Source organism: Hakea prostrata, chromosome 10, assembly GCF_041222555.1.
Source record: "Hakea prostrata isolate BN-2017 chromosome 10, UWA_Hpros_2, whole genome shotgun sequence".
Classification (NCBI taxonomy): Eukaryota; Viridiplantae; Streptophyta; class Magnoliopsida; order Proteales; family Proteaceae; genus Hakea; species Hakea prostrata.
In genome coordinates this window covers 19,353,749-19,425,837 of record NC_142609.1, presented here as the reverse complement: position 1 = coordinate 19,425,837, position 72,089 = coordinate 19,353,749, and the positions used below count along the sequence as shown (strand labels likewise).

The 72,089-nt window shown below is 37.1% G+C and overlaps 3 protein-coding genes across 3 annotated transcripts in view; 1 reads left to right on the top strand and 2 right to left on the bottom strand.

Annotated features, from left to right (window-relative positions):
• LOC149002249 (protein REBELOTE-like) overlaps positions 1 to 2,879 on the bottom strand; it is a gene marked incomplete in the record, with an annotated part of 144,148 nt that extends 141,269 nt beyond the window's left edge. Inside the window, 2 exon segments of the mRNA XM_089138515.1 lie at positions 662 to 789; positions 2,550 to 2,879.
• Positions 2,880 to 37,799: 34,920 nt separating this feature from the next.
• On the bottom strand, positions 37,800 to 40,095 carry LOC149002248 (annexin D3-like). Its single transcript, XM_089138675.1, has 7 exons — positions 40,081 to 40,095; positions 39,396 to 39,519; positions 39,110 to 39,273; positions 38,705 to 38,932; positions 38,308 to 38,517; positions 38,131 to 38,220; positions 37,800 to 38,042 (listed from the first exon to the last, which is right to left on the bottom strand). The coding sequence occupies exons 1-7, from the start codon at positions 40,093 to 40,095 to the stop codon at positions 37,800 to 37,802; spliced, it is 1,074 nt and encodes a 357-aa protein (XP_088994801.1).
• A 16,193-nt stretch (positions 40,096 to 56,288) lies between these two features.
• On the top strand, positions 56,289 to 57,909 carry LOC149002247 (annexin D4-like). Its single transcript, XM_089137824.1, has 5 exons — positions 56,289 to 56,397; positions 56,520 to 56,695; positions 56,784 to 57,005; positions 57,111 to 57,407; positions 57,507 to 57,909. Exons 1-5 carry the CDS (start codon positions 56,352 to 56,354, stop codon positions 57,714 to 57,716), a joined length of 951 nt encoding a protein of 316 aa, XP_088993950.1. The 5' UTR covers positions 56,289 to 56,351; the 3' UTR covers positions 57,717 to 57,909.
• The last annotated feature ends 14,180 nt before the right edge of the window (positions 57,910 to 72,089 follow it).

Below are 72,089 nucleotides of genomic sequence, written 5' to 3'. Positions count from 1 at the left end.
CATCTCATTCACTCTAAATCTATCATATCTTATATAATAAAAAAACTGATATCAGACTACCTCAAGTCATCCAACATACTACAAATCACACATAATAGGTCCTAAATAAAAAGTCGCAAGAAAAAAGGAAGAGAAGAAGTTGCTTGTCACTGACCACTGCTTGCCGGAGTGTCGCTGCGGGAATGGAAGAGAAGAAGAGAGGAAGAGAGAAAGAGATTAGGGATTAGAGTGAGAGTGAGAGTGTGAGACTTGAGTCAAGAACTTAATCTCTTTCAATTTTGTTTGTTTTTATTGTTATTTTAACATTTGATCACATGTAGCGTCATTATACATATGCATATAGGTTCAAACAATAGATACTTTACAATCGGAATCTACTAAGTATTTCAATATATGCCTTCGATTAGGCATCTTTCTTGTGATTTAAAAAAGAAAGAAAAAAAAGCGGACGCCTTATTGCCTAAAAATAAGGCGACGCCAATTTGAGGCGCTCCGAAGGAGCTCAGATGCCGAGGCGACGATTAAGCGACGCCTAGGTGACGCCTTGACAACTATGCAGAGGACCCCGATAAACATGATCAAGCAATAAAGCAATAAGAAACTGCAGGAGAAAACATACACAAGAATCCATAAAGTAGATAAGATCATTTGGAAACCTTACTTGATGACTTTTTCCGTTTGAACATTGAATTTGTTTTCCGCTTTTTTTTAAGTACAGATTGAAGATTCTTCTTTGCGAATTTCCTAGCCTTCTTGCCAAGTTTCCCCATTTTGCAAAAAAATAGATACCTAGAAGAAGTCAAGAATGAGCATAAAACAATTAATACGTAAGAATTCAAATATTAATTAACAGATGCCATAACACTGGAAGAAAACAAAAATATAAAATTCCATGTAAATATAGATACAACAACAACGATAACAACAAGCCTTGTCCCAACTAAATGGGGTTGGCAACATCGATTCTTGCCTTCCAATCAGCTCTATTTATGGCCAAACTAGATATAAGGCCTAAGCTATGCATCTCCTTTCTCAAAGACATCTCTTAAAGTCATATTGGGTTTGCCCCTAACTCTTCTAATTCCTTCAATCCAGATTAAATCACTTTTACATATAGGAGCATTCATAGGCCTCCATTGAAAGTGACCGCGGCACCTCAAACAACTTTCTCAAAGCTTATCACTTATCAGAGCTAATCCTAGACTACCTCTAACATGATCATTCCTTATCTTATCTTCCTAGTTCGCCACTAATCCATCTTAGCATCTCATTTTAATCACACTAAGTTTATCTATATGATGTTTTTTAATAGGCCAACACTCTACACCATACATCATAATACAACGGAACTATAGGATTTTCCTTTGAGCTTTAAAGGAATACGTCAATCACACGAGACCCTAGGCGCACCTCTCCACTTCATCCATCCTATTTTAATTATTTGCAAAACATCATCCACTATATCAAAAAAGACAACCATTATATTTAACTTGACATCCTCTCTCTTTTTTTCTTTTTCTTTTTTCCTTTTTGGGTGTAGTGTGAGGTGTGGATGGAGGCCAATAGGGTTGAAAATAAAATAACCAATTTGAATTGGAGAAAACAGGATATGACTTTAATAAAAATCAATATCTAGGAATTAGGTTGTTCCGTTGGGATCTCTCTAGAACGGGTTAGAAAAGAAAGATTTGCCCAACAATTGGAAAACGTGCAGGTAATGGGGCAGGTCAGCACTCAGCTACAAACCAAACATGCAGACCAAGACCTTGAACAAAATGAAAATAAATTTCAATGTGTTTGGTGTGAGGAAATATAGGATTAGTCATCATATAAATCACGCCAATGTTGTCACACCAAATGGTAGGAGGTCAACCAATTACCGTAGATTGTTTAGGTTGTATCTTACCCAGGGGATTTAAATTTAAATAAATTCTTGGTTCACCAAAAAGGAAAAAAATAGGTAGAGTGGATGTTTAATCTCTAACTTTGAGTAACTTTATCCATAGCTAAACCTCTAATTTCAGTGATTTAAGACTTGAGGTTTCCGGATTCTATGTCCAGAGTTTCAGCAATAGAGCTTTGTGGGTTAGGGCAAATCTGTTAATCAGAGCCCGCCATTAGTTTGAGAATCCCCAAGAATTCACATTCAACCATAACTAGGTCCTCATCCGAGGCCTGAATCTCACAGCTACTTAAATATCTCGGATTTTCTCTAATTCCAGAATTTTAGTTTTTAAAATTAGTCTTCATTCCACCCATATAATTCCAGAATTCTAGCCTTCAACTGGGACTCTCTTTTCTTTCCCTTTTTCTCTCTGGCATTGGCAGAATGAATTTACATCCTCTATAAGCCCCAACAATACAGATAGTTCCAGGTGTTGAAAATTTTGAAAACGCACAGCTTAAATTTTATTCAGAAAGCTCATGAGAATTCTGCATGTTCTTTATTGGTTTTGGAGTCATCCCGGAAAAAGCACACTTGGTAATGTGTCAGAGAGAAATACAACTATCTGCGGGAAAAGAAAAGAACACAAAAATGCAAGACTTACGGGATAGACGGCCTGATTGACCTAACGGAGATGGAAAGAGCAGGAAAAGGGCACCAACACCGGAGATAGCAGGAGACAAATGTAGCAGGATGAACCAATGTGAATGAGTGTAAGCTTCGTTGCCCGAACACGATTGGTGCTTGACCACACTAGGTGCTACCGTGGTAGCAAGAGAGGCCAGGCGGTGACAATTGAGAGGTTGTCACTGAGCATTCCTAGTCACAGTCGCCTTCTCGCCGCTGCAAGTACCGGTGGAGTTCTACAACCTGAAGATTCAGTAACTGAACACAACTGAAATCATCAAGTTACGATGATGGAGTAGTAGAGAACAACGCTAGGGCCTTTCCCCCGTCGGAGCGGTGGTGTTGCTTCCTGGTTGGGTTTTGCCTTCTCTTGCCCGGTTTGTTTTTTCCAAAATTCCTTCAATGCCTGGGTTCCTGCCGGGGGCCTAACGGGGGGGGGTTTTTTTTCTTGTTGCTTCGGTTGGGGGGTTTGCCCACCCCCCCTCTTATGTTTTATACCTTGGCGCCTGTTTTTTTTGTGCTTGCTTTGGTGGGGGGCTGGTATACAGTGCAATCAGAGATTTCAATCCTGGATTCATGAATCAGAGAATTATACCCGTTTGGTTGTAAAAATCTCTAGATTCATGAAATCTCTGATTCACGTTTTTAGTGTAAAAAGGTGAATCAGAGATTTATGGGTAAGGGGTGAAATCCAGAGATTTCAAAAAAGCTATACAATTGTACATTCACAAAAATCATGTCGATCAAATAAATTTTTAGGATGAATTCACAGATTTCATTCCACAACCAAACACTTAATTTTATAAATTATAACTCCATAGATTTGAAGTCTATAGATTTGAAATCTCTAGATATTTGAAATCTCCAGACTCATGTAACCAAACAGGCCCTTAGGATGAACCTGAGTGAACAAACCAGACACCAGTTTCGAGAAATTATACTCCATGGACCTGGCAGCCAAACCAACCCACCCATACCTTTTCAAAATCACTTTGAAACGCCTAAAAGAGGCGCGCGACTTTGTCTTCTACCCTAATTTCAGATGAAGAAGCTCTGAAGAAGTGAAATCGCCTGAAATCGCCTGAAATCGCCTCTCTCTTTCCTCTCTCTGTGTCGATTTGTCACTCTCCATTTACTTCATCAACGCCTTGTTTTCTTGATTTAACCGTTTCTCCATTATTGGAATTCTTTCATTTTGAGTACTTATTGGATTATTATCTATTCCGGTTCTTAATTTGGTCTTCTTGGATGATTGTTCCTCTCTCATACTACAATTTCTGAATCTTTGAAGGTAAGTTTGCTGTAATCATCCACTGTCCTGGATCTACTAATACATTTTTCGTTAATTTTTCCTGTTCTTTTCATTGGGTACTTCAACTAGACTTCCCCTCTTCTAGGTGCAGCTTCTCATCGAACACTGACAGTGCATCCAAGTAAGGGGCACCATTATCAGTATCCATGGGCTCAGAACCAAACACCAAGTCTTCAACTAAGAGGGCCTACAAATCTCTCATTCCTTCACTTCGGGTCTTTGGACCTACAAACATAAAGGATTATGGGTCAGGGTCAGGGTTAGGATTAGGATAGGGCTGGGTTTCACATATGATGCATTTGAAGATGTCTGGAATCAAGGTAAGAACACCCCCACATGTTGTATAGGGTTACATTTGAGTTGTAGATCAACCCCTTGAGCAAAGCACCCAAGTACTGAAAAGTACTAGGGGGTGGTTGCTTAAGGCAGTTGATCGGCCAATCAATTGCCCCAAGCGACCATTAGGTCTGCTTGCAGGATTAAACCCTAAATTGCTCAATCTTCTATATATAGCCAATCTCGACCTTTTTACTCATTATTATATTCGGGATTTTGGCTGAAAACGGTTAGGAGGCAAAGAACACGTGCTAGAAGGTGAGAGAAACGTGGTTTGCGAAGTAAATCCAATCCTTTATGAATTTTGGGCATCAATTGGAGGTAAGTTGATTCCACACTCTCTATATTCTTTCATCATCTCTTTGATTGGTGTGGATCCACCCTCAATATGTTCGTGGCAAGTTAATTGTATTGATTCTATTCTCCATCAATGATCTTGATGAGATCATGTTCGAAAATGGATCCCTACATCCAAATTAAGGACATATCTGATTGAAGGAGATGATAAGAATATTAAATTTTAAATCATTGTAGTTCTTGGTCTAGGTTTGTGCTTGTGTTGTAGGCTCCTTAAGAACGAAATTTGGATATAGATCAAAATCGGATTAAAATTGGGAGATCAAAAGTCAATTTTTTTTTTACTTAGAAGTAGTCTTGGACAGGGGGTAGTTGCTTGGCCAAGTGACTGATTGGGTCACAGTAGCCCTGTGAAGTTGGTTCTATATTTAGGTGATCTCTAAGGTATTCTAGACCTATTGTGGGTGAGGTCTAATTGCAATTTTATTACTTTAGATGTATTCAATTACTTAATGATGTTGAATGACTGATTATGCAATGAGGAGTTATGATTTGTTGTAACTATGGTGGAGGGTATCCACACTGGGTATCCATTGCTTGGGATATTAGGGGTTATGGTATGAGATATTGCTTACTAATGCCCCCAGCACTATCATGGTTGTTGGATGACATACCTTGGGAGTCTAGATTGCATGGCTATGTACCCATATGCTACTACCCTTTCGGCAAGAGAATTGAAGCCGAATGACCAGTGATAATAGTGACATGACTCTGTTTCATCTTACAGTGGTAGCCAGTCCGTCAGAGATTCAGTGGTCCACTGTTGATCATGCATTGGTAGGGTTGCATATGTTAGGGTTTGGGCTCATGGACATCCAAGGAGCAGCCTGAAGTCATGAGGGGTCATGAGAGCATCTGTTCCAACAATATGTGGATGACCATAGGTTAGGAAATAGAGTCCAACAACGGTAGCCAGTCCATGAGGATTCTTATTCCTTGGTAGAAAAGGATACTGAACTGAGTTGGTTGGTGCCATAGGGGATGTATCTGAACTACATGTAGTATGTCACTGTATGACCTTGCATTGGATTAGAAACCCCGACATACGCTAGTACTCATGCCAATGGTCATGGTGAGAGAGTGTGGACCTAAACCCCAGCCATAGTTAATTGACAATGAATGAACCCCTTGCCCAGGATCCCAATAGAGAAAACCAGTCCGTGAGGGATCAGAGTGACTAGACCTACCCAAAGGAGGGTTGGTGTTACATCTTAAAGCATGTCTGCCATATAGAGACTTGCATAGTTAGATCCTAGCTGCATCCATATACTTGCATATCATTCTTATTTATACGTGCTTACCTGATACATTGTCCATATGTATGTGAGATGTGTTTCCTTGTTGAGTTTGTCAAAACTCAATCCTTTTCTTTGTATGCAACATTATATTATACAGATGGGTATACTAGATAGGGAGAAGTTCCGTATGACTGGAGCAACTCTTGTAAAGAAGATGTGGCACGTCAGTGGGTGACAGAGATGTATGTCGTGAAGCCTCCTGCGAATGCATGGAGTGCTTATAACACCCATTGACGGCAGAAGGAGAAAGGTAGCTCGACATTTTGAGAAGTCTTTGGAGCTAAGTTGGATAGCTCCCATCATTGCTAAAATTGAGGAAAAGACTTTAGCCCTTGAGAGATCTAAAAGAATTAAACTAAACTAATTTTAGTTTTGCTTCCACTGAACTCGATAAACTTTGGAACATGATTTTTTTTTCTTTCCTTGATTCATCCTTGGAGTATTTGGACTCCTGTTGTTGCTACGTAATCCTGTTTGTCCTCTCAACCGGATGTACCTGCAAGAATGAGCTTGATCGTGGAGGTCGAATATCACCTCCGACGATCTAGTTAGGAATCTCTCCGATTAAGGAAGACAAGAAAGCAATGAACAATAAGAATCAGAATAGTGATAACACTATTCAGTGTACCTTTCTCTTGTGTCTTCTTACCCTTTTTATAGGTTTTCTCTGGTGCCTTGGTATTTGAGTTTGTCTCGAACTAAAACATTGCTTGGACTTCAATACAGATTCTAATTGTTGAGTCCCTCTCAAACACCTTTTCTTGTCTACAAATCCAATAGAATTAGTCTTGATATTCTGTATTCCTGTTTGTTGACCGACCTTGACATGGTCAGTGAACTGGCCCAGTTTAACCTGTTCGAGCTGGGTCCGACCAAACTGGTCCAGGTTAGTTTGTTTCTTCTTTATCATAAGCCCCCAGTCTTAGTTTGTTTCTTCTTTATCATAAGCCCCCAAGTCTTTTAAGTCCGAACTTTGTACTGCTCGGACTTTATAGACTTCATGTCCGATCATACGTACCTTGTGAGGCTTGATGCCCGAACATCTGAACTTGAAGATTTTTTATCATTTCTACTGATGTCACTTGACAAAACACTGCGCAATAAAAAACTGAAACGTCTACGCACGTTTTTTGAAACATCAACTTTTTTGCCATGTGGTCCAGCTTTTATGGCATTTCATCATGGCTTTTGAATTAATTTTTTTTTTTTTTTTTTTTTGTCTTTACCCGTTAAAACGTTCTTGATCTGGTTCCCCAGATAAAGGTCGGTCCAGCCAAACTTCTTCTTCAAAGGGAAAATCCCCTAGGTTTGGAAAGAGAGACCTTCCAATCTTCCTCCTCGGTCAGCTAAGAGGGTTGTTGGTTTGAGCGGTGCTCTTGAGAAGGTTCCAGACCCTGATCCTCATCCGTCTTTGGATAAGGATATTCTGGCAAGGATGCCCCACCAACGAAGATGAGGGCTTCAGGACCAGCTAACATTCTTCAACCAAATTGGTCGTTGGATAGCAGTTCTTTGGTGTTCACCGGCACCTCTGCTTCTTGAGTTGCTGGTGATTGGTTGTCCAGTGTTCTTCTTCCTGCTGATATGTCTTATCTCCAGGAGTTCGGTCGTCTCTAGGCTCATAGTATTACTGTCAGGTACATGATTAGTACCTAGTCTGGTGATTTGTTTATTTTGTATTGATTATAACTATTCATTTTCTTTTTTGGTTATAGGATGGCTTGCGTTTTGATCCAATGGGTCAAAGTATTTATTCTACTCGGCAAGATTTCTTTCCTCTACAAAAGTCCGAGCAGCGTAATAAAGAGTTAGAGGTTGAGTTGTCATCCTTGAAGTCGAGCAAGGAATCTTTGATTGCTCGTGAGGCCGAGCTTATGAGCGAGGTAGTTGTTGTGAAAGGGAACAATGAAGCATTGATGCTTGAGAGGTTTTCTCTTCAGACCCATTTATAAGAGACTAAAGGTACCTTGGTTGCAGGGGCGGAGCCAGGATTGAAAGTTGGGGGGGGGGGGGGCGAATATATGTGGGCCAATGATGGACCCACGGTGGGCAGGGGCGGAGCCAGGATTGAACATTGGGGCCCGAATATACCTGGGCCAATGCGGGACCCACCGTAGGTCACATCTCATAAAATTTTATTATATTTTGACTTGTGGGGCCTACATTAAAATTTTAGGTAAATTAAACTGAAATTCTAAGCGATATTTGAATTTCCATTAATAGGAATGAAATTTTAGGAAAAAGTTTAAGGATTAAAAAAAAATCAATGATTATAATTAGATCTGATAAAATCAATGGTTGAATTCTAACGAGATTCAAATTGCTATTAGTAGAATCAAATTTTAGGAGAAAGAAAGAACAACTCAATAAAACAATAAAATTATACTTTATGAAATGAATACTAGAAAATTCGTGAGTGGGAGAGAGAGAGAGGAATAATTTGAGAAAGAGAGTGAATAATGATAACTGTGGAGAAGATTTCAGAAAATTCCAATGTCTGCTAACTACTCCAATATTTTGTGAGACGTGTGAGAAAAAAAAGAGAGAAGAAATAGGAATAAAAGAGGAGATTCATAAGAGAATAAATAGGAATGAAAATATAAGAGAGAATATAGGGAGAAATTCACGGATCGTGAGTTAGTTTTTAATTAGAATTTAACCATTTATTTCTTAAAACTAGGGGTTTAATGATAATCATTTGATTATGGTTAAGAATGACATTTGTACCCATCATCTATATCTTAAATTTTAATTTTTAATTTTTGGAGGGGGCCAAATAGTGGTATTTCACATGTAAAAGTGAGAAAAATTAGGAAAATATGTAGGCATTTTTAATTTTCAAAAATCCGGGGGGGGGCCCATGGCCCCCCTCGGTCCCTACGTGGCTCCGCCATTGCTTGGTTGGCAAAGATGCAGAGATTTCAAGTTTGTAAGCTAAGCTTGACAATTCGGATCATAAGATTGCTCATCTTACGAAGTTAGTCGAAGAGAAGTCTCCTCGTGTTTTGAAGATGTTCCCAATGAACTTCGTCATGAAGTTATTAAGAAGTGGGTCAAGACGACCAACTATAGGAAGTTTATGGCAAAGGTCGCTGCACCCGGATACCTTTATGCTCGACGTCAAATTTATCAAGGTATTATTGGAGCTTTTAAGGACCTAGATCTGGAAAGATTCAAAAGTTTGATTGACCCAGGAATTTATGACGACCGAAAAATTCCTCGTCCTCAATGGTGTGCTGATCAATCAAGATTCCCGAAGCCTCAGGGTGTTGAGGTGACCGGTTTTTTAGATTCCAATTGGGATCCAATGGATGAAGTCGAAATTTCGAGTACATCCACTCCTTCAGAGCGTAAATCCAACCATAAAGACCAGGAGGGTGAATCTAAAACTGATCAAACATGAGTGGATATATTATTTTTTTTTTCAACATATGTATGTTCGACCATTTTGGTCTTCTATTTTATCTGATCAACTATGCAATCTTTTTGATGAAGTGATCCTGCTCGGTGTGTGTATGTTCGGTTTTTTGATACTTATAGGTTTTATTCATCATTTTCTTTTGAGGCCTAAGTTTCTTAGGTCTTTTGATTGCCTAAGTTTGCTTAGGTCTTTTAGATGCCTAAGGGACTTAGGTCTTTTGGATGCCTAAGGGACTTAGTCTTCTGGATGCCTAAGTTTGCATAGGTCTCCTGGATGCCTAAGGGACTTAGGTCTTTTGGATGCCTGAATTTGCTTAGGTCTTCTGGATGCCTAAGGGACTTAGGTCTTTTGGATGCCTGAGTTTGCTTAGGTCTTCTAGATGCCTAAGGGACTTAGGTCTTTTGGATGCTTGAGTTTGCTTCGGTCTTCTGGATGCCTAAGGGACTTAGGTCTTTTGGATGCTTGAGTTTGCTTCGGTCTTCTGGATGCCTAAGGGACTTAGGTCTTTTGGATGCCTAAGTTTCCTTAGGTCTTTTGAAGTCTTATTCCTTTTTCTATTCCCCCGATCATTATAGCTCGGTTTTTTTATTTGATTTGTGATGATATACCTAGAATTTTAAAGGATTGATAAAATTTCAAAAAACTATAGTCATTCAATAAAACAAAGCCTTCGAAAGACCAAAAACAAAGGCCAAAAAAAGATCGAATGTCAAACAAAAACAAAGACTAAAAAGACCAAAAAACAAAGACTCAAAACTTTAAAATTTATGAAAACTTGATGCTACTCTATTGATAGTATTTCCTTAAGTTGTTCGAGTTCCAAGTTCGAGGTATTAGCTGCTCAGTTTTTGCATCTCATAGCTTGTATGCTCCAGGTGAGACTCGTTGTACTATGATGTACGATCCTTCCCATTTTGGAGCCAACTTTCCTTGATTCGTCGGATAAGAAGTAGATGCTTTTCAGAGGACTAGATCTCCAAGAAAGTACTTTCGTTGTTTACTTTTGCGTTATAATAGGTTGCAATGCGTCTTTGATATTCAACCAGACAGTATTGTGCTCTATCCCTGATTTCTTCAATGAAATCTATGTTTGCCCTCATTCCTTCAATGTTTGCTTTTTCGTTAAATTCTTCTTCTCTGATCGATCCAACTCGACCTCCACGGGAATCCGAGCTTTGACTCCATATGCTAATACGGAATGGAGTTTCCGGTGGTCGCTCACGGAAGTTGTTTGGTAAGACCATAAAACATTAGGTAATTCTTTTACCCATCTACCTTTAGATTGATCTAGTCTTTTCTTTAGTCCCTCAAGCATTGATCTATTGGTGACTTCTACTTCACCATTACTCTGGGGATATGCCACAGAAGACAAACGATGTTCTATACCATGTTCTTTATAGAATCGTTCAAACACAGAATTTTCGAACAGTTTTCCATGGTCGGTGATGATGATTTTAGGGATTCCATACTGGTATATAATATTGTACATGATGAATCTTTTCATCTGATTGGTGTTGATGGATGCTAGTGCCTCGGCTTCAACTCATTTGGTAAAGTAATCTACAGCAACCACCATATATTCTCTACTTCCTGAAGCTTTTGGCAATTTTCCTACCAAGTCAATTCCCCATTTGGCGAAGGGAATAGGAGAGAGACTTGATGTTAGGGGCATTGCAGGAGCATGAGGTATGTTGGCATGTGCCTAACATTTGTCACATTTTCGAACGTAGTTTTTTTAGTCTTCTTGTAATGTGGGCTAGTAGTATCTTTGCCTTATCAATTTATTTGCTAGTGCTCTAGCTACTATATGACTTCCATAGGCTCCCTCATGAATTTCTCTTAAGATAGCAATAGCTTTTGGGGCCTCACATTGTAGTAATGGTCGGGTCAGAGATTTTTTGTATAATTTGTCATTCCTGACTGTAAATCTAGCCACCCTTTGCTTTATAGCTCTAGCTTCTTTTGGATCCTCTGGTAGTAGGTCGTTTTCCAAATAGCGGAATATAGGAGCCATCCACTCTTGTGCGGTCTGCACATGCATTTGGTCGGTCATGCTTATGCTCGGAAACTGGAGTTCTTCCATGTATATGATTGGTTGTGTGACATCCATATATTCCATAGCTAGTCATGATAAAGCATCTGCTTGATCATTCTCTGCCCTGGGGTCTTGTTTGATTTGTATATCTTTGAAGTGTTGTCTGTATTGGTTCGAATCGTGAGAGAGGTATCTACTCATCCTCTTCTCTTTGGCTTCATATATCTCGTTCACTTGATTTACGATTAGTTGTGAGTCACTCCTGACCTCTAAGTTCTGGATACCACAATTTGATGTTCATTAATTTGATTGCCCATGTTACAAGTCTTCTGGCCAAGTCTGGTCGGTGCAATACTTTCTTTAAAGGGAAGTTTGTTAATACTGCTATAGGATGTGACTGGAAACATGGTCTAAATTTTCTTGCTGCTATGACCAAGGCCAAAGCTTGTTTATCTATCTTTGGGTATCTTGTTTCTACATCAAGAAGGACGTGACTTACATAATAGACCAGATTTTGCTGTTTTCCTTCTTCTTGTACAAGTACCACACTGATAGCCACCGATGATGTAGCCAAATAGATGATCAACTCTTTTCCAGTGGTTGGTCATACGAGCAGAGGCGGACTAGTTAAATTTTCTCTTAACTATTCAATGCATGCTGGTAATCTTCGTTCCACTTTGGTATCCCCTTTTTGGATATATTCTTTAGAGATTGGAAGAAAGGAAAACATCTCTCCCCTGATCGGGCAATGAATCTGTTTAAGGCTGCAACCCGACCAGTGAGACTTTGTATCTCCTTGATGCTTCTTAGGGGTTTCATCTCCTATATTGCTTTAATTTTTTTGGGTTAACTTCAATTCCTCTTCGAGATACCATGAAGCCTAGGAACATTCCTGATGATACTCTAAAAGCACATTTTTCAGGGTTGAGCTTCATTTTGTATTTGTGGAGTATGTTAAAAACTTCTGCAAGATCTTGGAGATGGTCGGATTGAGATGTGCTTTTAACTAACATGTCGTTGACATAAACTTCCATGTTTTTGCCTATCTGTTGTTCAAATATTTTGTTGACTGCCCTCTGATAAGTTGCTCCTGCATTTTTTGGGCCAAAGGGCATTACTTTATAGTAGTAACTATCCCTCTCAGTCATGAATGTTGTATGTTTTTCATCACTTGGGTGCATCAGAACTTGATTATATCCTAAATAGGTGTCCATAAAACTCAGCATCTCATGGCCTGCAGTTGCATCAATGAGGAGGTCTATTCTTGGTAGAGGATAGCAATCCTTTGGGCAGGCCTTGTTGAGGTCGGTGTAATCCATGTACATTCTCCATTTTTCGTTTGCCTTTTTCACTATTATCACATTGGCCAGCCAAGTTGGATGATCAATGAGCTTAATGAATCCGGATTGCTTTAGCTTTTGTACCTTTGTTCGGATTGCCTCATGTTTTTCTAAGGTAAAGTTTCTCCTTTTTTGAAGTGTTGGAATTGCTTGTGGATCAATGTTTAATCTATGTTCAGCAACTCTTCTATCTATTCCAGGCATGTTTTCTGCTGACCAAGCAAAGATGACTGAATTTTCCCTGAGAAATTGGGTTAACTTGGCTTTAAATTCTGCCTCTTGTTCTGCTCCAATCATTGTTCCTTGATTTTCTTGTTTAGAATTCAAGCAAATTCTTTCCAACTCTCACTGGCTCTGCCCTTTGCATAGCTTCTTCGTCTTGATCATCCCTAATTTCAACATACATGGTCGAATTTGGTTTTGCTCTCTTTCTCATATAGTTGGCGTAACTTTGTCGGCTTCCTTTTTGATCGCCGGAACATTCCCCTATCCCATTTTTTGTGGGGAACTTCATCTTCATGTGTAGGGATGATACTACTACTTCTAAAGTACAAAAGGGTTGGTCGTCCTAAGATTATGTTATAAGCAGACAAATCTCGGACGACCATAAAATTTGATTGAACAACCCTATCTCTAGGGTATTCACCAATGCGGAGATCTAATCTGATAGTTCCTTCTACTCGAGTCGAGGACTCTATGAAACCATATAGGTGTGTTCCACATGGGACGAGCATACTTTCGTCCAGTTTTAACTTTCTAAAAGCTTCTACTAACAGAATATATGCTAAGGACCGTGTGTCAACTAGAACTCTATGGACCTCCATTCCGGACAAGATGGGGGGGCCGGGGCCGGGGGGGGGGCGGCCCGGGGGGGGGGGGGGGCCGGGGGGGGGCGGGGGGGGGGCGGGAGGGGGCCATGGCCCCCCGGATTTTTTTTAAATTTTATCCATATTCCCCTAATTCCTTTAATTTTTCCGGTTTTTTATCTTCCTACATGTGAAATGTCACTATTTGGCCCCCCCCCAATATTGTGAACAATTTTTAAATGTAAAATGATGGGTATAAATGTCATTCCTAATAAAAAAAACTAATCCATCAATCCCTATTTATTCTCCCCTCTCTTCTCTCTCGTCTTTTATTCCTATTTATTCTCTTATGTTTCTATAAACGTGGGTTAAAGGAAATTTTTGAAGAAAAAAAATCTTATTAGGTATTCAAAAATCAAAATATTATTTCTAATTAAAAACTAACTCTTCATCCCTATTTATTCTCTTATCTCCTCTCCTCTATCCTCTTTTTTTCCTATTTATTCTCTTCCCCTTCTATAAGCGTGGCTTAAGAAAATTTGGAAAAAAATCTACTCCACAATTAAGTCTCTCTCTTTCTCAATTTATTCATTGTTTCTTTTTTTCTCTTTTCTTTTGTTATTCTTTTTAATTTGATTTTATATTCTAAGTTTCTTTATTTCTTCTGCAATTTTTGTTATTTGATTTTGTATTGTGAATAAAATGTCTATAGTTAGTAGGTAACTAACTACCATTGATTTGCATCTCTTACCTAAAATTTTTTTTTGGTTTACATCTCCTACCAATGAAAATTTTGGTTTGCATTTAACTTTTTAGGGTTGAAGTCATGTGTATATTTTTTTTTATATTGTTGCTTTAATTTTACCTATATTTTGTCGAAAAAAAATATATCATTATCAACAATTTATCATTTTTTCAAATATGTGTGGGCCCCACAAAATATATATGGGTCTATTCTTTAATTTAATAAAATAATTTAGCGTTGGGACCCCAAATAGGAAGCTTACTGGCTTTCATTCTTCGCCCCCCCCCTAGTGTCTCGGGGGGGGCGCCCCCGGGGGGTGGGGGGGGGTTGTGTTTGGGGTAAAATAAATTTTTTTTTTTTTTTTTCGCGTGGTGTATATAGTTTTTTTGGGTTAGGTGAATATTTTAATTTTTTTATATTATATTATATGAGTTCTCCTTCTCCTCGTCTGGTATCCCTACTTAGTCAGGTCGACCATCCTTGATCGGGTAAGCTTCTTGACTAGTTGGGGTTTTTCTTTGTGTAATCTTGCTTCAGTGATCGGATGCTCCTTTTTTCGGGATTCGAATGTTTCTGATATCTCTTCTTGTTTGTGGCATTGTTCAAGGTGATCTGCATATGACTCAGGCATATACAAGAAAAGTCGCTCGAGCAGGCCTTCATGGCTGAGTCCCTGGTACAATGCATGGAAAGCAATCTTCTCATCCAAGTTTTCAATTTGCATGGTTAGATTGTTGAATCTTTGAAGAAAGCTTTGAATAGACTCTGTTCGACCAGGTTTTATAGAAAACAAAGTATCTTCTTTCTTTATGGTACCTACTCCGCTTTGAAAGCTCAATAGGAACACCCGACCTAGATGATCGAAACTTTTGATAGAGCCGTTTGGGAGTGACAAGAACCAGTCTGATGTTGCTTCGATTAGAGAGGCAAGGAAGCTTCGACACATAGCCGCTTCACTGTGTCTGTATGAGGACATGACAGACTTATAGTGCATGATGTGATGCCTTGGGCATCGCGATCCATCAAACGCAATAAAAGTAGGGCACTTGAAGCTATTTGGCATCTCTGCTTTTGAGATGGTTTGGACGAAAGGATCCTCTTTTAAAACAACATATAGCTCATCTTTGCCATGATCTTTCAATTTTTTTAACTTCTCATCCAATTCTGAGATACATTTATTCATATCCTCATCCAGCTTGTTCGGACCATTGTTTTTGTTTTTGTTCTCTGGATCTTTGACTGGATGAGTGCTGCTTCCATGATCCTCTTCTTCACTAGTTGAAGGAATATCTTTTGGTATTTTCTCCTTGGATGCTCTAGACTTTTCTCTAGCTTTTTTCTTTTCTTTGCTCGGATTCTTTGAGGTTGGTCTATTCACATTACCGGGCAAAGAACCAGGAGTTTCTTTTTGCTTTTGGCGATTTCTTGCTTCATTGATATTGTGAGTATCAATTTGTTGTCCGGCCCCTAGAGCTACGTATTGACGGATGTTTTCTCAAACCAATTCATTTAAACTCAAAAGTTGTTTCTAGAGTTCATCGAATCGGTTATTGAACTGATTCATCTTACAAACTGATTTGTTGGAGGATATTGTGGGGTTTGATGCTTGGGAATTTTTCAATTCCTTGCGAGGTTTCGCCCTTCTCAACCTCCTTTTCTCCATCTGATCCGTCTCCCAACAATAATCCTGATATGGTTTGCATGATGGCTTTTTGATCAGGTTCCCACAGATGGCGCCAATTGTTGCTGCATAAACCTGTTAGTCCTCTCAACCGAATGTACCTGCAAGAATGAGCTCGACCGTGGAGGTCGAGTATCACCTCGATGATCTAGTTAGGAATCTCTCCGATTAAGGAAGACAAGAAAGCAACGAACAATAAGAATCAGAATAGTGATAGCTCTATTCAGTGTACCTTTCTCTTGTGTCTTCTTACCCTTTTTATAGGTTTTCTCTGATGCCTTGGTATTTGAGTTTATGTTGAACTAAAACATTGCTTGGACTTCAATACGGATTATAAATGTTGAGTCCCTCTCAAATACCTTTTCCTTGGCTACAAATCCAATAGAATTAGTCTTGATATTTTGTATTCCTATTTGTTGACCGACCTTGACATGGTTGGTAAACTGGCCCGGTCTAACTTGTTCGAGCTAGGTCCGACCGAACTGGTCCATGTTAGTTTGTTTCTTCTTTATCACCTGTAATGCCTTTCATTTGATTATTCAAATTTATTCTTGCTTATTATTATTATTGCTTGCATTTATTATTATTAATGATAAAACCGTGGATCCTACAATAGATCGCACCCACGGGTTGTCAGGTGGGACCGATACGGGCAGGTGGGGTGTGACAAATTGGGCATTGGGTTTCCCAATGAAAATTAGAGTGGTTTCTCCATCTTGGGTTGTAGGTATTGGAAAATGGGTCATTGCTCAATTTAGAAACTCCTTAGGCCAAATGTGCATGCTCTTGAACGAACTAATGGTATTGAGTAGCCAAATAGCAATCAGTGACATTGTGGGAAAGTCTAGAACATAAAGCACATGCTTCAGTCTGGTTAGGTGGAGAGAGACTTGTAGGAAACAATTGTGGGGGTTTTTTTGTCCAAATTACAAGAGATAGTCCAGTTTCTTTGATAGCAAGTCAACCTTAGTGCTCATCTGAATGGTAGGATTGATCTTATAAAGACCGCTCCTCTTTGGTTGTCACTAAGGGTTTCAAAAAGTTCCCATGTCTCATTCTCATTCTTGTGCATGAAAATCCTGCCACAAGGGGAGTCAACCATTTGCCTATGTTAGTCTCTAAGACCATCATAAAAGCACCGAACCAATTGCCATTTAGGAATGACATGGTGGGGGCGCTTCCTAAGCAATTCTTTAAGTCTTTCCATGCTTCATGAAATTGTTCTCCTTCTTGTTGGGAAAAGTTCGTTATCGCTCTCCTAAGGCTATATGTACGACCAATGGGAAAGAATTTTATTTTAAGGAACTCCTGTTACATTTCTTCCTAGGTGGAATTTTAACGTTGTCCAAGGAATGAAGCCAATTCTTAGGTTTATCTTTAAGGGAGAATGGGAAAAGAAGTAACCTTAAAGCATCGACTGAGAAGTTTTGAATTTTAACCGTTGATAACACCTCTAAAAACTCATCTAAGTGCTTATAAGGCTCTTCATTGGCAGGTCCATAAAAAGATGGTAGCATTTGAACCACACTAGACTTGATCTCATATTGAGTTGTCTCAATGTTAGGCAATTAATACAAGAAACTGGAGTATATGTCACATCCACTCAGCCGGCACCCTAGTTGCCATACCTGAGTGTGTGATCCACAGCCCCAAAGATCAGTATCTAGGACATCAACCTCTCACATTCACAATAATATAATCAAGAACAATATTAAATCAAGGTTAACAATATTAATTAAGAGATCAAAACAATATAATGAAATAACATCAGAGTGCGGAAATGATACCAATATAATAAATCAAAATGCAGAGTGAGGTGGAATATCACTCCACAGATACAGCGAAAATGTAGCTCGAAGGTCAAAAGAAAGATTACAACTGATTCCAAAAGAAAGAAAGAAGTAATCTAATGAAACTAGAGTTTCTTCTACTTTATAAAGAATGTCTTCACAAACATAAAACTTTAGAAGCTAAGCACGGCCGCTTCCACTCCAAGACAGGGCTAATCCTGGTACGCAGCATGATCATACAAGGGATCTTCACCGTAATCTTCGTAACTGCTAGCACCTTGAGTGAAGTATGCTTCATCGGTTTGCACTTCATCATACTGGCCGTCATAGTCATAATCACCTGTAGAATAATCTAACAAAAGATGTTTGCACGAAAGGAGTGAGTTTAAGAGAACTCAGTAAGGCAAGTTATTCCAAAGCAACATAAATAACATGATAGAAGAACAAAGCATGATGCAACATAATATGAGACAAACAATGCATGTATGAGTCTAACTCTATGTATGCTGGTCTTTATTGACAGACATGCTTTAGTCATAGCACCACACTTCTTTGGGTAGGTCTCAAATCACTCACCATTGGTTGGTAATGGGTCCTACATCCCTTTCGGACATTCCATGGCCGGAGTTTAAGTCAACACTCTCTCACATCACCGTTTGGTCTAAGTATTGGCGCAAGTCAACGTAAAGCCTAGCCAAATGCAAGTCATCTACTTGGTTATATCAACTCAGAGTTAGATACTTTCATTCCTCCCCTCTTGAGATCCTTTTCAGTATCATTCTCACTAGAGTCAGCATATCCAACTCACTTGGACTACGGACTCATTAACCCCATTGTTCATCCACAAATAATAGATGGGAAGCTCTCATGTCCTCTCACGGGTTGGCTACCGGTCTTGAAGGCCCATAAGCCCAAGTCTACTACTTGCAACCCTACCAATGAATGGCCCCCACAATGTGATTCATGTCCTCTCATGGGTTGGTTACAGGTCTTGAGCGCCCACATATCCCCATTGCTACCACCGGTTACTTGGTTTCAATACCCTTCTGAATTTGGGTCTAATATAACAGGGACATCGTAGTCAAACACTACTAGACAAGCCCTAGGTATGACAACCAATAATCTGGGAGAGCGTTAAAGGGCACCATTGGAAATATCCCATACTATTCCCATTGATGTACAAGGACAAAAATGTCAAAAGGACATTCCCCAATTCCAAATCATACCTAATCAATCAGATTCTCAATTCAGTCTCAACATACACAACTGATATCTCATCATATAGAAGATACGTAAAGACATGATCAATTTAATAAGTATCATACATGAGTAAGTATCCATACATGATCTAGTAAGTAAAAGAAATACAAGAGTAAGGTCCTACTGTACTTACAACAATAATATCATAATTAGAAACTATGATAACAATAGCAAATCTATGAGTTTCCCAAATTAGAAACTAAGATCATGCAATCTATGTTAATATGGAAACAATTGTTCTTACCTTAATTAGCTTTGAAGCTAAGTCAGATGAGCAAGAGAATGGATCCAAAGTTAGCACACAAACCGTAAACAAGCATTATACAATCATTAGGAAACAATCCTAAAAGAATAGACATCAAACGGATCAAGACGAACGAAGAAATCCATTGCTGTCATTCTAGGAAGATTGGCTGGGTCGATTGGTCCAGTCGACCCAATGAATAGTACGTAGCAGAAATCTGATTTTTTATCCGAAACTCATTTTACATGATTCAAATCACTATGAAACTTGGAGGGAAACTCTAAAACAGTATTCTAAGACTACCTAGCATAGATTAGACACCAAACAATGATTAAAACTAATACTTACTAATTTGGAAACATGACTTTCTAATTTGATCAAAACATGGTTTGCAATGAAAATCAACCATGGATTCAAAGGAGAGAACAATGATTAGTTCAGGAGGAATATCATCAGTAGAACATGCATGAATCCAATATGAATACAGATCTGATATGTTAGAGAAAACAAATTGAAAGAATGATCAAGGCTTCATGAAGAAATCATATGAAATCATGGCTTAAACCAAATATGAAGATCATTGGAATGAATGGAGATTCATTCTCAACTTTAAGAATGTAGAAGAGGTGTTTGCAAGGATGCAATACCTTCTTCATCATCGTAGTACAAAGAATAGATCATAGTAAGAGTAAATCAAAATCAAGTAAGAGAGATTACTAACCTTTGATAGTGAACAAGAGATGACGAACTTGAGAATTTGCAAGAGTTCTTCACCAACACCAAGGAGAGGCTTTAAGAGGAGTTCTCCACGTTCTCTAGGGGTTTTAGAAACAAAGGAGGCTAAGAAACATGAAGTTCTATTATATACAGCATCATAAACCTAAATAGAGGATCTTAGACAGATTTTGTCATTGTGGGTCAATTGGCCCAGTCGACCCAGGCTGTTAGCAAGCCCAAGTCAGGGAAATGAAGGTCCAACTCTTATCAAAATAAAATGGGCTTCTCACAACACAATCTACAACTCACCTAGCATAGAGAAATGCCTTCAAACCATGACTAACCAAGCTCTAAGTTCATCAACCATGATTCTCTTCATCAAGGTGTAGTCTCTTTTCCAATTCCATCAAAGTTTCCATGTATGGGACACCATCATCAATTTCCATGGGTTCGGGGTCAAACACCATGTCTTCCACTGGTATGGCCCATAATTGACTTCCGCTTCTACTTCGGGTCTTCAGACCTACAAACAATGGAGTTTACGGGTTAAGGTTAGGGCCGAGTTTCACAGTATATGTCTTAGGAATGAAGTTCTCACTCAAGGGCCTTACTGGATGCTCATTGTTTGCCATGATTCTTTGCCTTTTAAGGTTGGCCAAGGTCTATTCTAACTCTAAGTCAAGGGGGCTCAACTCAAGGTTTAGGGATTGGTGATCATGTATACCCAAAAAAAAAAATAATAATAATAATAAAAATAAAAGAAATAACTACAAAAAAAGAGAGGGTTTAGGATGTACCTGAATCGCAATCCACGTGATCTTCAGAACAAGAATTACACATTTAGGATTGGAGGGATGGGGATTTTTAAAAATTAACCTAAACAACCCAATGTAATGCAAATATTACAATTGAAATGTCCTACATACAATTATATCTAAGAAATAAAAGATAACAACCTAAACAAAAGTACGGGGTCGAACTATTTGTCCTAAATAACCCAATTAAATCGCTATTCTTGCAGTTACCTACAAAACAAAAGAAAAAGAGATTAGTTAAATAATCAAAGAAAAACTTAGAGATTAAAAACATTAAAATTACTCTAAAAATTATGCCTAATTGAAAAGTAAATCCTACCAACCGTACTTTGGTTCCCCGATAATGGCGCCAAAATTTGATTGTGTCGCTAACCAATAAAAAATAAAATCATATACTAATCTAGCTAGCCTAAAGTATGGGGTCGAACTACGCGGAACTAAAATGCTAAGTTACTAAGATTGAATTCAACAAAACCTAATTTAAAATAGATTCGAATTGTTTTTATCCTACTTAACTATTAATCAATGCAAAAACGTTAACTATGAATACATGAAGATCTTTAGGATTTTGAATCTTTAGTGCTTTCCATTGACAGATATAACTCTACACTTCAAAACAAAGGATGGTCTTTCCTAGATATGCCCTATCTTTGCAAGATTATTGTTTTTCACCGAAGCTTGGGTACACTTAGTATTCTTAGCTATAGAATATCTTTGGCTAGACCCAAACACAATTAAAAATATCAACTAGAAGACATAGAACAATAAATTAATAAAATAAACAATGGTCCATCTACATCTCAAAGAAAATGAACTAGCTACTCATTATAACAAAGTTCATAAAATAAATAAAGATGAAATTTAGAGAGAGGGTTGTAGTTTTCTTCTTGAGCAATGAGAGAGAGATGAGAGCCAAGATCCGTGTTTGCTATCCTCTTTTTCACTGTGCATGGCTTCTTCTCTTTATATATCCCGCACACAATGAATTTGTCCTCTTTACCCATCAATTCAACCTTTTTTTGTTTGGATTCTGGGAAAACTTAAAACTAGAAAGTTGTAGATCTTTTCGTTATCATTCCATAGCATCTTGAATCACTGAAATCCAAGTTTAGACAAGAGAGATATTCTTAAAATAATTAAAGTGAGTCTGTTTACATGATTTTCAGATCTTATTACCAATTTTGTTCCTTGGACTTCCACCTATTTCCAATTTGGCTAAGATTCATATTCTCCTTACATTAATTAAGTTGGATCTTAGCATTCATGATTTCTTGGACAGCAAGATTGAATCCCATGATTTTATTTTGATTGAAATCCTCTAATATCTAATATATTTGTCAACTTTGCTCCACATTATTCCTAAAAAAGGCACAAAAAAAAAAAAAAAAAAAAAAAACTCAATTAGCTCTCTTTTAATTAACTAAGTATGAGAAATTAAATAAAATAAATAATGATAAATGCATGTTTATCAAAAACTAAAGGTAAGAAGTTTATTCCTAAATCTTCTCCACAATCACGTATTATCTCACTCTTTCTCCATTTTTATTTTCTTGTTTGAATTTATTGGTCTATGTTTCTAGATTATATATTTTTATTCTTTTTACTTATTTTTATATTATGAATAATTTGTAAAGTAACCAACTACCATAATTTGTTTGGTTTGCGTCTAGCTTTTTGTTATTGAAACCATTTTTCCCCCTTTAATGTTGATTTTGTAAGTTTTTTTTTTTTTTTTTGAAAAAATAATTAAAACTTAAAAGTATTTTATAAGAGATTTATTTGTTGGCTATTCTTAAGCTTTAATATACCTTTTTTTTGGTAAATAATTTGCTTATATTTTTATAGGGGTAAAAATATCATTATTGATGATTACCTATATTTTTAATAACTGTGGGCCCATGTCTAAATATGATAATATAATTCAGAGGTGGGATCTTTAGTAAATCCCACATGAGCCTATACAACGTATAGTGAAAAAACATCAGTTCTCCCTTAGTGGAGAGGTGATTCAGACTGTCATTATCTGGCCTCGCCAATGTTGAATCCTGACTCTGCCTCTATTTACACTATTCAAAAAGCTTTTAGTATTCATCTACCTCTGTAAATAGCATAAGGTTGTGTCTAGTTCTGCAATTTCCTGGAATCTACTTCAGAGTCATGTTTCTAAAGAATCATGATTTTGTCGAATTAGATTCTGTAGGATCATATTTGTAATAAAAAATTGTTTGGTTATCTTGATTCACAAATGAATCAGTTTAAAAAGCTATTTGGTTACTGTGACTTTGAAAGTGAATCTGTCCAAAAAACTACTTGGTTACTTTGATTCTGTGAGGGGATTCAACCTAAACTACTTGAAAATTTGTGTTTGGTTATCTTGATTTTGTGAGTGATTCAACCTGAATCACTTTGAAAAATCATTTGTTTATCCCATGAGTGGATTTCCTAATTATACATAATGGTTGAGGGCTATTGAGAGGAAGAGGAAGAACTTTTTTGCTCCCCCTTTCGTGGGTTGGTTAAGAGGAGAAGACAATTTTTTTCTTTAATTAAGATTCTTTTTCCCCTAATTGTTAAGGGTAATAATTAATTTAATATAAGCGTAAATACGTAATATAAAATCTGGCAAGACCAAAACTCTGAATTAGCTGCTAGCTCACATATACATGATTTATGGTAGGCCTTATTGACAATTGACATATTGCATTTGTAAGAGTACCAAATTAAACAAACCACCACTAACAACAACTTGACGTACTGGGTCCAATGTCGTGTGGTCCGATAATTGAAGATAAGAGGTCTGATGAATGCCCAGTAAGTTAGGATCCCTTTTATGCACCTGACTAATGTCAAACCTCTTAGATCTCTTTCCATTTATAATCAACCTGCCATTGACTATAAATCCAGGATCCATGCTTTGTTATTGGCACTACAACAAGTGTACATAGAAGAAGTGAAGAAAGTGAAATTAAATGAGATTGATCAAGAAAGTGATTTTATATTAATCAATTAGGAGGAATTGAAAAGAGGTCTTACATGAAAATATTTATATGGAGGTATTAATGGCCTCACGTAAATAGCATGAAGAATTTCTATATAGCCAACCAACAAGAAGGAAATTACACTCCATAAGTATACAGGGTATTGATGATTCAACAAGGTATTGAGGAATTTGCGCATACCCAAAGCTTGTTGAACCTCAACTCCCTTGCTCTTTCCAGCCCTCTCATTATCGCCTCCACTTCTATTATAAAATTTGTGCAAACAAAACTATATTATATTACAAATAAAAATTATAATTGGTTCAATCATTGCTTTTAAACTATTTGTAATATAATATAGTGCATCAAAGGGATCCTAAGAATATTAACGTTGGTGCAATCATTTCATATTGAGAAAAATCAAAATGAAAAAGCATAAAAAAGAATTTTATGATTATACTTCACAAATGTTGGGCGGATTTCAATAATAACAAGAATGATAATAATATTTATTTTTAAAAATTCTTTAAACACCATTAACTTTGAAAGAAAAATAATTTTTTCGGGGAAGAAGTTAAAGATTTCATTCATAAAATCAAAAGAAAATATAGACACACGCAAAAAAGAAATAAATACAAAAGATAGATGAATGAAAACACAAGGTTCAGTCTGAACCAAGGAGCGAAAATTGACCAAGCCGTCGTATATGCAATAAACAGGGTCATCTAGGCTAAGGGATGGGTCAAGCCCAATAAACCCTTAAAATAAGCATTGTAGCAATCATAACATCAAGAATTAAGTACAATGGATACGATATACATATCCTCTATTACTAATGACCAAAGAGACGAAGACACACAACAAACGTGGAGACAGACGTGCCGCAAGGGCAGAGACTCGGTTGTTGTGGTGGTGGCACTTGTATTGCGGAGAAGGTTGTCACTGCGGTGGATTCGAAAGTGAATGAGTACATTCAGGGTAAATGGGGCTGGATCTTGATTTTGAACTACCATTCGCCGCTGCCATGAATATGGAGACTAGTAGCAGTAGGAGATGACCAACAGAAGCTTGCCACAACAGATCTTCAAGATTCGCAGGAGGCTCCGCTGGATGCACCAAGGCTTGCAGCAGGCTGATTTTTTTTGTAACCGGAAACTTCAACCGGTTAAGGGAAAAAAAAAAGGCAGACGAAGAGAGAGAAATGGGAGACGAGAAACAGAGAAAAGAGAGAAACAGAGAGACAAGGATAGAGAAATGGAGAAGAACGGAGAGGAATGAAGAAGAGAAAGACCCGGAGAGGGAAACAAGTGTAGAGACGGAGAGGATGCAAGGGAGAACAGAGCGAAGCGGAGAAAGAAACAGGGAGAAGAAGACAGGAGTAAGAGAGAAAAAAAAAATATGGAGAGATGAGGGAGAAGAGGGAGATGAAGAAAAAAGATAAACTCGGAGAGAGGAGGAAAGGAAGAAGAAGCAGAGGGGGAGAGGAAGAAGAAGCAGAGTGTGAGTCTCTCCGCTTCAAAGTACGACATCCCAGAGGAGGATTGGTGATATCTTAAAGCATGTCTGCCATATAGAGACTTGCATAGTTAGATTTATAGATGCATCCATATATTTGCACATCATTCTTTATATATGAGCTTACCTCTATACATAGTCAATATGTATGTGAGATGTGTTTTCCTTACTGAGTTCGTCAGAATTAATTCCTCTTCATTGTATGTTACATTGTATTACACAGATGGGTATACTAAGAGAAGTTCCGTATGACTGGAGCGACTCCTCTTAAGAAGCTGTGGCGGCGTTAGTGGGTGATAGAGATGTATGTCATGAAGCCTCCTGTAGATGCTTGGAGTGCGCTTATAACACCCATTGACAACAGAAGGAGACAGATCGCTCAGCAATTTGAGAAGTCTTTAGAGCAAAGCTGGATAGCTTCATTGCTAGAACTAAGGAAATGACTTTAGCCTAGGAGAGAGCTCAAAGAATAAAATTTAACTAGTTTAATGATGCTTCCGTTGAACTCGATAAATTTTGGAACTTGATTTATTTGTTTCTTTTCTTTGATTCATCCTTGGAGTATTTGGACTCCTGTAATACATTTCATTTGATGATTGAACTATTTCTTGCTTTTGATTATTATTGATTGCATTTATTATTATTGATGATAAAACCGTAGATCCTGTGATGAATCGCGCCACCAGGTTGTCAGGTTGGACTGATACTGGCAGATGGGGTGTGACACCTTGCATACAGATAAAGACGTATATAAAGAGAATAATTTGATACGACATCTCATGACAAAATTTGTAAATACTTCTATAAAACTGAGGGCAATACTGTTCCCCAAAATTTAAAAATTTCATTCCTTGTCCTTTGTTTTCCTATTCATAGGTTCTATTATGACAAGTGTAAAGGCATTAGTGTCTTTAGATTATAGACTATGTTTAAGAAAATTTAAAGTTCATTGTTTATAAATAGATGTCCATTGTTCTTAAGAAGATACCCTGGTTCTTAGAAAGTCTTTGAAGAATTATAAGCTACTACGAAATGTGTCTGCGTCCTTATAAGCTAAATGTGTCTATGTAAACTTTGTTTGCTATAAATAAAAGATCTTCTATGGTAATAACTCTCTCTTTATCCCCTTAATTTTCTTTAATCTTTTTGAAAACTTGAAAGCGAACCCTAGTATGATAAAGATACAGATCTATGGTCTATTTTTTCTTTTATTCTCTTTATTTCATAGGGGAAGGATATGATATGGCATGCCGACAGTCGTGCCTCTATCATCTCTTAGGCATCTCTATAATTTTCTTTGCATCTCATGCATTATTAGAATCCATTTATAAATTCTTGGTTCATCTTGTAAGAATCCTAACATGCCACCAGTCACGCTAAAAAATGTCTATGTGAGAGTGTTCATGTGAACTGAGAGTATTCTTCCCTCACATGTTCTCACCGTCACCACATGATTGATCAAATACAAAATTTGACCTGCTGTTTAATTTGAACCATCTAATATACAAAAATATTGGTCTACTATAAATATATTATATCGTTAATGACCAACAAATACAATCTGATGTTAATGCTTAGAATTTTATGCATTTTATTGTTCTAATTTTAATATATGTCTAATCAATGTATAAGACATTATTATTTTTTTAAATGGGTGCAAAAGGGAGTTTTCGATATAATATACATACAATATAGACAAATTATTTGTGATAGTTCATGATTTGTTTTCTAATATTCATGTCATGACAAAACACAATTAGAATTTCAATTGCACTCTAGTAGCCCCTACCAATATAATACATTTTAAAAGACAAAAACAAGTTCAATGACGGAAAATATGTATTATACCTTATTAATTAAAACCCAATTGTTTTCACCTAGAATAAAATATTAACATAAATAACATTTACATTAGAACCGAGTTTAGTATAATTTTATTCTTCCAGATCTAATTTTTTTGAGTAATACCAACAATTTCGGCAAAATTCGAATTGAAAAATAAGATTTTAAAAAGTATAAAAAATGTATTACATTTTAGCAATGATTTATTTGTCAGTCTCTTTACAAGTTTGATTTTATATTCATTTGATTGATTGATTCATAAAAAATATAGATAATAGATACTTTGGATACATAGTTCATATCATTAGTGGTCGAGGCATCATCTTTATCAGTAATTAATATGGTGATATATTTCGATACATTGTGTCATGTGAAGAAAATTAATATGTTGATCTTGTCATTCAAATTTTCTTGAGAACCTTCAATTTTGAAATTTTATTTAGATGTTTCAAATTAGGATTATCGATCTATAAAAATTAAGTTTAGGTGCAAGAATGACTTGAATTGATTTCAAGTATTATTTGTAGTACGAGGCTAGTACACATATTTACACTCAGTTCAACTTGTTTTTTACTTTGATCATTAAAATGCACCTAGAACAATTTAATTGAAATTTTGATTGTAGAATGCCCTAGGTTAAGAGTAACGATTTGTGATCTTAAATTTATCACATTTAAAATATACCCTATTTTATTTAAAATTTGATTCTAAAATAACCTATTTAAATTGGATTAAATAAATAAGTCAAGAAATTTTTTTTTTTTGCTAAAACTTTAGTTTTATTAAAAGTTATATAGAAACTTACAATTGTACACAGGTTTAGAGGGACCTCAACACTCAATCCTCAAAGAATAGTTGCCCCCATTACACCCAATCCTCATAGGAACCTCAAGATAAAACCTATGTGCACACATCATAATTTCAAAACCGAAATTGAGGGTGACCAGAAGCATCCCAATCTAATTCATTTTTAATCATTGCTGGCCAAGGAACAATAACATCAGATGCTTGGAGCCTTGTTGCCGACTCGCAAAGAACGTAGATGCAATATTCGTCTCTTTGTAACAACGAAAGATTTTCCATTGTACCGTGTTCAAAAAACCCTTAAGACCCCCTCCATCTTTGAAGCACACACCACCACGATCACAAAAATAAAGAGACGAATAATGGAATGATATGTTGTGTATGCATCTAAGAAATCTAACTATGCAAATCTCTATTTAGGCATACAAGCATTAAGATATATATATCAACCTTCCTTTGGGTAGATTTCATCACTCGTGATCCCTCACGGATTGGCTATCACTTTGGAATCTCAGGGCAAGGGGTACGGTCTGCATCATCCACCGTGGCTGGGGTATAGGTCTACACTCTCTCACCACAACCATTGGTTTGAGTATTGGCGCATGCCGGAGGTTCTAAACCTAATGTAAGGTGTATGATAACACACTACATGTGGCCCAGATACCTTTCCTTGTGCATAGTGACTTGTTGGTCCGATATCCTTCTCCAACTATGATTGTGAGTCCTCACAGATTGGTTATCTCTGTTGGACAACATTTTTTAACCCTATGGTCTTCCACGTATGCTAGGGCAGATGCTCTCATGACTTCTCACGACACCCATGCCGACTTTTGGACGCCCAAAAGCCCAAGCCTCAATATATACAAACCTACCATTGCATGATAAACAGTGAACTTGTTTCTCCTCACAAATTGGTTACCTCTGTTAGACACCCACAAGACCATGTCACTGCCATCACGGGTCACTCAACTCCAATACCCTTGCCAAAAGGGTAGTAACATATAATAGGTAACCTAACCATGCATATAGACATCTTAGTCATGAAAGACAACAACTAAGAAAAGTGCAGAAAACATCAATGACAATAGTCTAGACCACAATCCTTGATGTTCAAGGATAAGGGTACCAATTCAAGTATTCCCCCAGGTCAAAGTCATGCCAATTAGTATCTTACATCATATACTAAAATAAAGCACAATAATTATCATTCATGTTTCACAATGAATAGTTAATCATTCCATAAACAATAGTTACAACTTAATAAAGAAATTTAGACATGCTTAAAATAATAAACCAATCAGCACACCAAAAATTAAGCAATACATGTAATTTTGTCCTTACTTGATTTAGTGAAAAAATACAAATAAATAATTAAGATCCTCAACCAAATATTTCGGTAGATCCCAATAAACCCTAAGTCATGTTCATAAAGTTACATTTTGGTTTAGGAATCAAATTGGGCAGGAACAACCTCAAAACAAGTTCTGTGAAACAATTGGTCGTTTGTGCTCGTTGCGTACTTGCGTGAGCCGGTTGGTTCAAGTGACCTCCACAAGCAACCATCAGGTTTTCTGGTAGTTTCTCAAGTTTGAAATTCAGAATTTTGATCATCCATCTTTGATATATTTTTGGGATGATCCTAAGACTAAATCACGTTCCTAGAACACCACACAAACCTCTCCAATCACGAGAAACAAAAGAACTAAATACAACATAGATTTAAACATTAATATCTCTCTCTGAAGGTAACCACCATTAAAATAGATATGAGATATATTCTCCCAACGATTTGATCCGGAACAGAAGAGAATATTATGGAAGATTTATAAGAAAACCACTCTCTTAAGAGAAGAAAATTAATAGAATAGGAGAGTAGTTAGCTTACCTTCTTCTAGGATCCAAAAGTTAACAAAGTCTCCACGATATTCTTTACTAAATGATGTCTTCCTCTCCAACATGTGTTCTCAGATGATGCATCCGTCCCCAACAATCTACAACATTAAAATAAGGATAAATATCACTTACCTCCCCTCTTAGTTGGACAAATAGCACTTACACCCCCTCTTAGTTGGATAATATCATTTACCTCCCCTCTTACCTAGCAAATATATCAAACACCTCCCCTCTATTAACTTTCTCGGTTAAATTTAATATTTACCGTTAAATATTTTTCTAAAACCCCAAACTACCCTTGACTTAAAATATATATTTTTTTATATTTTAGACCCTAAATTACCGTAATCACCCTAATAGTTGAAATACTAATTACCCTCAATTAAAATATTATTAAAAACCAAAACACGATAGTTAAAACCCCAAACTAGAACGTGTTTTTTTAATTGTTTGATGATTTTTTTTAAAAAAAAGCGTACGTTGGGCTTTTAATAATTAAAGATAATTTGGGTTTTAACTATGGTGTTTTGATTTTTCACAATTATTTTAATTGAGGGTAATTTAGTATTTTAATTTCTAGGGTGATTATGGTAATTTAGGGTTTAAAATAAAAAAAATATCTTTAGCCAAGGGTAGTTTGGGGTTTAAAAAAAAAATTAACGGTAAAAGTTAAATTTAACCGAGAAAGTTAACAGAGGGGAGGTGTTTGATATGTTTGCTAGGTAAGAGGGGAGGTAAGTGATATTATCCAACTAAGAGGGGGTGTAAGTGCTATTTGTCCAACTAAGAGGGAAGGTAAGTGATATTCCCTTAAAATAATGCAAAAATAGGGTTTAGGGTTCTTAAATAGGTGTCGGGGGGCAAAACAGGCAAAACAACCTATCTTGTTCCAAGCGCGACGGCCTAGGGTGGTAGTTGCTTGGCCAATCAACTGCCTCAAGCAACCACCACTAGTACTTTCCAGTACTTGGGTGGCTTGCACTCCCGAATGATCCCTAATACTGCTGCAAACTTAAACATCATGTGGAAGACTCTTACCTTGCTCATGACAACCTTGCAAAGTTGACTCTTTTGCACTTGATATCCACTAGCCCAATCATCCGGGTTCCGACTGGTTCTTCTTTCGGTTCCTAATAAGGTAGGTTCTTCACCATCTTCATCTAGATCCTTGGGCTCTTGGGTCAAAACATTGGCTTCGATTCAGATGGCCCACAACTTCTTCCAACTAGAGGCTTGGGGTACTCGGACTTGCAATTCGGGTTTCGAGTTAAGACCATGGGGGTTATTACACAACTAGCTAGGTATATAAATTGGTTTTGGGGATTATTATATTTAAATTTGATTAATTTTCAAATGCGTTCATATTCTCCTAATACAAATCTGTAAATTTAGTGTAAATAGATAAGAAGGTTCTGAACCAAAATCAAAGCCCTCTTAAGCTTTCCTTTGCTGGATTTGGTCTTTGGTGCCTATATTCCCATTGTAGTTCAAACGTAAGCTTCTCTACGGGCCTGTTTGGTTACATGAATCCAGAGATTTGAAATCTCTGGATTCATGAATCTGAGAATTATACTCGTTTGGTTGTAAAAATCTCTAGATTCATGAAATCTAGAGATTCACATTTTTACACTAAAATTGTGAATCTGTAGATTTATAGGTATGGGGTGAAACCCAGAGATTTAAAAAAAGTTATACATTTGCACATTCACAAAAATCACGTCGATCAAATATTTTTTTAGGATGAATCCAAAGATTTCATTCCACAACCAAACATCTAATTTTATAAATTATAACTCCATAGATTTGAAATCTCTAGATATGAAATCTCTAGATATTTGAAATCTCCAGACTCATGTGACCAAACAGGCCCTAATAGTCCCCCAACTCTCACTCCTTTGATGTGATTTGGAAAGCCAAATTATGTCTTAAGCTAGCTTCTGTTATACAAAGTCCCTTTCAGATTCCCCAAGGAACAAACACATTGTTATTTAGTAAGACGTTTATTTACACACACACACACATTTTAATGTATATATATTATGTCAATTCCTTGTGTATTTTAATGTATTTAGTTGTTTGTTAATATGAATTTTTATTGTTTTTGTACTTTGTAGATAGATTGGAGCATTGGGATCTAAAATTAAGAAAAAGAGTGGTTAGAGCCACAAAACCAAGTTTTTGGATCAAAGGAGGACTAAACCAAATCAAACAACTAGACTTAAAACTAGAGGATTTGATTGAGCGCCAATCTGGAGGATTTTCATAAAGAGTCTCCATTCATTGAACCTTCTTATTTGCAACTTATACCCTAATTAATGGTGGATGTAAATAAAAGATGGAGATTGTAAGATAATTATTTCTTTGTATTCACATAGAACCGACGATTTCCTTCTCTCTTGGGATTTAACACCTAAGGAAAAATGGAAACAACTAAATAGGCAAGGAGAAAGAATAGAAGTAGCTGAATTAGAAAGCAACTGAATTGGAATCAACTGCCTTGGCAAGGAGAAGAATAGAAATAAACTGAATAGGCAAGGGAGAAGAATGAAAACATTATAATTGGAAAGCAACTGAATTGGAAACAACTATATTAGCAAGGAGGCAAAATTGGTAAAATCTATATGAAGGATGACAATTTAGGAGAATGAACATCACACATCACAACAAGAGGAGACAACTACTCTAAGGGAGGAAGAGAGGGCAAACAATTTTGTTTTTCACTTTTCATTTCTTGTTCTTCTTTTCTATGTCTAGCTAATTTCGTTCTTTTCAATCGAGATTAATTGAGGTTTTATTTCCAGCATTCTGAGACTCAGGGTAACTAATTCATTTATTAGATTCTTGATATTTATATATTGTCTATGCTTCATCATATTATTGTATTAACTGTTAGACAAGAAGGCTTATTGTTTGATGATTGATTTCAGCAATGAGTTAATTAGAATGATTATCTATTGATTGATCTATTTAAATGACAAATATCATCGAAAGATAATCAATCCCCTTGAGCATTTAATATGAAAGTATATATTCTAATTTAAATAAACAAGACATTTCGGATTTACTGGCTAGTGATTGGGTCTTTGGTACTTGATGCAATTGATAGACATAACTTATAGGACTGATATGAAAGTTGTTGAGAAGGTAGGAAAATATTGGTTGATGATTATAATCAATTTGCACGAAAAACAAAAGAACTAAATACAACATAGATTTAAACATTAATGTCTCTCTCTAAAAGTAACCACCATTAAAATAGATATGAGATATATTCTCCCAACGATTTGATCCGGAACGAGAAGAGAATATTATTCTCCTTCTCCAATCATCTTCCAACAAAGATTTATAAGAAAACCACTCTCTTAAGAGAAGAAAATTAATAGAATAGGAAAGTAGTTAGCTTACCTTCTTCTAGGATCCAAAAGTTAACAAAGTCTCCACGAGATTCTTTACTAAATGACGTCTTCCTCTCCAACATGTGTTCTTTGATGTTGCATTTGTCCCCAACAATCTACAACATTAAAATAAAGGTAAATATCACTTACCTCCCCTCTTAGTTGGACAAATAGCACTTACACCCCCTCTTAGTTGGATAATATCATTTACCTCCCCTCTTACCTAGCAAATATATCAAACACCTCCCCTATATTAACTTTCTCGGTTAAATTTAATATTTACCGTTAAATATTTTTCTAAAACCCCAAACTACACTTGACTTAAAATATATATATTTTTTATTTTAGACCCTAAATTACCGTAATCACCCTAATAGTTGAAATATTAATTACCCCCAATTAAAATAATTATTAAAATCCAAAACACGATAGTTAAAACCCCAAACTAGAACGTGTTAGTAGTACGTGTTTTTTTTAATTGTTTGATGATTTTTTTTAAAAAAAAAAGCGTACATTGGGCTTTTAATAATTAAAGATAATTAACTATGGTGTTTTGATTTTTCACAATTATTTTAATTGAGGGTAATTTAGTATTTTAATTTCTAGGGTGATTATGGTAATTTAGGGTTTAAAATAAAAAATATCTTTAGCCAAGGGTAGTTTGGGGTTTAAAAAAATATTTAACGATAAAAGTTAAATTTAACCAAGAAAGTTAACAGAGGGGAGGTGTTTGATATGTTTGCTAGGTAAGAGGGGAGGTAAGTGATATTTTCATTTGCCCACACTAGCTGATCCATAAAAGAGTTCTAGTAACCATATATTACCCATATCATATCGGACCAATAAGAAACCAAATCAAAGTGTAACACAATCAATGAAGCCCACCTTATGTGGAATATTCAATTAATATTCTAACATTCTCTCACTTGGGCTATATTGATTGTGACACAGTCGAGTAAAACAAAACATCTCATTTGTTTTAAGAAAACATTTGAAAAAGATACGTTGAAAACATTTTGACCTTTATGTGCACAACTTTATATTGGTCCGAGGATAATCCTAGAGCTCAATCCCTTCACGTAGAGCCTTAAGTACCGAATTATGGCGGTGATTGCATCTTTTATGCAACACCCATGGTCACAAATACTCTTAACTTCTTGAAAATGGATGCAATATGGTAGTGTGGCAACTAATGACACTTTATAGAAATCCTCATGTGTCATTCCGTGGTGTAAGTGTTGTTTGTCCAACTAAGAGGGAAGGTAAGTGATATTCCCTTAAAATAATGCAAAAATAGGGTTTAAGGTTCTTAAATAGGTGTCGGGGGGGCAAACAGGCAAAACAACCTATCTTGTTCCAAGCGACGGCCTAGGGTGGCGATTGCTTGGCCAATCAATCGCCTCAAGCAACCGCCACTAGTACTTTTCAGTACTTTTTCAGTACTTGGGTGGCTTGCACTCCTGGATGATCCCTAATACTACCGCAAACTTAAACATCATGTGGAAGACTCTTAGCTTGCTCATGACAACCTTGCAAAGTTGACTCTTTTGCACTTGATATCCACTAGCCTAATCATCCGGGTTCGGATTGGTTCTTCTTTTGGTTCCTAATAAGGCGGGTTCTTCACCATCTTCATCTAGATCCATGGGCTCTTGGGTCAAAACATTGGCTTCAATTCGGATGGCCCACAACTTCTTCCAACTAGAGGCTTGGGTACTCGGACCTGCAATTCGGGTTTCGAGTTAAGACCATGGGGGTTATTACACAACGGAGCTAGGTAAATAAATTGGTTTATGGGATTATTATATTTAAATTTGATTAATTTTCAAATGCGTTCATATTCTCCTAATACAAATCTGTGAATTTAGTGTAAATAAATAAGAAGGTTACGAACCAAAATCAAAGCCCTCTTAAGCTTTCCTTTGCTAGATTTGGTCTTTGGTGCCTGTATTCCCATTGTAGTTCAAACGTAAGCTTCTCTAATAGTCCCCCAAGTCTCACTCCTTTGATGTGATTTGGAAAGCCAAATTATGTCTTAAGCTAGCTTCGTTATTCAAAGTTCCTTTCGGATTCCCCAAGGAACAAACACATTGTTATTTAGTAAGACGTTTAATAAAAAAAATAAAAAAAAAAAAAAAAAAATATATATATATAAATATATATATATATACATATATATATATATATATATATATATATATATATATATATATATATATATATATATATATATATATATATATATATATATATATATATATATATATATATAAACATTGTTATTTAGTAAGACGTTTAATTACATATATATAATGTCAATTCCTTGTGTATTTTAATGTATTTAGTTGCTTGTTTATATGAATTTTTATTATTTTTGTACTTTGTAGATAGATTGGAGCATTGGGATCTAAAATTAAGAAAAAGAGTGGTTAGAGCCTTTGGATCAAAGGAGGACTAAACCAAATCAAACAACTACACTTAAAACTAGAGGATTTGATTGAGCGCCAATCTGGATGATTTTCATAAAGAGTCTACATTCAATGAACCTTCTTATTTGCAACTTATATCCCTAATTAATGTTGGATGTAAATAAAAGATGGAGATTGTGAGATAATTATTTCTTTGTACTCACATATAACTGACGATTTCCTTCTCACTTGGGATTTAATACCTTAGGAAAAATGGAAACAACTGAATAGGCAAGGAGAAATAATAGAAGTAGCTGAATTAGAAAGCAACTGAATTGGAATCAACTGCCTTGGCAAGGAGAAGAATAGAAATAACTGAATAGGCAAGGGAGAAGAATAAAAACATTTTAATTGGAAAGCAACTGAATTGGAAACAACTGTATTAGCAAGGAGGCAAAATTGGTAAAATCTATACGAAGGATGACAATTTAGGAGAATGAACATCACACATCACAACAAGAGGAGACAACTACTCTAAGGGAGGAAGAGAGGGCAAACAATTTGTTTTTCACTTTTCATTTCTTGTTCTTCTTTTCTATGTCTAGCTAATTTCGTTCTTTTCAATCGAGATTAATTGAGGTTTTATTTCCAGCATTCTCGAGACTCGGGGTAACTAATTCCTTTATTAGATTCTTGATATTTATATATTGCCTATGCTTCATCATATTATTGGATTAACTGTTAGGCAAGAAGGCTTATTGTTTGATGATTGATTTCAGCAATTAGTCAATAAGAATGATTATCTATGGATTGATCTATTTAAATGACAAATATCATCGAAAGGTAATCAATACCCTAGAGCGTTTAATATGAAAGTATATATTCTAATTTAAATAAAGAAGACATTTCGGATTTACTAACTAGTGATTGGGTCTTTGGTACTTAATGCAATTGATAGACATAACTTACAGGACTGATCTGAAAGTTATTGAGAAGGTAGGAAAATATTGGTAGATAGAGGACTGACTCTTGATGACTATAATCAATTTACGCGAAAATAAAAGTATTCATGTTAGGTTTTTTTATTAAAAATCTATATTAAGTTTCAAAATTAGTTTTTGCATTTCTTTTATTTAATTATTTTGTTAGTGTGTGGGACCCATGAGGTAAAGGTGGTAATGAGGCACTATGAGTAAAGGAGGCCTTTTATGACCTTGGTTATGAGGCTCTTCATGACATTGGTCATGGGTCTTAAAGGTCTTGATCATGGTGGTGTGGTGGAGTTATTTGAAAGGTGGAATTTACTTCAATTATAACTCTTGACCATCAATTCTCATTTCAACTTCATGACCATTCATGGCCATGGGTTAAGGTTATTGAATGGATTAAATCCAATTCATTGCCTAAGAATCCTAAGGGGTGTAAGGTGAGGTTTGGGCCTATATAAACCCAACTTTTCCTTGCATGTGGTGTGCAATTGAGACACTCCTCACACTTGCATAATTTGTGTTACAAAGTTAATTTCTTTCTTTGAATTTGTCTATGTGTTGTGCTCTAGCTTTTGGCTCTTTGAAGGGACTAGAAGAACTACCTTATCTTCTAGTTGGAGGTTGCTTTATCTTGGAGGTGGTGGTGCGAAGAACCCTTGGTAGTAGGGTGCATCAATTACGTTAAAGACAGCACTCAAGGTGTGACTCAATCTCATCGATCGGTGGTTCGTTCGGTTGCAACTTCAAACTCTCCAGATTGGCTAAAGATCTTCATCTCTCAATTGTATTGCAATTTCATTTTTGTGTGTTTGAAGAATTTGTAATACAATTACCCCAACAATTCATCTATCTTTTGAGTCAATGATCAATTAAATGAATTAGGATTGAAATTACTTTTTGATTGGAAGTTTTACCATATTGGTTTTCTCCTGAATTTTTCTTGTTGGTTAAATTGCCCTTTGATTCATTCTTTGGTATCTCAATACAAAACACCCCATAATTTTCCTAAAGAATATATCTTCACCAATCTTTGTAGATTCAATCAGAGAAGGATTATTTTTGGTGGATTCGACACCCACCATTATCGGAGGGTTAAACTATTCTATTTGGTTTCATCATTGACCGTAGGAACGTTATGCATGTTACAGGAAAAAGACTTACTGAATATTGATGATTCAAACTCTTGTACAGGAAATTGTTATAACAGGTTCATGAGCTAGCTAGCATCAGAATTGCTAACTGCATTTTATCCACAATATAGACACATTAGTGTTCTAGTTTTGGTTCTAATCTTTCCTCCAAGCAAAGTAACTAAGAAATCCTTGTAGTCTCCTGATGTATCATCAAAGACTGCATTGTCAAGGTTGTGTTTGTAGGTGTTGAAGTACTCTGCTCTGATCTTCATCATATCTATTTCAGCCCGGCATACGATAGCTCTAGTTAATGAATCCTCATCAGTTCCAATTCCTTCAATCGATTTTCCCACCACCTACCAATAATTCATAACAAACTATTTAGATAAGCTTAATAAACGGATAATCAAGGAATGTAAAGGAAATTAATTTTCATATGCTTGCCTCAGCAAAGTGTTTCTCAGGAGTGTCCATACACAAAATTGCCAATCTTAAAATGGACTTAAAATCACCAGTACCAGTGCTCTCTATATCCTGTTAATGAATGGATTTATAGAGCTGTTAGTGAAAATCTTAGAAGGCAACAGCAGATAAGATGGCTGTTGATACTGAATGGCATACCTGGAGAATGGAGCTCCCATAGTTTTGTTTGTAACATTCAAAGGTTGCTTTGAGTTGATACATATTTCTGGTACTGAGCATCAATAGCACTTCATCATGATAGAACTCATTCTGAATAGCAACATGAAGCACAGCAGAATCTGAATTTGCAAGATCTCTATCCACCAGTTTTCTGTCATACCTATAGGAACTCACTAAGAGCAGAAGTAACTGCAAGAGCCACATGAAATAACCCAGTTAGACTCATCAAGCTCAGCCAAAGTACTAGCAGAATATATTGAAACTGGATTGTTCAAAAGGGAACTTAAGTTAATCTAGGCAATATTATTCCATAGAACTTAGCTGGGAAGACCTGGAGTCTTTGTATAGCTTTGGGTTTCTGATGGGCTTGGATTACCTTTCTGAGAGGCAAGAAGGACACATTGGCTATGATGTCTTCTTCAATGGAGCAATCAAAGAGGGAACAATATGCTTGCCTAACAGCCATCAAATGTTGTGGAGTTGATGCACAGGCAATCTCTATGATCACTTGGTGATGATGAACACCTTTCTCATTCTTCAAGCTTTTATTGGCCAATTTTGCATCCCTTTCAGAGGGATCCAGCATCCACAAAATCACTGCATTCTATTTGTAAGTATTACAATGTTTGTGTTAAATTCGAGCACAGGCAGCCAAGATGTCCTACTTTAAGTCGGTTTAATTACAAACAGAAGAAGAAGAACCCATTTGGGTTATCATCAGCAATTTGCTAATGCCTACTGAAACAAACAGGAAAAAAGAACATAGTTTCCTCTGACGAACCTTAAAATCAGAATAAACCAAGTAGTCATGAGGGAGCTTGGAATTGAGAACATCGATGAGCGACTTCTTTTGAAGATGCTGATAAGTCTCTCTGATTTTGTTGCGCTGGTTGGCATTTCTGCAACCCAAGATCTTTATGATCTTCTTTGAATCTGTCCTAGACACTACATTTCATGGTTCAGGGTGGAAACAACAAACAGTCGATCGTTAACTCTAACAGAAACATGATTTGTACCCAGTAGAATAAAAGAAAGAGAACTGGAAAGGAGGAAAAGAGAAAATAAACCTCCAAAAGCTTCTTCAAGATCTTTGCAGTCTTTTTCTGGACTAGGAACTACTTCTGGTACTCTGAGGCCATTTTGTTCTCCTTCTTCCTCGGTTAAGAGATCAGAGTTTGGTTGAAAATCAAACTATATGGAGGAACATTGAGAAAGAAGGGAGACATTAGATTCTACTAAATTAATTCATAGAAGGAAAGCATAAAAAATATACCATTAATGTACTAAAGCTGTAATTCTTGGCATATTAATTACTATAATTTTCCATTTCATTTTCATTACTCCATTTTAGCATATTTAAAGTATCCTACGAAAACCATACGATGTTAGCTGATAAGCGTGGATCCATATTGAATATAGCCTTATGATACATATTGATATATATTTTTTGGGTAATTTTCATCTGGACCCCTTGAGGTTTGGTCCAGGTCACTTTTAGTCCGAAAAAAAAATTCTCTTTGCATATGGCTCCCTTGAGGTTTCTAAAAATGACTATTTAAGGACAAATCATAATTTGATGACCAAAATACCCTTATGGTGCAATGGTCAAGATTGTACCATTTATGTCATTTCGATCTAATAGTTTATATTAAAAAGACAAATTATAATTGTAATTTTAACCTTTTTATTTTATATTGAAGGGTCTTAAGAATTCAAATTTACAAACTTATACCCTTTGATTAAAACTCAAACAGTGGAAGAAGCCATTTACGACATCAATATACACAGATGGCATGTGATTACTCTTTATCAAGAATAGAAAATAAAAAGGCGAAAGACAGGATCTCACAGAAGGCGAACAAAATACCTGCTTTGCTAGTGATACGGAGAGATTATGATCAGACCGGGTTCATACCTGGTCCGACCCTCGACCCCGGTCGAGACGGAGAGAACCGACTCGCTCCCGAGCGAACCGGATCCAGAAGATGGCTTGCTGAAGAAGAAAGCTTATACGGCTGCAAGCGTGCCCTAATCCTACTTATGGATTAGGGTAATCACCCTAATGATAGCAGACTCGAATTGACGGCTGCGGATAATCATTAGCGAAGGGATAATCATCACATAACCTAAAGGTTATCTCAGGAGTCCTCTACTAGTCCAAACTAGTAGAAGTCTATTGCTCAACGGATCTAACTGTTAAGATCCAACGACTACCCGAAGAAGGCTCAAGTGCATCCAACGAAGGAGATTCGAAGGTACACTCTATATAAACCTCACTACCATACAAGGTGAGGAGATCAGAAAAAAGAATACTATCTGAGACTCAGGTTTAGATACATACTGATAGACCAAAACTATCAGCGATCTGCTATCTAGATCACCTTTCCCAGTTCTTCATTCCTTAGCTCTGTGCTTCTAGCAGAGCCGTTTGTGATTAAGTTCATCAACTGACCTAGCCTTCGGAGGTGGACTCCCGACCCCAGCGGTCGGGCCACATCTGACGCTTTCGTTTTGCAGGTCATCACGAGGATATTTAAAGGGCTGAGCAGATTTTGGATGCATCAATTGGCGCCGTCTGTGGGAAACAACTTGAAAAGCCATGGTGACTAGATCAGCAGCCGTAGCAGCCGCTGCACAACGCAATTCTGGTGTTCAGATCCCTGGAGTGAATAATCCAGATATTCCCCAGGAAAGCCAAAATCCTATCGAGGTTGATGGTGGCCAGGGAGGACGTAATCCTCCTCCTGATACACTCCATTGAATGCTCCTCGGGCTGATATTTTAAATATCCTCAAAAGAAAAAATATTTTAAAGTGGCCGCCTAAAATTCTTTTGAAACCCGGAGAGCAGCAGGATCGAGAAAAGTATTGCCGATTCCACAAGGACTATGGTCATTATACTAATGACTGTCGTCATCTGAAGGCGGATATTGAGAGATTAATATCTCAGGCACATCTGTCCAGTTTCGTTAGCAGAAGAAGGGAGGAGCCACGTGAGCCACGTGCGGCTGCTCCTAAAAGGGATCGTTCGGTTAGTTCGGAACGATCAAGGGAGGCCCTGAAGTCTAAGAAGGGCAAGGAGGTGATTGAAGCTACTCGGTCACCAATCCTTACCATCTTCGGGGGACCAGAGCCCGAATCACTCCGGAGTCTGAAAACAAAATCCAAATTTGTTGGAACCGGAGAGCGAGAAGCGGAAGAAGCTGAATGGTGAAGATTCTATCACCTTTAGTGAGGAAGACGAAAGAGATGTTTGTTTACCTCATGATGATGCTATAGTCATCAAGGTAGAGATTGCACGACGGGAAGTGCATAGAGTTTTGATTGATACGAGCTGCACGGTGACCTAATTTCCTACGAAGTGTATCAAAAATTGAAGGTGGATCTATATGGTTTCGCAGGGTCATCTGCAGTGGCTGAAGGATCGGTCCAGTTGGATTTATCCATTGGAAGCTTTCCTAAGGAAACAACGGTCCGAATCAATTTTTTGGTGGTTCGGGAACTGCCAGCTTATAATATGATCCTCGGGCGACCATCTTTATCCAAGATAGGTGCTATTGTTTCGACAAAGCACACAGTAAAATTCCCGACTGATATGGGAATTGGTCAAGTCTCCTCGACCGGAAGATCTCTCGGCGGTGTTACGTTGCCTATTTAAAAGACAAGGAGGGCCCGAGGAAGGTAACGCCCTGCCCATAGAAGTTCGAGATGATCGGGAAGAGACAGAGATGCAAAGACCCGAACCAGTGGAGAAGCTGGAACAAATTCAGCTGTGTACCGAGGATGAGAAAAAGATTACTTATATCGGGTCTGAACAGCTGGAAAAATTTAAAGATGAGTTGAAGTTATTTCTTCAACAGAATAAAGATGTATTTGCATGGTCTGCTGAGGACATGCCCGGAATCGATCGGGCCATTGCAGAGCACAAACTCTGGATAGATCCTAAGGCGAAACCAGTGATACAGAAAAGAAGAAATTTCTCCATTGAAAAATATGAAGCTGTTGAAGCGAAGTTGAAAAACTTAAGAATTCTGGTTTCATAGAACCAATTGAGTGCCCAACTTGGTTGGCCAACGTGGTAATGGTAAAAAAGGCGAATGGGAAGTGGAGGATGTGTACGGACTACACAGATCTTAACAAAGCTTGCCCAAAAGATTGCTACCCGTTGCCTCGAATTGACCTCTTGATAGATGCGACTACAGGATATGAAACTTTAAGTTTCATGGATGCCTACTCAGGGTATAATCAGATCCTTATGAATAAGGAGGATGAGAAGTATACGGCTTTCATGACTGATCGTGAAAGCTATTATTACAAGGTCATGCCTTTTGGCCTGAAGAATGCGGGAGCAACATATCAGAGGGCCGTCAACAAGATTTTCAAAGAGCTGATAGGAAAGAATGTTGAAGGTTATGTTGACGACATGCTAGTGAAAAGCTTTACAAAAGCAAATCATATTATAGATTTGACTGAGGTATTCTCGATCTTGCGGAAATATCAAATGAAGCTAAACCCAGAAAAATGTGCCTTTGGAGTCTCCTCGGGCAAATTTTTGGGCTTCATGGTATCACGAGAGGGAATTGAGGCTAATCCTACCAAAATACAAGCTCGATTGATATGGAGACTCCCAAAAGTGTTCGGGATGTGCAGTGTTTAACAGGGAGAGTTGCTGCTTTAAATCGATTCATCTCCAAGTCTGGAGAAAAATATTTGCCTTTCTTCAAGGCACTTAAAGACCTGAAGGGCAGTAAGGAAGCGAAATGGACTGAAAAGTGCCGGAAAGCTTTCGAGGAATTAAAAGAAGCACTTGGACAACCACCGATCTGTCCCGGACCGGAGAAGGGGGAAATTTTACAGCTATATCTAGCGACATCCCTTTTGATCGGTGCGGTACTTGTTCGTGAAAAAGATAAAAAACGGTGGCCGATTTACTATGTAAGCCACGTGTTGCTAGATGCGGAGACAAGATATTCACAGATTGAGAAGCAGGCTCTGGCTCTCATGATGGCCGCCAGGAAGCTAAGGCGGTATTTTCAGGCTCGTCCAATTGAGGTATTTACAACTTTTCCTCTTAGTAAAGTTCTTAACAAACCTGATTTGTCTGGAAGGATGGTGTCCTGGTCGGTTGAACTCAGCGAGTTCCAAGTGAGCTTTAAGCCCAGAAGCGCAATCAAGGCTCGGGCATTAGCTGACTTTGTAGTAGAAACTACTGCACTGGTGGAACCCACCATTGAGGATCCCATTATACCAACCACTTGGGAGGTATATGTGGATGGTTCGAGTAATAAAGATGGAGCGGGAGCTGGAATTCTATTAAAAAGTCCAGCAGGATTTATTATTCGATATGCTTTGAGATTTGCATTTGAAGCAAGTAATAACGAAGCGAGAATATGAGGCTCGATAGCGGGACTTCGGTTGTCAAAAGCATTATCTATTGCAGATGTTACTATTTATAGTGACTCTCAACTTATAGTAACCAAGTCCAGGGGGAGTATGGTATTAAAGAACCACGCTTGCAGAAATATCAAGAGATAGTGCACGCATTTCAAAACCAATTTCAGAATTTGAAGATATCTCAGATTTCGAGGAATGAAAATTCGATGGCGAGATGAGCTATCCCGACTAGCCAATGCCAAAGAAAAGAATCTAGACCCTTCGGTCTACATTGAAGAGATAACTTTTCCAAGTTATCATGAGAAAGAAATTTCTTATATTGAAGCGAACGTTCTTTGGATGGATCCGATAATCAAGTATTTAAGGGATGACAAATTACCTGAGGATCCAATAGAGGCAAGGTTGATCAAGATTCGATCAACTAGATTTATCATTCATAATGGGAGACTATACAAAAGATCTTATGCTGGACCCCTTATGAGATGTATAGGCCCCAAAGGAGCAAAATCAGCTTTGGATGCGGTTCATGAAGGAATTTGTGGAGCTCAGATGGGTGGACGAGCCCTGGCTCACAAAATTCTGAGACTTGGGTTATATTGGCCTAAGGTCCAAGAGGCTGCTATGGAATACGTTCGTCGATGTGGTAACTGTCAAATTCATGCTACAGTATCGAAGCGCCCGGCGGAAACTATGACTTCAATTCTAAATCCCATTCCCTTTGCGATGTGGGGAATTGATATCATGGGAAAATTCACCAAGGCATCAGGCGGACGGGAGTATCTGATAGTAGCAATTGATTACTTCACAAAATGGGTAGAAGCCAGTGCACTGGCTGCAATTACTAAGAAAAAAGTGGAGAAATTCGTGCTTGAATCAATCATATATCGCTTTGGGATTTCAAAGATTATCGTCACTGACCATGGTACTCAGTTCGACTGTCCACAATTTGAGCAATTCTGTGGAACATATATGATCGAGCATCGTATGTCCTCAGTGGCATACCCCCAAAGCAATGGACAGGTAGAGGTTACTAACCGAACGCTATTGGAAGGAATAAAGAGAAGACTCGAAGCTGACAAAGCTTCTTGGGTCGAAGAACTTCATAATGTACTGTGGGCTTATAGAACTATGGTTCGAACACCCACAGGAGAAACTCCATTCAAGTTGGCATATGGATCCGAAGCATTGGCACCAGTGGAGATAATGGCGGGGACATTACAGGATCGTGAGTTCGAGGAAAAAGCAAATGAACAAGGACTGCTTGATAGTCTTGATTTGTTGGACGAAGTTCGGGCAAAGGCAATAGCACAAACTCAACATTATCAAAGAAGGATAGCGTCTCATTATAATACTCGAGTGAAGAATCATCGGTACTTAGCCGGAGATTTGGTGTTGAGAAACACCCTAGCTTCCGACCCGCGTCACCAAAGAAAATTGGACCCTTCCTGGGAAGGACCTTATATGGTTGTGAAATCGGTCGGTTCAGGAGCTTACAGGCTGAAGAACATCAACACCCAGAAAGAGTTGGATCGTTCGTGGAATGCTAGGCATCTCAAAAAGTTTTATCCTTGATGATGATTTCAATTTTGTTTGCGATGTAATCATTTTCAACTCAATCAATGCAATTTTTGGCTTTCAACAAACTATCTTTTGATTGGGGGGCATCATACACCACATTCAAGAACAAGATCCAACTATAGGGCATCGGATGAAAATTCGTGTGGATCCTTCAACACTTATGGAAATTTTTTGGACTTTCTTAAGTTGAGGCATCGGATGAAAATCCGAGTGAGTTCCTTTTGCAAGGCGTCGGTTTGAAACCCGAGTAAGTTCCTTCCTAGTGGCAAAATCCTCCGACTCGGAAGGAGAGGAGGAGGATGCCAAACAAGCATTAGAATGGGAAATAAGAGCAGCACCTGCTGGGACCACACCTTCATCAGACGCCAACATAGTTGCCTCAGATGCCCGAAGAGTCTCTTTCGGGGGTGCACCAACAGTCTCACCAGCAGGGCGTCGGCAGCACCATCGGCAACGTAGTGATCAAGATCTTCCTGGGAAAGACGAGCGATCACTTCGGGCAAAGGAGGCGCAGGGACGGCATCAATAGAAACTGTGGGAATCTGACTTGAAGATTCACCGGCAGCAATCGCCTTATGCTTGGAGGATTCACTAGCTGAAACCACCTCACTGGCCCCAACCACCACCGACGGAACGATTTTCTTGCAAGATTTTGCTCTGATAAAGTTCGAGTTGATCTTGGGAACCACTATGCAAACAAACAAGCCGTATCAGTACAGAAATAAAACGACGACAACAAGAGGGAAAACCCTAGTTTTTTATCACTTCCGACAAAACCAAATAACTAAACCCCAAGTATAACTACTGTGCAGTTTACTCAGGGGGGAAGTGGGGAAAGAGATGAGTAATCAAGAAACTCACTTGTTCAGAAGTTGATAGAGCTATTGTTGGAGTACGAGGAATATGGAAGCAGGCCGGAGGACGAAAGGTCGCTTTAGCACTTTAGCAAATCTAACTTGCAGATGGCAGGATAGATGGAGAGTACCCACGAAGGCTTTAAATAGCCTCAGGTATTAAGACGACGGTTGAAGGCTATGGACAACCGAAGACCTAGATCGAAATGACGCTTCGAAATCTGCAGAAAGCAAGATCAACGGTCGGAGGGATGCCACATGGAAACATGTGGAAACGAGCACCTGATGCAGAGATACCTCCAATCGTCGCACCGCCATTAAAATAATGGATGTATTTCCGATTCATTAGAAATAGTGAATGGTATACAAAAGCAAGAAAACGTTTGAACTTCGCAGAAGGGAAACGTGCGGACTTTGCAATAAATGAAGTAGTGGGGAAGATTAATGCATCTTTCCGAAACGCATCTTCACAATATTTCTACAAGATTATTATTCGGCGAGGAATGTAAAGTTAAGTGATAAGTTTTATCATTTATACTTTGATATTCAAGGCAAGATTTCGGCAGGAGACGGGGAAATATAAAGGCCAACATGAAAAAGAAATGTCTATTCATTAAATAGAGGGTAAATCTTTACAAAAAGATAACTCCCTAAGCCTTTTCTTCATTGTGGCCCGAAGGACCCTGGTCGGGAGGACTTTTCTCAGGATCATGAGAAGAGCCTTCCTCAAAAATGGCATCGGCTGAGTCCTCTACAGCAGCAACTTGAGACTCGGCTTGTGATTTCTCTTCTGGAAGTGCCGGCTCGTCAGCCAGGTATGCCTCATATTGAGGGTCAGCTGGAAAAGGATCATCTTCTTCCTGAGCCCAGTCCGGGAGATCCATACCAACTTTCCCGAAGACCTCTTTGTGGCACACCTCACGAAAGGGAGCAGTGTCGAAGGCAGGGATTGATCCGAGAATTCGCTCCCAAACGTCGTTCTTCCCCAAGCGATAAGCTTGAATGTTGTAGATACCTAGCAGTTCGGAGAAAGGTACGCTGTTCAGGTATTTCCGAACGCACTCCTTCCGAAGCTCTGGCTTTATATGCTCGGGCTTGCTAGGGATCGCCAACTTCAAACGTTCTTCGAGCTCACTACTTTTGAATTCAAGCCTGTCACCAAACAACGTGGTTGCTGCTTTTGCTTTCCTGGCCTCGTGCTCGGCAGCAGCGGCACGAATCTTCGAAGCTTCGAGGGCCTCCTTGAGGGAGATCACTTCTTCCTCATGCTTTTTCTGCAGCTCCACGGCAGCAACAGTCAGCTGGTCTATTTCAGAATTGGCTTTGGCCAAATTCTCTTCACAGGTTTGCAGCAAGGAGCTGGTGCGACCAACCCGGCTCAATGCTTCCATGTGTTGATAAAAGCTCAACACAGCATTCCTGGGAAGGCGGAAAATATCAAAAGAAGTCATAAGAAATTATGAAAAAATAAGTAAGCAAGAAGACCGGTACCTTGTAGATTGACTAACAAGGGAGGTGTCATCCAGGGCTTCAAATTCCTGGCGATCAGAAGGAGCAAGACTGAGGGAGCTCCATTATGCAGCTTTCTCAGGATCCCGAGTCACCCTGTCGGTCAGCTTCAGGGTCCACTGGGGAGTGAAGACCTCCTCACGATCCGTTGAAGCTTTGGATTTTTTATTGGAGGAAGCATCAATTGTGTCATGCCTCCTTTTGGTTCGGGCGGAGGAAGAGATATTGGACCTCTCAACCATCGGTTTTTTCCCTTTTCCCGAAGCATTAGCCACGGGCCTAATATTCCTGATACCCCTATAAGAGGGGTCGGGAGAGGGAACAGAAGCCTCTTGATCTACGGTCAAGGCTCTGGGTGATCGTTGCTCGGTTGTCACAACGGCCCTAGCGGCCTTCACCCGCAGGCTCTCAGGGTTCATTCTTGGGGGCACTGCAAAGAAGAATGACAAGAGTCAGAATTAAAGACATATCACTTCAGTAAAATTAAAGGATGGTGGTTAGAATGAGCCAAGCCCCAGTACTGAAGAATGGAGTTATTCTCCACTTCAAGTCCATGTATCTCTTGATACCATGGAATGGATTTGATCTTCCTGACAGCCGCCTCGTCTTCTCTGGATAAGGGAAGGCCTTATTTATTCTCGGAAGAAGAAGTACACCTCCTCCAGGCGGTTGGGAAGTTAAGATTTGATGGAGGCGCTCGACAGAAAAAGTATCGTTCGCGCCATCTTTTGTGGTTAGAAGGGCAAGTTCCTTTGACAAGGATGCTGCCCCTCCAATCAAGTTCAGCCTTATTGCGTTTGGACAGAAAAACCCATCCGGGAGGATGAGAGATAGAAAGAACATGAAAATGTACAAAGAGAGAAAGAGATGGCGTAATGCCAAGTTCAAAACACAAACTCAAGAAGCCGACGATGAGACGCCAGCTATTGGGGAGGAGCATTCCGGGACAAATGTTCCAATGATTCAGAGCTGCGGAGAACAAAGGATTAAAAAGGAAAGCGAACCCCGCTTTCCGGTGCATCTATATACGGGAGAAAATTCACCCGAAAGGGTTGAATCAACCCTCTCATTAGGGTGGGGAGCCCTAACCTGATAAGAGAAAGGAAAATCAAAATCTTGGATAGCTGAAAGAAGGGTTTCCTCATTATAAATGGAGGGAACAGAGCCAGGTCCACCATCGGACCCGGAAGTTTGAGGCTGCCTAGAAGACTCGACAATCTTGGAAGATCCAGACTCAAGAAGGACAGGAGAAGTTTCGGTGTTTCTTTCTAAACCTTTTTGAGAAACTTCAGCAAACTCGCGCGCGAGAGGACAGTTAGGGTTTTGTTATCACTATCCGATTGTTCGGGGAGCAGGAGAAGCAAAAGCCTCATTGCTATTACCAACTTGGGTACCGGAGAGAAGCCCTATCGTCCGCCATTACTTGTTTCAGTAAACTACAAAAAGAAAAAGACCAGTAAACTTACTGATTCAGTGAGGCGGAAGCTTGAGAGCAAGAAGGCGCGAAGCAGACAACAAATGTTCAAATTTCAGACAGGAAGAATGAAACCTACGAAGACAACGAACCATTTTAAGACTCCCGCACGAGTGTTCGAGAATCTGAATGATCGAGATTGATTCAAAATCAACGATCAAGATTGAAAGACGTTTTGAAAGTTTGAACTCACGAATCCGAAATAGGCGTTCGGAAACCGTCGCTTGGATGAGGTGAGCCACGACAGATCAACTGCAAGGAGATACGTGGCCTTACACTCACAACGCTCGAGGAAAAGTGACCACCGCATTAAATGTGATATGACATTTAATGAAGCACACAAAGATTATCACCTGACGACGAACCCAGTTAAAAACCAAGCCCTCGGGATCGATCGAACGCTTGGTCTCGGGGGCTCGTGATACAGAGAGATTATGATCAGACCGGGTTCATACCTGGTCCGACCCTCGACCCCGGTCGAGACGGAGAGAACCGACTCGCTCCCGAGTGAACCGGATCCAGAAGATGGCTTACTGAAGAAGAAAGCTTATACGGCTGCAAGCGTGCCCTAATCCTACTTATGGATTAGGGTAATCACCCTAATGATGGCAGACTCGAATTGACGGCTGCGGATAATCATTAGCGAAGGGATAATCATCACATAACCTAAAGGTTATCTCAGGAGTCCTCTACTAGTCCAAACTAGTAGAAGTCTATTGCTCAACGGATCTAACTGTTAAGATCCAACGACTACCCGAAGAAGGCTCAAATGCATCCAACGAAGGAGATTCGAAGGTACACTCTATATAAACCTCACTACCATACAAGGTGAGGAGATCAGAAAAAAGAATACTATCTGAGACTCAGGTTCAGATACATACTGATAGACCAAAACTATCAGCGATCTGCTATCTAGATCACCTTTCCCTGTTCTTCATTCCTTAGCTCTGTGCTTCTAGCTGAGCTGTTTGTGATTAAGTTCATCAATTGACTTAGCCTTCGGAGGTGGACTCCCGACCCCAGCGGTCGGGCCACATCTGACGTTTTTGTTTTGCAGGTCATCACGAGGATATTTAAAGGGCTGAGCAGATTTTGGACGCATCAGCTAGCATGTGTGATCTCCTCATTATTTGCTTTTCGCTTCTGATCTGGAGTTCGGCTTGAAAGGTATCCTCGTCATCCTGTCTTTTCTCTCAGAAACCCTCATTTTCTGAACTTAAATAAACAACCTTTCTCCTTCTCCGATCTTACAATCCGTCTCAAAGTTAAAACCATTTCTACTTTCTCAAAACCAAATTTATCAACAATATCCTAGTTCCCGGACCTCGAAGCTTTTGAACTACGACTCATCTTCAAAGATTTCAATGAACTCATGGGATCTATCACCTCCATTACGAGTCAAACCAAATCCAGAAGTTGAGGTTTTCCATTTCCACTCTCTATCCTGAATCAACTGAAGCCGTTCGAGCTTTTGAATAGAAACCGTAATCAATACATCGTAAGAGCTCGATTTTGCAGCTAGTTTCGAAATATAATTTACCTACCCTAGTTTTCACCTGACAATGCCGAAACACGTTCGTATAAAACCGGGTTAGAAAAATCCTACCCTTTAATTAATGGCTTCTTTTTATTTTGTACATGGGAATGGGATTGCATTGAGTTTTAATCAAAGGGTATAAGTTTGTAAATTTGAATTCTTAAGACCCTTCAATATAAAATAAAAAGGTTAAAATTACAATTATAATTTGTCTTTTTTTAATATAAACCGTTAGATCGAAATGACATAAATGGTACAATCTTGACCATTGCACCATAAGGGTATTTTGGTCATCAAATTACGATTTGTCCTTAAATAGTCATTTTTAGAAACCTCAGGGGAGCCATATGCAAAGAGAATTTTTTTTTCGGACTAAAAGTGACCTGGACCAAACCTCAGGGGGTCCAGATGAAAATTACCCATATTTTTTTATCCCATTAGATTGCACTAATTAATTATATTGGTCAATTTGATATAACTTGGTACTAGATGATACATCTCTTAAAATCACTTGACCGATATGATATTCGATGCCAATACTTTAAACATTGCAGTTTAGATTATTATACAAGGTTGATGATGTGTTTAGATTTATACAGTCATACAATAATACATAAGTTGAGAGAAACCTCAAACACTCAATTCCACAACAAAAGTTGCCCCAAATATGTCCAATCTCACAGGAACCTCAAGATTTAAATCTGTGTTCACTTATTATTTAAAACGATATCAAAGATCCAACTAATTCACTCTTAATCATGGCTGACCAAGGTGAATTAGTATCAGAAATTTCTAGTCTTGCTGTTGAACCAACCAAAAAATCATCTATAGCATTCGTCTCTTTATAGCAATGAGAAGTTTCCCACTGGATTGAGTTTAAGAATGCCTCAAGACCTCTCCATCTGTGAAGAACACACTATGGAATGCATTATTGTTGTACAAAAAATAAAATCACAACAAAGTCTCATTCCACCCAAAGACGAGGAAATTTTTGAGTGTTGCAAGCCCACTCTAAGCCATCTAAAAGAGCTTAAAATTTTGCTGTAAAATTTGACTTAACACCCAAAAGTACCTTTAAAGACCACACAACACCCTTGCCGAATGGTCTCTAAAAACTTCTCTTGCCCTTGCCCTTCCTGGGTTGCCCAATAAGCTGCCATCAATATTTAGCTTTCCCCAACCATGCAAAGGAAGGTTCCAGAAAATCTCTTGAGGAGTAGAGATGTTGCTGGCTCAAAAATTCAGACCTAAAAAAATGAGATTTTATGAGCATACCTTGAATCCTTTGCCTGCCAATAAAAGTGTAAGTATGTTGCCCCATGACTCTAACTTGAAACATTACCCAGTCTGGTGAATGTTGAGATTCCTCAAAGCGTTTTAGATATCGCACCAACCATATGTATTATAGAATCAAAATGCAACCACTCAACCATGGAATTTTGAACTCACATTTTGTTGGACTGATTTAGCCAGCATCGTATAGCCTCTTTGATTGAATTCTTATCCTCTAGGATAATGTCAAAGGAAGAAGCCAATCGTATCCAATACTGACGTGTAAACGGACAAAATAAGAAAAGATGAATTAGATCTCCATTTGCCATTCTACATAAGTCACAGCGTGAAGCCAATCTCACTCCCTTGGATTTCACCAAGTCATCAACATTAATCATGGATCAGTTTCCAACCAAAAAGGGATTGTCTTCAGCAGCAAGTGCGCATCCCAAATCAATGAATTCCAACCCACCTTTGCTGTTCTTTTCAATTCCTACTCAAATCTCAAGTTGATTTCAATAAAAACTCTCCATTTGGAATTCCTTCCCAATGGCACACATCTTACTGTGCAAAGGAAGGGGAGGGGCTAGACTCAATGATGATGCCCCTTTGATTTTTTTACTTGGTCTCTCTTTCACTCTTGCAATGCCCATATTAATGTTGAGTCCAAATCCTCTACTCCTAATATCCCCGTATCCATAAAAATTCCCTGTTGCAGTCCATCTGACATAGTTAGGTCTGGATGGCTTGTGACAGGAAAGCTATGAGAGAAATTTTAAAAATACGAAAATAATGGTTATAGAACATCTTTATTATATTGATGCTTATGGGTAAGAAATTCTCTCACTTCAATGTGAATGATTAGAGACAACCCTTTGACAAAAAAGGGGTAGGGACAATTTGATCCAAAAAATAAACAATGCTCATTGTGTAAATAAAATATTAAGGTCATGAACCACAAGAAAAAAAGAAAATTAAGAAGGTTCAAAACTTTGGCTTTGAAACCTTCTTTACAACCTTCCTAACAAAAGTGATCTTTTTCCCATATGATGTGGACACAGGTCACACATTCTAAGATTATGTTTTAATTTTTATGAAGTACCACTGGTCCCATTAACCTTTTCTTTGAATCTAATTAAGAAATATTAACTATTTACACATAGTGGGCTACTACCTTATCTGCTAAGCTTCAAATGGCTTCATGTTTCACCCAAAAAAATAAAAATAAAAGAAAAAGGCTGCTAATGTGAACGTATTTATTTTATTCCTGAATTGCATCTATATCCTCCCGCGTTGTTACGGCTTGGTTATGGTTTGAAAGATAAAAGACACCTGTCAGTAATTATCAACTAATCATTTGATGAACAGAAAAATCTGCTAATCAATATTTAATGAAGCCCATGCTTATCACGCGACCTGGATAAACAATCTCCTGAATTTTAAGTTAAAGATTAGAGAATTTATTTTGATACCAAGTAAATCGTTTCTGCACCTCAAAATAGAGACCTTTAATGAGTAAAATGTTATTTATTTATTTATTTTTTTCGGTACAAAGAAGGTGCTAAACAACCCAAAGGAACAAACAGAAAACTTAACTTAAACAAGACTCTCTATCCACCATGAGAATTCATTCTAATCCAGTTGGAGGATTGAGAAGAAAGCCCATGGGTCTAAGAGACAAAGTTGCACCATAGACATCCAAACGTTATTTTATTTTTATAAAGCATAGACATTCCAAACTTCCATATATAATCCAATCTCTAACTGAATCCCTCTCACATTGACTTTTTTTTTTTTTTTAATCAAGTATTTGGTAATCTCACAATCAAAAGAATAGTTCCGAAATTTTGAATAAAATAATAATAATCCATCATGGCGAGTTGTTGAACAATATGTTTAATGAAGAAGGGCACATGAGGTCTTTTTATCCCATTATACATAAGGATATAATAATCTGTACAACTGTACCATTAACTATTCTAAACGAAAATAAAACTATATGCTTTTTGAAAGATAAAGTGGAGTAGTAGTGTTTGAAAGTCATTATTTTTTGGGTTTTCTGAAGTATTTGCTCTTTGAAACCTAAAGCTAAAATGTATTCTGAAAAGACATAATAAATACCACATTATTTTATTTCCAACAATTATGGACAAAAGGAAGGGAATCTATCCAACAACTTAGAAACTTATCTTATATCTTGGCACGTTGATGCATCTCTTTTGATCTCCATAATTATCATTCTTGACCTATGTGATTTGCTGCTTCCTTTGCTAACAGTCAGATATGTTCAATTTACACGATTCAAAACTACATTATATTACAAATACAGATATAGGTTCTTTTTGGTATTAATTATCATTCTCAATTATGAAGTTTTTTTTCATTATTTTAAGTTATTTGGCATTTATTATCAATTTTATTTTTATTTAAAATAATAAAAAAACTTCCAAAATCCATAATAAACTTTTTGTCTGTTATGAATTATGGTGAGAATTTCATTATTTTCATTTATGCACAAATTTACTTAAAATTCTATGATTAAGATGAGGGTAAAATAGTCAATACACAATTTTTTTTTTATAGAAACCATACTTTTTTCCTCTTTTATCACTTGCTCACTATTATTTACTAATAATTTTTTATTGACACTAAACTTATTTTTCATTCCATAATTTATTTTCGATAAAATTACCAAACCATTTTTCATTATTGACCAATAATGAATTCTTGTATTTTTTTTCTTTTAAATAGACATAAGAATGAGAATTAATAAAAAAAGAGCCATAATCAATCATGTTATTATGACTATATGTAGTTTTATACAGCTATTTTTGTTACAAAAAAAATATATATATAAAACAAACTACAAAAGTAAAGTATTTAACGTCCAATCATTTCATGTTGAGAACTCCCTCCCTGGAAAGAAAAAAAAAATCAATGATTAATTTATATGTGTAGGGGTTAGAGAATTGGCAAATCAAGCACGTGTAAAATAGAATAGTTGACTTGAAGTCTTCTATTTTAAATTTATTATGTAAAACGTGCATCATGCAAGTCCATAATGTCTAGGAATCTTTGGACATAAAAAGATGTGGAGACATGCATTTGTACGATGTGAAGGGTAAAAAATCAAGTGAAGGCCCACCACCAGTTGTGCATCTTTTCATTTAATCTCTTCTAAATGTGATGTGAATATACTTAATGATGAGGTCAAGTTTGAAATCCACATGGGAATAGGTGGGAATAAATTTAAAATCCATATAATAAAATAAAGGGATAATTACTATTGCCCCCTGTATTATAGCTTTATTACTAAAGAACCCTACTCCTTATGAAATTACTGTTGCCCCCCTCAATTCTAACAGTGTTAAGCGGCCGTTAAGGTTGAATGTTTAATGTCTATTTTGCCCTTTTACAAAAAGAATGCCAAATAAAATATTATCCTCACTTAGAAAAAAAAAATCATATGAAATAATTTTACATGTGTATTTTTATCATCTTGAATTAAAAAGAAAAAGGCACCATATTGGTAGTAGGACTTCTTAAAATAGCTAACGTCAAATTAGATAAATAAATAATAATCTATTGGAAGTAGAAACTTCTTAAACTGATAACATTAAACTAGAAAGTAAATAACAAAATTAAAAATAACACAAAAAATTAGGAATTACTATTTTTTTATTACCAAATTGAAAAGTACATATCGAAATTTGAAAATGTGTATTCCTTGATTTTCTCTCTTTTTTTAGACTAGGAAAGAAGATTGTTTAAATAGGTTTAAGTTTTCCCTAATTATTCAGGATAGTAATGTAATTTAATATAAAGTGTAAATAAATAATATAAGACTATAGGGTTAATTTGGGATTTTTAAATAAATAAAATATGCCATATCATCATTTAACTAACGGAGTTTAATAGTAGGGGGACAACAGCAATTACAAGCAAAGTTGAAGGTTGAATTAGTAATTTTAAAAAGTACAGGGGATACATTAGTAATTAAGCTATAGTACAGGAGGACAATAGTAATTATCCCTAAAATAAAATACTAAAATAAAATACTAAAAGAAAAAAGATAGAAATTTATTTGTGACAGTTCAGACTACTGATGGAATAAGGTTGGATCAGAGAAATATAATGATTATAACAATAATTTGTATAATAGCTCACATGTCATTCTGACCTAAAATTGCATGGACTCGGGTCTGAATTTTTTTTTGTTTGAAATGACCAAAACGTCCTTTCCACGATCACCCAACTTTACTTGGCATATCCCGAAAATACCCTTGAAGTTGAATATATAAGGATCATTCTAGATCACTTAGAATATACAAGCACTGCTAGTACTAGAACTCCTTGTTGCTTCCCTTGCTAATTAACAGTTTAATCATCACTTCCTCAATTGTAGAATGGCTACTCCACAAGAGTTGGAGACTCTCACAAGATCTTTCTCAGGTAAGTTCCCCACCTTTCTGCACTTAATTTTTCTCCTTTTTTCTTATCTTTCTCTTCTTCAATTTGCATAACCATCTATTCTATTTTTCTGTTTCATTTTCATTTTCATTTTCTGGGTATAGGATTTGGAGTTGATGAGAAGACAATCATAACCATCTTGGCAAAATGGAAGCATGAGGAAAGGAAATCCTTCAGGAAGAGGTCATGTCCTACCTTCTTCAATGAAGATGAGCGTCTCTTTGAAAAATGGAATGCTGAGCATTTTGCCTTCCTTGAGCGTGAATTCTCTCGTTTCAAGGTAAAAATTGATCTAATTTTTCTATAAACTTTCTGCAAATTCTACCTGGGTTGATTTTCCTTGTTCTTCTTTGCATTTGAATGTATAGAATGCTGTGGTTATGTGGACAAAACACCCTTGGGAAAGAGATGCTTGTATGGTGAAGGAGGCTTTGAAAGAGGGGACCCGATCATATTATGTTCTGGTTGAGATTGCTTGCACCAGATCAGCTGAAGAGCTGTTGGGGGCTAGGAAGGCTTACCATTCTCTATTTGAATGCTCCATTGAAGAAGATGTTGCTTCCCATGTCCAATCCGCCCATCACCGCAATGTGAGTACCCAATTCATCTTCTTTCTCAATTTTCCTTCTTTGAATTCCATATCAACTAGCCACTGGTGCTGCTATAACATGGGAATTTTCATGGTGGACTTGCAGTTCCTTGTAGCATTGTTGAGTGCCTACAGGTACGAGGGTTCGAAGGTGAATGATGAGATCGCCAAGAAAGAAGCCAAGTTCCTCTATAATGCCATTAAGAAAGACAACAACAAGAACCCAGTAGAGGATGACCAAGTTGTAATGATTCTAGCAACCAGCAGCAAATCCCATCTAAAATCCATCTGTAAACACTACAAGGAAATGTTTTCTAAGACAGTTGATGAGGATTTGGAGTCTGGATTATGCATAAAAGAAGCGGTTATGTGCCTTTGCACTCCTCAAGTATATTTTAGCAAGGTAATGAAGGATGAACACTCATCAACAAAAATTCCATATTTTAATTTTCGGCTAGCTGATATTTAATATTTCTTCCTGACCTTTGTCATTCGGGTACAGATTTTGAATGCTTCACTGAAGAATGGTGCAGATGAGCATACAAAAGCTGCACTTACTCGAGTGGTTGTAACCCAAACTGATTCCAACATGAAAGGGATCAAAGAGCAGTTCCATAAGGACCATGGAGTTCCCCTTTCCCAGAAAATCAAAGAAACAACTCATGGGAACTACAAGGACTTCTTGCTTACCTTGATTGAAAGGGAAGAATGAATTCAATAAAATTAGATACACCAAACAGTTACAACATTGACCAGTCATTCCAGCTGTTGTGTTCTCTTTCAATTTCAGAACTAGTTAGCCAATCTCCCAATGTTACTGCCACGACAACTTTATTTCCATTTGTTTTGCCCTTTCCCACTTTCAACTTCACTTCCAATGTAGTGTTTTTATGAGTATCATATTTGCAGAAATAAAATGTTGTCATTTCAATTGAGATTCTCTCTCCCCCCCCAAAAAAATAAAAATAAAAATTTCCTTGGCATTCTAATGTTGATGTTCCCTGATTTGGGAATGTAAACAAATTCTAAGAAATCGGTGGAAATTTTCTTGAACTTTAATTTTTTGGTAGAAAACTTATTTATTGAGGAACAACCAGGGCTACAGGAATACAATCACTGAGTCGGGGGGTAGAAAGCAGTCAAACAATTGGGCCTCAACCAACTGGGCCTCCCCCGGCTAAAACGTCCACTAAGGAATGACGGGTCCTAATAAAAGGAAAATGACAATCCTCAAAATAAGAAAGAAAATGACAGATACCTCGAACATTGTATGCAATGCACACAAAGGTATGGTAGTTTTCCCAAGGCAGCAATGCACAAGCTCAAGATTATCGGGCTCAAAGATAACATGACCCCAATCTTCTTGGATTGCATACAACATCGCGATCTGTAGGGCTAAATGAACACCAAACCAAACCATGTTGCATCCGAAACAGCCATGAGGATCTCACCTAGGTGATTACAGGCCACTAAACCCAGTCCACGACGAGCCCCATCGTCCATCAAAAGAAGCATCCAAGTTGATTTTCAACCAGCCCATTGGTGTGCCCTTCCATTGTTTATCTTCAATTTTTAGGTGATTATGACTCAACGGATGTCACGCCCCCATTTATCGGGGCTAGGTGGGGCCCATGACACCTAACCCTCTTTGGGAGACATGGCAATTGCTTTATCTTTTCCTAATCTTGGAAGTAAAGGAGACCCATATCATTGAGTAACAACAAAAACATTTATATTAAAAGAGAGGGCAGTTAAAACTTCAAATTATCCGATGGCAACTTCTACACAGTATAGTTATACAAACTATAGTACGTCTTCAATATTACAGCATCAACTAAACACGCATAACACTTCTATTGTCTTATACAAACCTTCAAATTATAACCCTACTATTGGACTCTAATAGGAACTTGAGCTTTCAATCATTTTTTTGAACTGTAGTCTCCTTACTCTTGTCCTAAGTTTGCCAATCTATTTACAGTAAGAGAAAAAATGAGCTAAACTAACCTAGTGAATATTATAACACAATCATGCTACAGACATGAAATAACATGAGAATAAAAGTTATCATCATGCACAGTTAAAATAAAACATTTCCTTTATAGAGAATACACGTTATGAAAGATATTTGTAAGATAACTCTTTGTAGAAAATACATGTTATGGAAAAACATTATCTCTTTTAAAAATCCTTTCCATATTTTCATGTTTGTTTCTCTAGCATTATAGTCTTAAGCCAAGGCAAATCCAGAGGATGCATATTCCTCTTTGCTACCGAAGTGGCTTTGTCTCTTGAAGTGGCTTCTGTCTCTAGGCACAAGGCCATGTACACATTGTAGAATACCATCATTCACACATATTTAATATTTCCAATTAAAAGTTTGTGTTCATCATTACTGTATTTTTTTAATCCAATTTAGTCTTGTATTTATTAAACTTTACATTTAATCCTTAAAATGTAAGAATACTAATAATTGCAAAACTAAAGGATTGTCAAATTATAGCCAAATCTTGAAATGCATGCAGATTTGCAAATCAAATATGTACAAAGTGTTTGAATCAAAATCGGACCATTGTATGCGAAGAATCAATCAGGTGCATAGTATGCGAATCAATCAGACGCATAGTATGCAAATAAATTAGAGGCATAGTATGGGAATTAATTAAACGCAAAGTATATGAGTTAATCAGAGGCATAATATGCAAATAAATCAAGCACACAATATGTAATTCAATCAGAGACATAGTGTGCAAATCAATCAAAGGCACCGTTTGCGAATCAAGTAGAGGTATAGTGTGCTAATAAATCAGGTGCACAATATACGAATCGATTAGAGACATAGTGTGCAAATCAATCAAAGGCACCATTTGCGAATCAAGTAGAGGTACAGTGTGCTAATAAATTAGGTGCACAATATACGGATCAATCAGAGACATAGTGTCACATCTCGCAAAATCCACCCAGGGGGTACCCTATCTGGATTACTCGGGGGAGTGATCCACAACCCAAAAGATCAAGTTTAGGAACGATCATATCCACTTAGCACAATAACTTAATCAAAAGCAAGAACAAATCATAGTTTTCAAGTAATTTAATAATAAAAGTCAAGGAATGAATCTTAGAAGAATCACAAAGAATATCAGAGTGCGGAAAAGATACCAATAAAATAAATAATCAAAATGTGGAATGAGGCGGAAACCCACTCTACAATAATAGCGGGAGGTAGATCAAAATAAAGTACAAGTTACAACCAGTTCTCAAAAGAAGGGAAAGGAAAGGAAAATGTAAGCAATTAAGTTACAGTTTCTTCTAACTTATACAATGTTTCCTCAATAACATAATCATATGAAACTAGACAATGCCGAATCTGCAATGAAAAATATCAGTCTCGTACTGATAGTCTTCACCAACGTAGTCACCATGATCAGTAGTGTATGAGTCATCAATTTGGTCTTCATAAGGTTGACCATCATAGTCAATAGTAGTAGTACTGCAGGCTACCAGATAAGTCTAACAAAAGATGTTGCAAAAAGGAGTGAGTTCAAAAGAACCCAGCAAGGCAATTATTCCATAATAACACAGATACATGATACAAAACATAGCAGATGCAATATGAAATGAGACAGATAATGCATGTATGAAACTAACTCTATGTATGCTGGTCTCTATAGGCAGACATGCTTTAAGTCATAGCACCATACTTCTTTGGGTAGGTCTCAAATCACTCTTCCCTCAACCATCTCGGTATCTTGGGTTCTCCGGTGGTAATTGGGTCTTGCATCCCTCGGAACAATCCATGGCTGGGGTTTGAGTCACCGCTCTCTCACATCACCATTGGTATATAAGTATTGGTGTATGTCAAGGTAAAGCCTAACCCAATGCAAGTCATCTACTTAGTCGTATCATGTCAGATCCAGATACGTCCATTCCTCACCCCGGATGATCCTTACCAGTATCCTTCACACTAGAGTCACGGTTATTACTCACCAACCCTATTGGTCATCCACAAATAGTAGACGGGAAGCTCTCATGTCCTCTCACGGATATAATTCACCGGTTTCGAGCGCCCGTGAGCCCAAGTCTAGCTATTTGCAAGCCTACCAATAAATGGCCCCTTTCAGGTATCCGTAGCATGAGTATGTTCTGTCACGGGTTGGTTACCTGTCTTGAGCGCCCATCAAACCATACTACTACCATGGGTTGTTTAGTCTCAATGCCCTTCCGATTCGGGTCTAATACGACAGGGACATCTTAGCCAACACCACTAGACAAGTCCTATGTATGTCATTCAATAATTCGGGAAAGCGTCGATGGGCATCTTCGGAGAACATCCCATTCTTATTCCCTCCGATGTCCAAGGACAGAAATGTCAAAAGGACATTCCCCAATCCCAAATTATGCCTATTCAATCACATTCCCAATTCCATCACATCATATACAAATGATATTTCATCATATAGAAGATATTTAATAAAACATGATTAATCGCATATGTAATTAACAAGAATGAACATTCATGATAACAAAAGAATAGATAATCATAGCACTATCTGTACTTGAAGTACTTACAGTAGTCATACATTGTAAGAAATACGATAAAGAAGGTGAGTATACTAAGTTTCCAATCATAAAAGTAATATTCACATAATCCATGTAATTATGGTAATAACCATCCTTACATTAATTTGAATCGAAGAGGGTGCGGATATCAAGGAGGATGGTCCCAAGGTTAGTACTTGAACCCTAGACAACATAGGTGCAATATCGGAAGAAAAACCAAGCAAATCGGACGTCGAACGGATCAAAACAGACAAAGCGTCAAAAATCATATTCAGCTGGTTGACTGACTGGTAGGTTGATTTAGTCAATCAGTCAATCGACCAAATGAACAATAACCAGACTGAATAGTGATTTTTGGCCCGAAACCGATCTTCACGGGCTTGGATCGATCCGAAATTTGGAGGGATTGTTAGGAACAGTTGAAGAACACTATCTAGCAAGAATTAGCATAATCCAATGGCCCAATTGAAAACCCCCAACTTGAAACCCTAATTTCTATATGTTAAACATCATGTTTTATAATGAAATCAATTGTAATTGCAAGGGGAAATCAGGGGTTCAATCAAGAGGATGATAAGAAATAGATTAGGAATGATTACTAACATATAATCAGACTTAGCATACTATAGGAATCATTTTAGGAGATGAAATCATGTTGCTATGAAAGAATTTCATAAAAAAGACAAGGTTAAGAATCGATATGAGATGCATAGCATTGATAGAATGAATGGGGGTTTATAGAAATCAAAAGAGACAATAGAAGAGGTGGTTGCAAGGTTGCAACATCTTCTTTATAGTCCCAACAGCAAGAATAAGGTGAGGTAGAAGTAGATTAGAGAGAGAATGAGAGAAAACATACATTGAAGATGAAATTAGAGAAGAGGAACAATGATCCTTGTAGAAGATCATCGCCCAGGCCAAGGAGGAGCCTAAGAGGAGCCTTCCCATGTCCCAAGAGAGTCCCAGCAATAGAATAGGTTTAAAACCATGAAGTCCCCTTTAAATAGAACCCAAAGTGACCAAAAACCCCAAAATTCTCAGGCTTATAATCCTCTCGTCGACTGAATGGTTGACTAACTGGTAGACTAGCCAGTCGACCAAGCAGTCGACTCGACAAGAACAACAACTTGGGGGAGGGAATTGGAGGCCGATATCAACTCGAATTGAGGTGGGTTTTCTCCTACAAGTCAATCAACAAGTCTAGATTTACCCTGTACAAGTGCCAATACTTAGACCAATGGTGATGTAAGAGAGCGGTGACCTAAACCCCAGCCATGGAATGTCCAAAAGGGATGCAGACCCAATTACCACCAGAGAACCCAAAATACCGAAATGGTTGAGGGAAGAGTGATTTGAGACTTACCTAGAGGAGTATGGTGCTATGACTTAAAGCATGTCTTCCAATAGAGACTAGCATACATATATAGAGTTAGAAGCATACTTGTATGTATTGTTTTATATCATTGCATTTATGTTTGCCTTGATTGTGTGTGAAGATGCTTATTGTATTGGATATACTTGCTAAATTCTTTTGAGCTTACCCTTTAGGGGACTTGTTTTTAGATGACTTTGCAGGTGCAGAAGAGAACCCGTGCCATAGTACGGATGACCCTTCTTTATATGGTACAGCTTCGGAAGTCTCTGGAGAAGGTAATGACCAGTGGGGCGGCCAGCACACAAGTTTGGACTGCTTTGACGGCTCCTATTGACGGCAGCTGGCATCATGTTGTTCGCCGATGGCTTCGGAAGTTAGATGCTGACCTGAAGCTACAAGAGCACAACCCAAAGGTGAAGAAGATGAAGATCGAAGAAGAAGAAGAGCCGATGGAAGATGTTGATTAGATTGTCTCTTTTCTCCTAGACTTTTTCCTTTTATTTGTAATAGCTTAGTTTTGCTTTAGTTTTCGATCTACCTTCCGCGTATGTTGTGGGGTATATTTCCGTTATACTCTACAGTTGTCTTTTGATTTGGTATCATGTTATCCGCACTTTGATATTCTTTTTTGATTCTTCTGAGATCCTTTCTTGACTTTGTTTATTAAATTACTTGAGTATAATGATTTGTTCTTGTTTTTGATTATATTATTGTGCTAAGTGGATATGATCGTTCCTAAACTTGATCTTCGGGGCTGTGGATCACACCTTCGGGTATTCCAGATAGGGTACCGGTTGGAGGGATGTGACAACAATTGGTACTCACAAAGACTCTTCCAAGAGTTCCACAACTGATCAAACACTAACTACTACATCCAAGAAGGACTCTACAATTGGTATTCACAAAGACTTTAGCCAACCCAAAGAAGAGTTTGATACAAATTACAATTGCTACAAAACCCTAGTCAATATTTTATGTAATCTAAAACACCTATCTTCATGTAAATGCAAACATTGTAACTCAAGGTATCTAGAAGACCACAACTACAAGAGTCCAAGAACACTGATGAACAAGGACTCTATTTCTATATAAGGAAGCCATGTACACAACTCTTCACAATAGTGAAGACATCTAAAACTCTCTAGTGGACGTAGGTTGAATTCAACCGAACCACGGAAATCCTAGTGCCTCTTTCTCTCTCTCTCTCTCTCTCTCACACACGCACTCTCTCTCCTCACGTTTCTCTCTCTCTCTCTCTCTCTTCATCTTTTTCTTTTTTTTTTTGGTTCTTTCTCTTCCTCCCCCATTGCTTTCCTTGTTCCACGTTACCCATGTAGGTGCCACCTCCACCTCTTTTGTGTTTAATTACTCGCCACATTTAACATTATACTATAAACTTTTTTATTTACACCATATTTTAGTACACACACATATATATATTGATCAAATACATAGTCTAACCTGCTATTCATTTGAACCATATAATATATAAAAATATTAGTCTATTATAAAAATATTATATAGTTAAGTGACTAACAAATACAATTTGATGTTAATGTTTAGAATTTTATATATTTTATTATTCCAATTTAAATATGTGTCTAATCAACATATAAGAAATTAAAAAAGTAAATAAAAAACCCCTTTTAAATGGGTGCAAAATGGAGTTTTCGGCATAATATATATACAATACAGTCAAATTATCTGTGGTACTTTGTGATTTGTTTTCTAATATTAATGTCATGACAAAACAAATCAGAATATCAGTCTATCCTAGTAGCCCCCACCAACATAATATATTTTAAAAGACAAAAGCCAGTTCAATGACAGAAAGTATGTATTATAACTTGTCAATTAAAACCCAATTGTTTTCACCTAGAAAAAAGTAGAAATATAAATAAAATTTACATTAGAAAAGAGGTTAGAATTATTTTATTCTTGCAGATCGTATTTTTTATGAGTAATACCAATAGTTTTGGCAAATTTTGAATTGAAAAATAAGATTCTTTAAAAAAAAAAATTGCATTACATTCTAGCAATGATTTCTCAATCTCTTTTCATTTGAGGTTGAGGCATCATCCTTTATCAATAATTTAAAAGGTTCAAAATATCTTTCAATACATTATGTCATGTAAGAAAATTAATCTATTGATTTTGTTATTCAAAATTCTCCTAAGAACATTCGACTCTAAAATTTTACTTAGATGTTCCAAATTAGGATTGTTGATCTATAAAAAATGAAGTTTAAGTACAAGAATGACTTGAATTGGTTTTCAATTATTATTTATAGTATGATGTTAGTACACATATCTACACTAAGTTTTCTACTTTGATCATTAAAATGCTCTTAGAATAGTTTAATTGGAATTTTGATTGTAGAACCCCTTAGGTTAAGAGTAACGATTTATGACTTTAAACTTATTTCCTTTAAAATACCCTATTTTAATTAGAACTTTGATTCTAAAATACCTTAATTAAATTAAATTAAATAAATGAGTCAACAACTATTTTTTTCGTTAAAATGTCATTTTTATTAAAAGCAAAAAGATATATAAAAACTTACAATGGTACACTAGTTTAGAGGAACTTAAACACTCAACCCCACAACAATAGTTTCCCTATTACACCCAATCCTTACAAGAACCTCAAGATAAAAACTTATGTGCATACAAGTAATTTCAAAACCGAAATTGAGGGCACCTAGACCAGAAGCCGTCAAGAAGCCCATCAAGACCCCATCATCTTTGAAGCACATACCTCTGAATACGTTGCTGCTATATCACAGCTGAATCAAATTCAATCCAAAACCAATTTAGCTTCACCTTGCACGCCCATTTTAAGCCATATAGTAGAGCCAAGAATTCATCCTCAAAATTAGACTTCACACCTAAAACACCTTGAAGGACCACAACACCATCACTTTGTGCTTCCTAAATATATCCCTCGCTCCTGTAGTCCTTCCTAGATTACCTAATGAACATCCATCTATGTTCAATCTAACCCACCCTCTACTAGGAGGATTCCAAAAAATCTCTTGTAGATCTGCAACTCTGTTGGTCTTTAGTTTTAAACCCAAGGAACGAGACTTCAAAAACATACCTGAAGTCAAAACATTTTCCAAAAATGGTGTAAGGTTGCTGCTCCATGTCCCTGAACACTTGAAACATCAATCAATCCGTGAGCACTGACAATCGTCAAAACGTTTCATGTTTCACACCGACCAGATATAATATGGAATTGAAACAAAACCATTCAACCATGCATTTCCTCTACTCACATTTTTTAAATAGCTGTTGATACCATACCAGGGCCTTATTAATCGAATCCCCTTTGCTCCAATTAAAATAACTTCAAAGCAGGATAATAAGTGAGTCCAAAAATGATGTGCAAAAGGGCAATGTAAAAAGAGGTGAGCTGCATCTTCATTCGCCTTCCTGCAATGGTCACAGCGAGACATTAACAACGCACCTTTTGATTTCAAAGTTTCATCTACAACAACCTTGTTGAGGTATTTGAGTCATACCCAATTAGGTTGAGGTACTCAAGTTATACCCAACTTATTGTTGAGGTATTTGGGTCATATTCAACTTATGTTTTAATATGAGCCATCAAATTAGTTACAATCTAACGGTGTAATGGGCCTTTGTAGGAGAGTCCAATTACCAATAAAATTCAGTATTTATTCTATAAATACTAGCTGGAAGCAGCGGTCTGGTAATTCCAAACTAGATATTCAGGGTGTAATGCTTTAACCAACCTCGTGCTTAAACCCTAACAATCTTAAAGCATTATTTTTTTCTTGAGAAGTTCTTGTTCGAAAAAGGTGATCGAACATTGCTCGACTCGAAGTTATCTGCAATTTAGAGTAAGATAACCTTTTCGCACAATTAAGTGGCTCTCTCAATGTTTATTGATTCTTTTTAAAGAATAATATTTTTTTTGAGTAGTTTGTTCCGTTCTGCACTGTTCTTGGGATTCGAACGAATCTCCATTAGGCGGAACATTTGATATCTGTTTGTCTCGTTTTTAGAGATTTAATTGTTTATTAAATTCTCCCTTCAACACGAGATATGCTTACTTTAGAGAAATTTTGTTTCTGATTCGGTTTTTGGAATCAGAGTTATGAAAAGAAGATGTCAATATTGATTTCTTGGAATTCGATTTTGTGAGTTGACATAAAGTAACTTTATCTTAAAGAGTTTTTTAACTCTAAAAGACATTGTCAGTTCTGATTATTTTATACTCAGTTTTGTGAGATAAAGTAACTTTATGTTTAAAGTTTGTTTCTTAAATAAAAAAGAGACAAAGTCACTTAACTGATTCGGTTTTTTGGTAACTAAATGTTTAGAAGGTTACAAGGTTTTAAAACCAAAGTCATCATTACCCGGTTCTTTATTGAATCATTATTTATTTATTTTGAACTTTGTTGAAGAAAGTCATCGGATAGTCAAAGTCTTGATTAGCTCTCCTTTATTGAATTGAAATTATGAATTTTTTTAAAGAAAGCTATCATGATTCTAAAAGATCAATTGTGGTTATCTCTTTTATTCGGTTATTTTTCATCTACGGTTACTGTAGCGTGAATTGATTAAAGTAACTATTGTTGTTTTGGTATTAATTGATACTTTAACAAAGTGAATTTGTTACCGCAACCTATTTTTGGCGGAACCGAACTGACAACCATTGGTACTGGCTACTAAGATACCCTCAATAGTTGCCATATTGACAGTTATAATTATTACCTGTATCTTTCTTTACTTGTTATTTCTTTATATCCAGGATTATAATGGATGTTGTTCCAATTGACATGGTCAAACTACAGACTTTTACTGGATCTGAGTTTAATGCTTGGAAAAGAAAAACACAATTTGGATTAAGGTATCTGAAAGTGTTTCATACGGTAGAATCCTCTTTTGAAAATACTGTTGAGGAAATCAATGAATAACAATGGAAAAAAGATGAGGTTTTTTACAGAGACTACTTGTTGAATGTCCTGTCAGATAGACTTGCAGAAACCTACAACAAGTTTGCAAGTGCTAAAGAAATATGGGACAACCTGGATGCTCAATATAAAAAGGAGGAAGAATTGTCCAAAACTCATCTAGTGGACAAATTCCTGGACTTCAAATTTGTTGAAGACAAAGAAATACTCCCTCAAGTTACAGATCTTGAAAATCTGAGATCCAAATTAGTCACAGAGAAAATAAATGTTTGTGATCAATTTCTTGTTGGGGCAATTATTAATAAGTTATCATCGACCTGACACTCATTTAAAACTGAGATGTATAGGAAAAAGGTACAGGTGGGGCTGGATGATCTCAAATGGTTCATACGAATTGAAGATGAGAATAGACTTAGAAATAACTTGGAGATGGTGAATAGACAAAAATCTGCTGCGAATATGGTCACTTATCCCAAGTATAATTCTAAGTAAACCAAGCCACACAAGAGTGAACCCAAGAAGTTGGAGGCCAAAAAGACTATCTTACACAAGAAGAAGGGCAAGTGCCACAACTGTGGAAAATGGGGACACTATGCATCTGAATGTAGACTACCAAAAAGGAGTGATGGACACACTAAAAAGAAAGAAGTCAACATGACGATTGATAACACTGAGCCTAGACATTTTGTAGCCATGGTAGGCGCAAAGGAGGTCAAGACCAATACTTCTTCAGATTGGTGGTTGGACTCAGGAGCTACATGTCATGTTTGCGACAATAAGAACTTGCTGACTGACAGCATCAAGGTTTCAGAGACTGTAATAGTTGCAAATGGAGCATGAGCCATGGTAACCCATAGAGGAACTGCAAATCTGATTCTATCTTCAGGTAAGAAAGTAACTTTAAAAGATGTTAAAGTAGTTCCTAATTTAGAAAAGAATTTAATTTCATTTAGCCTTTTATGCAACGCAGGCATGTGTATTTCTTTTCATAGTGGTAGTGTAACTTTAACTGTTAACTCTCACTACTTTGGTCGTGCTTATCTAATTAATGGTATATATAAACTAAGTTTAGGAAATGAGACTATAAACCATATTAGTTCAAGCATAATTGATACATTGCATTATAGATTTGGACATATAAACTATAGGAAGATGGTCCATTTTTCCAAAATTTATAACATACCATTAGATAAGTCTAAAGGTTTTAACAGATGTGAAGTATGTGCCCAAACAAAAATTACTAGAAAACCTTTTCATCAAGTTTCTAGAAGCACACAACTTTTAGAATTAATACATTATGATCTTTGTGATTTTAAAAATTTCACAACTCGAGGAGGACGGACATATTTAATTACCTTTATAGACGATTTCTCCAGATATTTTCATATTTATCTGTTAAAATCAAAAGATGAAGCATTTGAAAAATTCAAGATTTTTAAGAGTAGAGTTGAAAATCAGTTAAATTTGAAAATTAAACGACTTAGAAGTGATAGAGGAGGTGAATATTCTTTGACAGAGTTCAAAACTTTTTGTGCCTCTGAAGGTATAATTTTTGAAACTACTACACCTTACTCACCCCAATCAAATAGCATAGTTGAACGTAAAAACAGGATGTTGACAGAAATGTTGAACTCCATGTTGTTGACTGCTGGCATGTCTTCCTGTTATTGGGGAGAAGCAGCATTAACTGTGAATCACATTCTAAACAGGTTACCACACTCAAAATTGATTGAGACTCCATATGAACTATGGTATAGACATCCTTGTAGAATTGACCTCTTAAAGACGTGGGGTTGTATTGCTTATGTAAGGATACAAGACCCAAAAAGACCAAAGGTAGGACCTAGAACAAACATTTGTGTATATCTAGGATGTGCAGAAGATAGTGTTGCAGACCGGTTCCTGGATCTATCAACCAATGTGGTGATAGAATCTAGGGATGCAGTGTTCTTTGAAGATAAGTTTCTTCGAGATCAAGGCAGAACCTTACCAGGTCTAACATAAATGGTTACAGAATCGATAATGGAATCTGGACCAATTACTGTTGACACTAATCCCAATTTGATTATTGAATCACAACTTAGGCGTACTTCTAAAAAAGATAGAGTACCCAAAGATTTTGGTGATGACTATGTAACCTACCATTTAGAGAATGATCCATCTACCTATAAAGAAGCAATGAGATCTAGGGATTTTTTGCTATGGATAGAGGTAACTGATGATGAGATGCACTCTTTACAATAAAATAACACATGGACCTTTGATTTACCTAAAGGTGCCAAAATTGTAGGTTGTAAATGGGTATTGAAGAAGAAACTAAATCTTGATGGTTCTGTAGCTCGGTATAAAGCCCGTCTAGTAGCTAAGGGCTATACTCAAGTCAGTGGGGTAGATTACTTGATATCTACTCACCGGTCTGCCATCTAGCCACGATTATAATTCTTCTTGCTTTGACATCTATTGAGCACTATGTTGTGCATCAAATGGATGTAAAAACAACCTTTCTCAATGGAGACCTAACTGAAGAAATTTACATGAACCAACCTGAAGGGTATGTCACGAAAGGTCTCGAACATAAAGTTTGTAAACTAAACAAGTCTCTATATGGTCTTAAACAATCACCTAAATTATGCATAAAAAATTTGACAAAACAATAAAGAGCTTTGGGTTTCAAACTAGTAACTTTGATAAATGCCTTTACTATAAGTCTATGTCAAATAAGGTTGTAATTATTTGCTTGTATGTAGACGACATGCTGATTCTTGGTTCTGATCATTCTATGGTGAGTGATATCAAAGAAACCTTAGCTAAAGAATTTGACATGACAAATCTTGGTGTTGTAGACACCATTCTTGGTATGAAAATAAGTTTTTCTGAGCAAGGAATTACCCTTAGCCAATCCAATTATATCGAAAAACTACTTTCTAGATGGGGATACAGTGAATGCAAAATGGTAGAGACACCATATGATTATAACAAAAAGCTTATACCGAATAATGGTAAAGCTATGAATCAGTCAGAATATTCTAAACTGATTGGTAGTCTCATGTATGCAATGAGTTGCACTAGGCCAGGCATAGCCTATACAATAGGCATGCTGAGTCGCTTCACATGTAAACCTAGTACAGAGCACTAGATTGCCCTTGAAAGGTTAATGAGATATCTTAAGGGTACTACAAACTATAACCTTTGCTATCTTGGACATCCTCCAATTTTGGAAGGATATTCTGATGCATCATGGTGCTCGGACATAGGAAACAACAAATCCACTAGTGGTTATATATTTACACTAAGTGGAGCAGCTGTTGCTTGAAAATCTAAGAGATAAACTTGCATTGCTTTGAGCTCTATGGAATCAGAATTATATGCTCTAGCCTCAGCAGGGGATGAGGCAGAGTGGATAAGAGATTTGATCTTGGATATTCCATTGGTTAACTTGAAGATAACTTCTTTGAGTTTGTTCTGTGATAATCAAGCAATGACAATGATAATTAATAACTCACTCTATAATAGTAAGAGGAGACAAATTAGGCTAAGACAGGCCGTGCTGAATTATCTTATTGAACAAGGAGTGATCTCTTTGTTTGATGTAAGATCAAAGAAGAACATGGCAGATGCCCTTACAAAGGGATTAGACAAAGATCGAACATTCAAAACTGTGGGGGAAATGGGGTTAAAGACCACATAGGTAGGTCTTAATCCAAAAATTCTATGTTATTTGAAGTGTTTCGAATATGATCTAGCCATTGTTAGCATTCATGACAATGTACATATTTCAGATAATTTGGTAAGATTGTGAAGTATAAAGCTTTGTGAAGTCATTCCACTTTGATGATGTAGCAACTTTTATATGTAGCTTGATTACCTTATTATTCTAAACAATAAATATGGAAATTGTTAAATATGTTTCAATGATGTTATTGTTATCTATATATCATTCCACATCTGATGATATGTCTTCCATAGAAAAATTTGTCATTTCAATTTTGATGATACAATCAACAACTATGTTGGACAAGATGATTATAACATTCCAAATAGAAACATGGTATGGTTCTTGGTAAAAGAAACAATTTAGATCTTGTTCTCGTATAGAAACTTGATGAGAATGCAAATGTTCTTTCAGTCATTATGTGAAAATGTACTAAGTTCTTTTAGTAGAACTAGATACTTGTATATATATATATATATATATATATATTGTCTAA

Excerpts from the sequence above, each read along its gene's own strand:
- LOC149002248 (XM_089138675.1), bottom strand. Across the intron at positions 38,933-39,109 it reads TGGTTTATTCTGATTTTAAG|AATGCAGTGATTTTGTGGAT; the intron begins GTTCGTCAGAGG and ends ACTTACAAATAG. Across the intron at positions 38,221-38,307 it reads ATGGGAGCTCCATTCTCCAG|GATATAGAGAGCACTGGTAC; the intron begins GTATGCCATTCA and ends ATTCATTAACAG.
- LOC149002247 (XM_089137824.1), top strand. The coding sequence starts at position 56,352 with ATGGCTACTCCACAAGAGTTGGAGACTCTCACAAGATCTTTCTCAG. Across the intron at positions 56,696-56,783 it reads GTGAATTCTCTCGTTTCAAG|AATGCTGTGGTTATGTGGAC; the intron begins GTAAAAATTGAT and ends TTGAATGTATAG. Across the intron at positions 57,408-57,506 it reads CTCAAGTATATTTTAGCAAG|ATTTTGAATGCTTCACTGAA; the intron begins GTAATGAAGGAT and ends ATTCGGGTACAG.